The sequence below is a fragment of the Cheilinus undulatus genome, linkage group 21, assembly GCF_018320785.1.
Source record: "Cheilinus undulatus linkage group 21, ASM1832078v1, whole genome shotgun sequence".
NCBI lineage: Eukaryota > Metazoa > Chordata > Actinopteri > Labriformes > Labridae > Cheilinus > Cheilinus undulatus.
In genome coordinates this window covers 33,100,557-33,161,504 of record NC_054885.1, presented here as the reverse complement: position 1 = coordinate 33,161,504, position 60,948 = coordinate 33,100,557, and the positions used below count along the sequence as shown (strand labels likewise).

General features: G+C 38.7%; 2 protein-coding genes across 2 annotated transcripts; both read left to right on the top strand.

Annotated features, from left to right (window-relative positions):
* Positions 1–1,607: 1,607 nt before the first annotated feature.
* On the top strand, positions 1,608–12,516 carry LOC121529378 (ras-related C3 botulinum toxin substrate 1-like). Its single transcript, XM_041817171.1, has 6 exons — positions 1,608–1,947; positions 5,189–5,260; positions 6,111–6,228; positions 6,433–6,495; positions 10,152–10,311; positions 10,401–12,516. Exons 1-6 carry the CDS (start codon positions 1,913–1,915, stop codon positions 10,529–10,531), a joined length of 579 nt encoding a protein of 192 aa, XP_041673105.1. The 5' UTR covers positions 1,608–1,912; the 3' UTR covers positions 10,532–12,516.
* A 37,443-nt stretch (positions 12,517–49,959) lies between these two features.
* On the top strand, positions 49,960–52,986 carry LOC121503945. Its single transcript, XM_041778566.1, has 3 exons — positions 49,960–50,079; positions 50,157–50,419; positions 52,614–52,986. Exons 1-3 carry the CDS (start codon positions 49,960–49,962, stop codon positions 52,969–52,971), a joined length of 741 nt encoding a protein of 246 aa, XP_041634500.1. The 3' UTR covers positions 52,972–52,986.
* The last annotated feature ends 7,962 nt before the right edge of the window (positions 52,987–60,948 follow it).

Here is a 60,948-nt window from a genome sequence, read left to right as displayed (position 1 = left end):
ATAACCTACCTGTAATCTCACATTAAACATCATCGAAGCGACGAGATAGATGTAAGGGAATCTGATTCGCAGTCGCCATGCGAGATCAAAAAATATCAACAAAGTCCTCGTCAAGCCTTTGGAAAACACTCCGTAAGTCCGACCAGCTGAGCCCGAGAACCGGAGCACCAAATAAGACAGAGCCGCCATACAGGCGAAGACTGCCCGGCTGGATCCTTCGATCAGTCGGTCAGATAGAGAGGAGAAGCAGCGGTGAAGAGGAAGCGGATACGCGACAGTTCATGTTTCTATCACTGTCTCACACCGAGCTCCATTTTTACTTCAGCTGGCTGTGTTGGCAGAGCTGCTCCACCCCAAAGCCTCTCTACAGACTCCTGTTTTGGTCAGCGGGAGGGGGACGGATTTGGGTGTGACACAACCGGAAGTTTTAGCCTATGTCCTCGTTACAGACATTTTTAAAGAATAAATTAAACATTACTGCCAACAAAATAATACAAATTATATACAATATACAGAAAATAATTCAATTTGTCAACAAAATATTTTGGTTTTATTTGGACTGTGTTGATTTTATCACTGAATTGTGGTCCACATCTGAGTTCTTAATCATTTGTTTTATTCAGATTATTCAAATGTGTGTCATATCATAATTTTTGTAGAATTTAACTTTTTAATCTAATACCTGCTCATACCGATAACATGCTCATAATATGCATTCCTAGTAATTCTCATCAGTGTATGGTAGTGGTGGCAAAATTAATGCTTGCTGCAGAAAACACGTGTTGATCTGCAAACTTTGAAAATAATATGTTACACTGATAAATATCTTGTTAAACCCCTTCTTTTAAACAGGGCAATTTGACAGCAATTTTGACTTATTATTGTTGGAAACTTAAAGCAGCTGTGCGTGGATACCCAGCCTTTAATATATAAAACTCAGTGTGACTGGGAACCACGTGGTTTTTTCATCATAAGCGCAGTCTCATTATTTAATAGCCATACCTGATATACGTTTGTGCGTGGACCACTATACCACTGATTTTAAGTGACATTTGACTAAATCAGTTATACTTGCAGGGATGGAGGGAGCACAAGCCTATTATGCTGAAGTAAAAACTAGTTACCTTGGTAAAGATTTACTTAAAAAGTAAGTTTTGTGCTCTATTTAGCAAATCAAGTAAATAAAAGTAATTAATCTATGAGTGACTCAAAGTTCCGAGTACTGAGTGGCTTCTTTCGATGCCTGAAGGGGTCAATGAAATTTACCGAGCAGTATCAGTGGGTTAGTTGTTTGCTCTAACTGTTTTCATACAGTTAATTGATGGCAAAGTTCAGATTAAAATGTGTAGTTGATGTGACGTCATTTCCCCAATACGTGTCACATTTAAAACAGTCCGTGTTGTCGTTATTTTTTCCTTTCTTTCCTTGTTCCTGTTTTCCTCTAAAAATACAGAAATTACAGAGTCATCTGTTTAATTGCGCTTTTTGGATGTGTAATTGACATTTGGTTGTCAGTTGCCTGTTTTCAGGAGATTTTAAATGGTGAAATATTCTAGGGGTGTATCAGCCCAGTGTACCGGATGCACCATCTGCTGGTGGAGGCCAGCTTCATTTTTTTCTTAGGGGTGGTGGCCGCTGTTTTGCTTCATAGCTTCCCGATCTGCCTACGAAAGCATGGGAATGTTGCGAGGGAATTTCTAAGTAAACTTGTTTTTAAGTTCTTGATAAGTTACTGTAAGTCATCCAGAAGCTCTTGCCTATTACTTGGAGTCTAATCTGTCCGACAAAAGGCTTTTATCGAAGCGTTTTTGGGACGTTTCAACAGCGAGCAATCCCGGACAAAGGAAGAGAGACTTGTGAGCTAACGTTAGCTGCTCCCGGGCTAACTTAGCATTCCTCTAGCTGCGGCGCAATGCAGGCCATAAAGTGTGTCGTTGTCGGAGACGGGTAAGTTAATTTAACCGACGATTTGTTTGTGTTTCCAAGCTTTTATTTCACTTACATGTGGACATAAGCCGAAAACAACCACACGAGTATAGCTAACGTCCAAGCTATTTGCTTCAAAATTTCCCTAACGGGTAAACTTGGCTACGAAGTCATAACTTTAACTACCTGTTTATGTAACAGGAGTCTTTTTCGCTTAACTTCTTTGCTTTTCTAATCGGAGTTTTCCTCTCTTTTGTGATAGAGGACATGTTATAGTGGTTGTTAGTTGTTATTAAGACAAAATATAGCGTTACACCAAAGCTATAATACAAGTGGTTGGCTAATCTTTGACTTAACGCTAACATTGTTTTCCTCTCTCTTGGGTGAGTCAGACATCACTGGCCCACTTAACCACTGTTTCATTTCGAGTTTGGCAATAAATATCAGTCTACTTAGACGCTCTAGTCATGTACGGTGGGCTGGCTGTGCCATTATGGCTGCAACAACACCAGAATTAGACCTCAATATGATTCTAGTAAAGATAAAACAGTACAAACACCACGTCTACAAAAGAAGACAGAAGCACACGATATTAGGTCATTTCTTGTGTTCAGTTTCTTAACTAATTGATTCATTCTTTCCATGTGCACTTGACTTATAGAGATGTAGTTTTAAAGCTTTGGTACTTTTATTTATTATTATTATAATAACAAGGATTGTAAACTACAAGAGGAGTGGTTTCATAAGTATGGAAGTGTCAAAAAATCAGACAATCACAGGTTGACATAGTTTCCCTTCCTCTTGGGTGAGTCAGACATCATGGCCCATTTAACTACTGTTTCATTTTAAGTTTGGCAACTGTTACTGATCCCAGAATATCAAACCTTACTATGACACCAGTTAAAATTAAAGAATATGGGTACTTGAACTGAGATGAAACTCTTAGGCATCCTGTAGAGGGTGTTTTCTAGATCCATAGATAGATGTAATACATTGATCCCAAACTGGGGAACCAACGTGTCAATTGCATGTATCATGAAGTAGGACGTTTTAATTGGGTTGATCTTTAATACAATTGAGATTAAAGAGTGTCACTCCCTCTTGGATGACAGACATTGCCTATTTAACTAATGTATAATCTCAAGTTTACCAACAGTTACTAATTAAACACATTTATTTCTTTTAAATTCAGGTTAATTATGTTAATTAGGTATTTTAGTGATACAAAAGATTTAAGCTTTGATACAGCTCTTTAAAAAATTAAATAGTATTGATACCCCATCAACAAAAACACAACTCCCAAGCACCAATTATTAGATTGATTTATTGATTCAGTCCCTTCAATGCATTTCTGATCATACAGATATCATTTTTAAAGCTTATTTTTCATGCTAGAATTTAAACATTGAAAACTGTGTCATTTAGATGCACAATATAGTATTGCCAATACCAGTATTCAAATGTAGTCCAAACCTTAAACTTAAGCCCTTTAAACACAAAATTTAAAGTCTGAGGATGAGCGAGTAAAAACATTTCAATATTTAAACAGACTTAAAAGTGTAAGGAATGATGATACATAAAGAAAAATACTTTAAACTTCACTTAGCTTACTTATTTGTTAGTAGGAACAATATTTTCAGCTGATACAAGCTGATTTTTATCACCAAAATATTGGTATTGGAAGAAATGTTCATAGCTGCCAATACCGATATCATGCCACTGCCAGTGATATTGCCCATCCCTAGTATAATTTAAAGCACATTGTGTCAGGGAGCATTGAAGGGTCAAAAATTTGGACAACCCTTGGTTAAAACAGCTCTCCACCCTCTTGTGTGAGTCAGACATCTCTGGTCTGCTTAACCAATGTTTGATTTTGAGTTTGACAACCGTTACTAATCAACTAAGACCCTGTAGTTATTTTAATACAGGATTGATGTGTCTGCATCACTCTTGTGTCGTTTCTTGTTGAAAGGGATGTAGCAATACCGATTTTTTTTAACCTTAAATACCTTTCTTGTGAATTTCAAATTATATTTATCTGTTTCAATACCACAGCCACAAAAATAGAAGTCAGAGGTAAATAGGTCTGCAAAGTTTTGATCACAGAACATTACCTGTTATTTAAACAATTTAGACAATATGCAGGACACTGATTACTTATCAACTCAGACATTTTAAAACTTGAATGGGTTTTTTGTCCATCATGTCTTGTGTTTATCTTTGTCTGTTACTCTACACATGCTGCCTGTTTAAAGTGAAATGCACAAGTCATTTTAAGACAGTCTGCTGCAGCTTAAGACTAGTAAATGATTACTGTATTTAGCAAAGACTGGCCTTTAAATGTGCAACAGCATGTGGGAGGTAAACACATGCAGAAGTCCTTGTTCATTCAGGGTGTGGTGGATACCACAAGTGCACAGTCATTGATGTTGCTTTGGCTGTATTTGATTTATTATTAATATACTATTACTAATGCACTGCAGTAGACTGGATTTTATGGCCCACAGAGTAGATAGGGCTGATATCTCAAAGGTCATGTTTGGAAGTAAGAGAAGACCTGGGTTCATTTAAGGCCAGCTATACATTTTCCCTAAAAGCTTTACAAATAGATATGTACAGGCCAGGGACAATTTCTGAATTTGAAAAAAAATATAAATTGCAGCAACCATTTCAGCAAGCTAAAAGCACTATCTGTGTCTGGCTTCTCTTGTTTGATGCGGGTGGTTAAAGCTGTTGCAGTGAATATTGTTTTATAAGTAGTCAAGCTCAAACTGGCATTGATGAATGGTAGAGAAAGGAGATATTTTATAGAAAGATCAGTGAAATAAAGAATCTTATTTACAAAATAATTTGGAGCTAATGTAATTGCATGTAAATTGATGAAAAAGAAAATGGAACCATGCTTTAAATATTGTTTTATGTTTTTTGAGTTGAGTGTGTCATTACATCCCTAATCACCACTGTAGCTTCCCAAATGTTAATATTAGATGGCTTCAAGGTGTTACTATGAAGCTTAACCCAGTGTAATATTTATAAGAAGGGCTGGACTAAGTAGAGAAGTTTGCCTTTTTGTCCCTGAAACAAACACATCACAAGAAAGCACCTCAAATATGTTTTAATATGCAATAATATTTGGTTGTTGCTGCAGTGTTTATCTGCTGGTGATGCACAAACCAATACCAAAGCCCAGTCCTTAAAAAGAGCACAGGATGCTGAGCATATTCGCTAAGAAATGTTATATCTTTTTCCTTCTTCCTTCCAGTGCTGTGGGTAAGACCTGCCTGCTCATCAGCTACACCACTAATGCCTTTCCTGGAGAGTACATCCCCACAGTGTGAGTATCTCTAGCTGCAGCCCATTGTGACTTATTCATTTATGTAAGCCTAGTATCTGTCAGCACTAGCAGCCATCATTTGTCCCTACTTTGTTTTCTTTTACAGTCCTTGCATAATAAGAAAGCAACAACAGCCACTCTTGAGATGAAAGTTTGGTGTAGTGCCAAACAGGTTGAATGCATTTGCTGTGACTGTAACTGTAAATGATTCAGGGAAGATCTTATTCTGGAGAATTCTGAGAAAATCCCACACCCTTTCTAATCTCAGATGAGCTATTTAAACTATGCTGATATGCATCACTGTCGGTCTGGCACGGACTTGCTAAGCATGCTAGATTTTATTAAGAAGAGACAGATTTTTGTTTTTTTCAGGAGAGCAAAACGGCATACTGGTTTACCAGATAAATATGTCAGGATCAATATTTTTAGGGCCCACGCACAGGGGCGAGGACCCTCTAAAGACGAAGGATTATTACTCTCCCCCGTCTTTCATTAGGCCTTTAAAGACCTCAGCATGCTCATAAAGTTATGGTTTTGCAGATACATGAGGACTTGTGAAAATCGCAGTATTTTGTGAGTTTTGAATATGTGAAATCCAGACTCAATCGTGAAAATAAAGGCCCCTCCTTTAACTTTTTCTAGAATTATGAAACTTGGTGGGTGGTTTTGCTAGGCATGATCTACAAAAAAGCCTCTTGAAGCAGTACCCTAACTCCCACAGGAAATCTGCCATTTTGAATAAATTAGTCTAAATGTGTATTTTTTGGCCCATTTCCAGGGGTCCTTTGAGAACTAATATCAGTTCATCTTCATCCTTATTTGTAAACTCACATGTCTTCTCCTCCGTCAGGTTTGACAACTACTCTGCTAATGTTATGGTGGATGGGAAACCTGTGAACCTGGGCCTTTGGGATACAGCAGGACAAGAAGACTATGACAGACTCCGCCCACTTTCCTACCCACAGACGGTATACATAAAAACACCCATTGTTGTTCTCTAAATGATGTTGGTGCTCTTACGTAGTCACTTTAGGAAGTTTTGATGCCTTGACTGAGCAAGGAAGTTAAAGGGAAAGAAAAACACCACACCTTTTTACGACGTGAAATCAAGAGGTTTCAGCAGGAAGTGATCGTCAGTGACTCTTACTGTCCTGTTTTCTTTTTCTCTTCAGGATGTGTTTCTCATCTGCTTTTCACTTGTGAGTCCTGCCTCGTTTGAAAACGTCCGTGCCAAGGTGAGTTTAGATCATGTGACTTGTTGTAAAAGCGTGAATTAGAGTACTGATACAGGGTGGTAAACCTTTATAGTTTTCTCCAAGGATGACGTAGAATTATTACAAAGATTAATTTCACCCATTCATTATGAACTTGTTTTTCTACTTGTAGTATTTCTTTCCTTTACAATATTATTGCCATTAAAAGTAACTTAATTAACTGTATTACAAAGTGAGAAAAGTGGTTTGTGATGGCACTTGGGTGTCACCAGGAATTTAAACATTTTGGTAATAATTTAATTGAAGAGGTATGCATGAGATTGACATGACACCTGTCACTGATATGAAGGAGGCTGTATTAATGTTGATATTATAGTTAGGTGTAGTTCAGTCTATGTTACCTTTAATGCTATAAATTAAGATCTTAGTCACTTCTGCTCACACCACTGGACACAGTTTTTAGTTTGCCTTTCACTTTGTCTGGTTTCACTGCAGCTTTTTTCCTTTCCTGGACAGCCACATAAGTAAAAACTAGATCTCAACCCTCTATTGTCTCCAGTCTTTATGCTAGGCTAAGCCAGCTAGCTACAGCCTTACCATACTGTACAAAGAAGCAAATAAGGATCAAACAGTGTCAACTTTGCATTAACAAAATTCAAAAACATTCATGAAGCCTCCTTCCTGTCAATGGCGGGTATCATGTCAGTCTTTTGCATACCCCATAAAGGGGACACATTATGCAAAAAACACATTTTCAGGCTTTTCTAACAAAAACATGTGCCCCTGGCCTGTCCACAACCCCCTCAAGTACCAAAAAAATCCATTCCCTTCCACCCTCTCTTTCTCCACCTTTCAGAAAATGTGTGCTAAAACCAGCCGTTTTCAGATTTTACCCTCATGATGTCACAGGGGGAGTAAGCACCGCTCCCAGGTTTGGTTGGCCCTCCCCGCCTGGAAAGTTCCACTCTTCTCTCCTGATCTTCCTCTCAGCTGCCAGCTGATAGCTCAGTGGGTTACTCTGCTGACTTTTGTCTGGGAGATTTATGGTTCAAATTCCAGTCAGGTCCTTAACTTCGGATAAAAGTATCTGTAACATTGTAACATCAGGAGGGCCATATCCGTTTCCTGAGAGGCTGTGGTTGGGCGCAAAATCAGACAACTAATTACCTTTTAAAGCCACAGACAAAGAAACGGCTTGTTCTGAGAAGGGCAGAAACAGAGGGGTTTGTGGACATGCAAAAACCCTATACTAGAGTGTTTTTTCAGCAACAAACTTCACAGGCATGTTTTGGAGACCTCTGAGACTAATATAAACGTGTCTTGAAAGGGTTAAATATGTCTCCTTAAAAAGTGTTGCCACCCTTTAACGATTTGTTACATTTTTTCATATGAAGGTTAATCTTTGGGGCTTTTTACCTTCATTTGGAGAGGATAGGTCAGCAAATAGTGTAGAAAACTGGGGAGAAAGGGCATGCAGGAAAAGAGCCACAGCTGAAGGCTATTTGCACCGTGTTGTTACACATCTACACATCATTACACAATGTTAGATGTCCAGATGGCACATAGACTGACTATACATTTACCTTTGGTCCTTAAGGCTTATTATCTTAAACTCTGCAGCCTTATTATAGGCATAAAAAAGCAATCACCCCTAAAGATCTTTGATTACTCACAATCTGACAGAAGTGGGCAGAGACGTACAGGGCACAGCTGTGCTTAGCATTTAAACCGATATCCACAATCATAAAACAGGTGTGTGCAAGAGAAATGAATGCATCAAAATAAATGCAGGCAAGTTCCTACATGCTAACAGTGTGTCCCAACAGCACACAGCAGAGTTGGCATCAGTAAGAGATCAGCTTAATTGAATTGTTTCCTATCAGAGTGGCCTTACAGGCTGCACACAGCGCAGCATGACTTGACAGTCGTTTTTTTTATCCCTTTGCCTCGTTTCTGTCTTCCTTTCTGTGCTTTACTAGTAGGGATGCAAGATCAGCTTGATATCTGCATCAGCTTTAGCTTTTGAAGTGAATTCCAGGTAGAGGATGTGAGATGGATTGGAAAAAACTCACCGTGCTTGCCTGAGAACAGACTGTTCATACGTGGACTGCAGGGACAGGTTTTCACTTCTCTCTACCACCTTCATGGCGGTCTGCACCAGACAAGCAATTTTAGATTCAATGTGAACAGAGATTACTGTGACAGGCTGACATCCTGTATCAGATTTTGCTCTCCAAAAACACCTGAAAAACAAAGCTTGATCTGATCAACACTGAACACTCTGAGTCAGCATAAAAACTACGCCGTGTAGTTTTAGGCAAGAACAACAGACTTACATCATTTGAAGTCTTTTCTTTGTTTACCCTAATTACTTCAATTTCACAGGTTTTAAGGACTGATGTTTGTGTCTTTTTTCATTTTGTAAGGACTGAAGTTTTAGGTTTGAACTCTATTTATTTGTCTATTCATCGACTAAAACAAATGAATAAATATTGGTATATCAGATATTGGCAAAAATCTAATCCTACATCCCTAAATCATCTCCATATCCATGATTGAAATGTTAAACTCTGACCTGTAGCAACAAGAAGGCCAAACTATTTTGCTCAGCCCTGTCAATGACTCGATGATGCACCACATTTGTTTCTCTGATTCTAATAAAAGTGCTAGATACCATGTTTGATAGATGCTTTATGGGACAGTACCAGTGTTTTTTTGTGTAATTAAGACAGTGTGCAGGAGTTTGCCTGCTCATTTTCATCATCAGCAAACCAGAAATTACCCAGCATCTGATGCCTTAGACCTGCTGTTATACCAAAAGGATATTGAAATCATTTGATTTTTACTGGTATTATCTCAGAGTTTAAATTTCTTGTAATGTGACAACTAGGGGTGTGACGAGACACTTATCTCACGAGAAGAGACGAGATGAGATTTTACACTTTTTTCCAATTTTGGAAAAAAATACATGGGTGGATAATATGTCCTTTATACAACTGAAAGTCATAATTGCAAAGCATTCAGGTCTACTCAAAAATGTTTGAACTAAGTACTGAATAGGCTATTAATGCTTCCAAAGAATATGTTTTGTCTAACTTTGACTCAAACTGTACATTTGAATGCTCTACAAATCAAACCTTTCATTTTAACTGTCTACAAAATCTTTAATTTACTACACTTTACCTACAATTACAATAATTATTTTTAATAATATTAAAAACAGTATAATATTATTATACTTAATCACATATAATAAAAAAATGTAGATTTATTTAAAAGTACTTTAAGCACTGTTTACAACAGACTGAAATGTAATGATTTATAGGCAGATCATGTGCGGCTCAAGTAGCGCACGTGAGGGGTGTGGGAGGTTGGATACCGGATCAGCTCCGTTTCTTCATTAGCTCTCTCACCAACAGTTTAAAGTGTCCAGGGCATCTTTGTGATCTTTTATAACTTCCAGTTTGGTATTGTCTTCTCTAAGGAGAGCTGCTGCTCCAAGTGTCTGCACAACATTGATCTCACGAGATTGATTTTTCCGTAATGAGAAATCTCGTGGTGTTTTGATCTCGCGAGATCTCATGACACGAGATCTCATCACACCCCTAGTGACAACCCTAACAAAGACAGGTCTTGAGAGTGACGGCCCTAACTTCTCAGTGTTGTGATCTCTGCAGTGGTATCCTGAGGTGAGACACCATTGTCCCAACACTCCTATTATCCTGGTGGGCACCAAGCTGGATTTGAGAGATGACAAGGACACGACAGAGAAGCTGAGGGAGAAGAAACTCTCTCCTATTACATATCCTCAAGGACTGGCGATGGCTAAGGAGATTGGTAAGAACTCTTTGAATTCATTTCAGATCTTTCTGCTGAAGTATTTTTGAAAACAAAACCAAAGACACGTTTTTGTGTCGTCTCCTCAGGTTCTGTTAAGTATCTGGAGTGCTCAGCCCTGACTCAGCGTGGCCTTAAAACCGTATTTGATGAGGCCATCCGGGCTGTCCTCTGCCCTCAGCCTGTAAAGAAGAAGCGCAAGAAGTGCACTCTCCTCTAAGACTTCCTCCTCCGGCACGTTAAAGGGGGGAACATGAGCGGTAGTGGTGCGGGTGGCTAAAGACGCAGGAGAAACACACCAGTATACACACAAAAACAATGTACTTTGGATTCTTTCCTTCCATCAGTGTAGCTACAGCAAATATACCCATCATCTCCATTGACAGTTTCACATAGGGTCAGCGTTAGGAGGGAGGGTCGTTAGATCACAAACCCTCATCCTTTCCAAACTACATATACTGTATAAACAAGTTAAATGCAATTCTTGAGGCCTTCTAAAATAGATTGGATGTTTTTTGTAAAAAGGACCGTGGAATGTTTTCAATTTGTTCTTCCACTGGTTGTCAACCTTTTTTTGTTTACAGTCTTGTGCTTGTTTTTTAATGGAAGAAATATTGCCAAATATGTTCTGCAGACGTGCTGTAATTACGCAGAAAAGATCTGTTTTGTTTCTTTTGTTTTGAACCTTTAAACCTTCAAAATACAGCTGACAGTTTGCTGTTGTGTGCTGCTTTTTCATTCAGCTCCACAATCAGTACGCGTACATGCAGTTTAGAAGGAGGGGGATTATTGAGTCAGTCTTGCTAAAACTGAGGTATGCAAGTCTGACTGAGATCATACTTAGTCATTTAAAATGTATAAAAGTTGGTTTAATGCTTCAGGTATGCGGTTGCAGATCAGTTTACTTAATTGGACTGGACTAGACATTCTGCAGAGATCAGCACCTCTGTTGCAGGCTTTCACCTTGAAGATGAAGAGCATAAATGCAAAGACATGCCATTCATCTCAGCTGTACTAAAACTAAAGCACAGAGTTTGTACAGAATATACTGAGCTGTAAAATCTGTCCATGTCGCATGATCAAAGAAGGAAGGTCCATGCTGACTAGCTGAAGTGGGACATTGTTCCAGCTCCTGAGTCAACTCTCCTGTGCTTGGGATGAGCACAGTAGCCCAGTTAAATTGCCTATTAGAGCTAAATCTGTACCATGTTCTTCCTCTGCATGTAAACGTACTGACTCTCAGCATTTTTATTAGTTTTCAGTTCCATTTCGCCAGGGCTGCCGTGTGTCACCGCACTGTCAACAAGGAATTCAAAGCTACCATCTGTCCGGTTCTTTGTTTTTGCCTCAGATGAGTTGTTTTCAGTCGCTTTGCTTTCAGTCCTAGCACGTGAATCACAAAGACAACTGAGATGTACTGAAAATGCAGAATGGGAACAGATCTTTGGACACCAACAGTGCTATTAATTACTCCCCAATGAATCGAATGATCCAGTATTTTATGTGTTTGGCTTCCACCTGTCTGGTTCATGGTATTTTTCTTTTCCCTAGAAGTGTCTCGACTGTGTAGCTGCCCAGGCGTGCAAAGCTCAAACCTTTATTAGATACCAGATTAGAACTGTTTAGGTGGTGGGGAACAAGAGCACCTTTAACGCTCTGTGGGCATTTATCAAAAACCTTTGTGCAGCACATTTTGATTTCTAATAGCATCACTACTGGCTGATTAATGTCTCTAAAACGGAGCATTTACGCCTGCTTTTAACAGAGCTACTGTCGGTTATGGTGTAGTATACAGTGTACTCATCTTTTTGTTATAATCATGTGATTTTTGTATTTTTCTTCACAGAAGTTCCACTTTGCTCACTGTATTGTTAACTAACACTATGAATATCCTTTGTTTATTACCTCTACAGTTAACGCTACCTTAATCTCCATACAAGCCTAGCTTTTTGTAATTAATGCTGATAGCATGTATGTGCAACATATACTGAAAACTAAGATTAGAATGCTACAGTTATATTTTTTGCCTATTTACAAAATGTATTTGAACTACTAGATCAGGGGGTTAAGTACATGTTGCTCATCTGTAATGTATTCAGACATCAAGCTGTGCTTTAATTCAAGCCAATGTCGTGACTCTTTAGTTTTATGGATAAAAAGCTGTTGTCACTTTTTGGAAAAGCCAATAAAATCAAGTAAAACTGACTCTGCTCTGCCTGTTTGTTGGACCCCAGTTTCCTCTACAAGGACTAAAATGTACTGATGAGTCATACCTGTGAATAACAGATGCTGCTTCACTCTGATTTTACTGCAGAATGCACATCAAGAAGCCACTTTGTTAGATATCCATCTAGAAAAATAAAGGTCTTTCTAAACACATTTACAGTATCGGACATGAATCTGTGACAGAATGCAACACTTGTAACCCATTTCCTGAAAACATCTGTGCATTTTGACTCTTTATGCACTGACTCCAGTCTTGTTGAAGTTTCCTCAAGTTCTTCAGTCCGCTTTGCTCAACAGTCCCCTGAATGCTGAGGTCATCCTTGTTGCTTTGGAAGCTTTCCCTCAACTTTCAGAATAACCTTTGGCACAGCACTCTGCAACCCTCTGTGGCTCATTTTGGAGGGTATCAGTGAGTGTTAATCATTCTTATAGTAGAAAAGTTGAAGTCTAGGTTAACAGAGAACTTGGAGAGGCTGGGGGATGTATTAGTACAGAAAGATCATTTTTCAGGCAAAGATACCAGTTTAGACTTCAAAATGATTGTAGTATTTATTTGACTATCCTATCAAAAAATAGAAGCCCTTGCCAATTTATACTGAGTTCTTTTAAATTTTAAAAATGCAAGTGGAGTCCTGTGAGCTGCCTAAAAAGGTTAGTTGGCATTTGGACAATATGCATCAGAGGCAACTTTGTATCTGAACTTCCACTGAAAAATGCATTGAAGAAAAGATAAAGACCTGTGAGTTATGTCCATCTTTGCTCTCATTTTGATGATGACAGAAAATCTCCAGCAGTCTTGATTTTTTTTGTTTCCCTCATCTGTATGCTATGTTTTCTGACAGCTAATCATACAGAAAGTTGGACTAAATGACATAATAAAAGGCACTTTTCCTGTTTTCCATCAGGATGGAGAGACTCTGGAGAGATGTTTATGTGGGAGTGCTTGATCTTTTCTACACCATCTTTACCTGCATTCAGAGGGAAATCGGTCTCCACTCCAGCTGTGGACTCGCCGTGAGCGTGAGGCACTCCAGGATCCATTGCAGGTTTAAATGAGTTTTTGTGTAGCTTTCTCACTTATCTTAACATTTCAACAGTCATTTTAGTTTTTTCTTTTAGTTTTCAGCACATGTCGATTTTTTAGACACATTTGACCTGTCTCTTTATCACAAATTTTTGTTAACAGACTCTTTTACTCCATCTACTACATCCACAGGTTGACATGGAGTATGGAGTAGACTGGACTGGACTGGACCAAGTGGTCTTCGGGAAGCAGATGCTGTTGTTCCTGAAGTTGAACTTGAGCGCTCACTGACTGAGCAGGAAGTAGAAACTCTACCCAGGCCTGATAGTCCTTGGTCAAATGTGTTGGATATCTACATAGAAACTATGAGAAAAATATCAGAAATGCTTGAGTGACTCACAGACTGGAAAGCCACATGCCCTGCAGAACAGAGGAACATAATAAAGAGAACAAAACCCTTTTTTGTTACTGCTCCTTATCTAAATACATACTGTAATGCCCATCTCAGTGACCACATTGGGGATATTTCTTTATCCTAAACTATAGTCAAATTGCATCTCATTCAGGGAAGATTTCTTTGAACAGTAGCACCTGATTTTTTTTATCAAAGAAATCAGGCATCTTTTCATTTAAGAGGACTGAACCTGAAAAGATATTTGACAAAAGACCTTTGTAAAACCAAGCTCAACATATCCAAAGCACTGTCCAGTGACCAGATGAGGCATCATCTTAAACCTTTTTGTTTAGAACAACTGTTCAGAACTGTTTTCAACGGGTATATTAACTAGTCTCAGATAGATATTTTCAACTTTGGGACAATGACACACACGTATTCTGCTCAGATCAGTCCAAAACCAGTATCAACAGTCCCAATAGCAGCAAGGAGGTCTCTATTAAAGACACTGTAGTCTGTGTAATGTCCAGGGAGTTTCAGCAGATGGAAGCAGGTTGAAGAGCCTGGGAAGGAGCTCTCCACAACTTCAACATCCAAGTGTCTGGGAAGCACATCCTATCCCACCCAAAACTGCAGAAGTTTTCCAAGCAACTTTGGAGATGCTGCCACAGAAGAGAGAAAAAATCCTCTATTATAAACTGAAATTACTTTTTTTGTTTTTTAACAGCATTGAAAGTTAGGATAACTAAAATGATCAGCAAGTTCAAAATGTTCAATCATCTTAAAGAGACAGCTCCTAGAAGCAGCGTGAGGCTCCGGATGGTTCCTGTCTAGAACAGGGTCTTCAGTACAATTGAAGTCTCCCTCCAGAAACAGGTAGTCTTCACTGCTGAGTCATTCTATAATTAGGGCTACATTTTATGTCCACAGTTTGTATTGACCAGTTTCATAAAAATATTCACTTCAAGCAATGAAGCAATTAAATATATATTAGTGCAAATTTCAGCATTTATGTATTTATTTATTTATTCATTTATTTAGCCAAAAATTGCATTTGTTATACTGGAATTACCTTTTTTTGTTCTGTCCAGTTTGCTAAGGTTCAGGTTTTGCTCTTTAAAAAACACAAAGATAAATGTTTTTATCAACTATTTTCTTCATTTTTTGTTCAAAAAGAATACTTAAAACATGAGAAAGGTATTTTATATATATATACATATATATATATGTTTCCAGCATCAGAAGGCCTCTTGATGCGAGACATCCATTCCCCCTCCCCCATAGCCTTGTGACTTTTGATTTATGTGCACCTCATTAAAATAACACACAACTGAAGGACATCACCTTGCACAATTAAAACCCTACTCTGTTTAAACCCTCATTATTTTCAGCTTTACACAAAACAACAACAACAACAAAAGCATTATTCTGCTAAAAGACATCATCGATCGTTATAGATTAAGAAAAACAGTAACCCCCCACAGCTAAAATAGCTGTATTTAAGATGTTGTCAAGCCTTACAAACGTGATGAACACATACAGGTTTATCGTCGTCTCTACACACATATTAATCGCTATCGGGTGTTTAAAATGAAAAGTTTATTTTAATAGTACTACTCCGAAAGTTAAGTCTGACTCGCCAATAACATCAAACACTCGCATGACATTAACACTGGTTTATCTAACTAGCATAAGGCAGGATATGCAGGTTACTGTTAGTTCCTTGACATGGGATGAACGTTTTGAAAAGGTGAATGTAATAGTTGATGAATAAAAGATGTATTAATATGATGTGGTTTGATGTTATATGACAGGAGCGATTTGCTAGGCAGGTTAGCAAGGCTAACTCCCTAGCAAACGTCCACGGCCCATTGATTGGACTAGCATCGGCATTAGCTTATTGTGCAGGCAATAAAGTCTAAGTTGTCATTGTTGTGAAATATCATCTAATGCTTGTTACCTTGTTTTGTCGGTGAATATCTGTGGAGCCCGGAGACAGTACTTAGCGCCATTGTGAGCTGAATGGCGGCGGCAACCGGGAAACAAGGAAGAAAAAGTGGCCAACTGGCAAGTGAAAGTGCATGTGCTGACAGAGAAGGTTTCCAGCCAAACATGAAGTATGAACGAGTGTAAGAAAAAGAGCTTTGGGGTCGTCCAAAAGTTGGAAACGATGTCAATACGCAGTCATATCTAAAAGATAAAACGCATTCCTTTACTTCTATCAAACGCCTCCGCGGTGGCCACACGCGTAGGACGCCCGCCTCTCGACCCGATGGCCACGGGTTCGAGCCCGTTTGATCACCAAATGGCCGACAGGCCGGTGAGGCAACGTGGCGTCTGCAAAGCAGGTGTACTCCGGGCGCCTATGCGAGTGAGATTTTTTCCCTTTTGGAAATACCTTGCATCGCGCACTCACCATTTACACACACAATCACAACTACATACAACCGCGGCTCAATCTCATTAAAAACACAGCCAGCTGCAGCCATCCCATCAAACAACCTAACCAAGGAACACACTTTGACCAACTGGCCTGCCTTCAGCTAGCTAGCTAGCCAAAACTTTGATTCAACTCACAACTCCTTCCACTACCCACACTCAGCTGTGTCTAGTCACTGCTAACTCCAGCATGCAGAAAACTAGCAGCTTTCACACTTTTCAGCAAACAAGGCTACACTGTCACACACAGCTAATCCCACAATGTGTTACAGCCAAAATGCCCACAGATGAAAGGCATTTCAACAATCCTGTTTCATGTCACTGATTCTCATTTGTTTTTTGTTTATTTTACAAATGGGCCCTGCTCAAGCAAAGAGCCAAATTGTTGGAAAATACGGTTGCAATAGCCACAGTGTAAGTGATGAAAAGTGGCAAAAAAGGCTTGAGGTGGCAAGAAACATAAGTTAAAGGTGGCAAAATGGCCAAAAATGGGAAGAAATGGTCAAAAGAGGCATAAAAAATGAGAAAAGTAAAAAGAAATACATAAATGTAGAAATAAATCCAGAAATAACTATGGATAGAAATAAATGTTATTCAATAAATAAATACAGGAATAAATAAATGAATTGAAAAAATATGGAAATATTTGTCTTTTTTGACATTTTATGACTCATCTATTTCTTTATTTATTGATATGCATATATATTTGTTTATTTTTATATTTCAATATGTGTACAGGTCTTGAAATTGCATTTCATTTAAATGAACAAGTTCGTTAAAAAGTCTTTTAAATGTTAAAGTTGTTTGTGTGTGTTTGTGTGTAAATTCATGTGTATTTTCTAAAAGGAAAAGTGACTGAATTAACCGATATATCTGTTGAGCTTATATGCTATACTCAGTTTGTCCACTAGATGGTGGTCTGCACACACAGTGACAAGAAGTCTTAGTTGTGGCTAAGGGTAAAATAAGGGTAATATGATAATAATAATCAAAAAGCAAACAACAAATGAAGATGCAAAGATGTTGAATTTTAAAAAAATACAATACAAAAGACCAGAGGCAAAAACCTTCAAGAAATCAAAACAAGAGAAAGAGACTGCAAAGGCTACTTCAACTGTGCTCATTTTTAGCTGTTAGTTTGCAGTCTCTGAACCATCTAATAGGCTAAAAGGAAATTCATGTGAGCAGAAATGATTCACTAACATTGAGGTACTAGTGGCTGGATAAATAAAATGCTCTTACCTGACCAGTTTTGCCAGGCACTAAGTTGGGTGTGGCTGCTGCACCATGCCACCAAAACGCGGCCATTCAAAATGGGAAAGAAGAGCAAAACCAAAGCACTTTTACAAATGTATACAATTGTTGATAGTTAAAATGAGATTGATAAGAAGAAAAGACTACCATTGACAATGTAAGGGCCGGCCGGTAAAACTGATGTAGTTGACCCCTCTAGTATAAATTTGTAATGAGGCTGTCTATTTTACTTTACCAGGTTAGAATTAGAGGCCTCACCCTGGAGCAGCTGCAGAGATGACTGAGATCTTCATCACCGCTTTTATGTTCTACGTATATAAGAGCTCACCTTAAAGGTCAGTTATTTGTTTACCATGTGCAACTACTTTTTACTGTGAAAAATATTTGACTGTTCCTTACATGCCGACAGCCTTTGGTGATTCATTTTAAGCACCTTAATAAGACAATTGCAGTGAAATGTAAATTATTATCAGCTCTGCTTTTTTTGCATCCTGTGAATGGCTGTGTAGTTTTATCACTGTCTAATAAAAAATCTTGAAGGCATTACTGTTCTGGTGTCTTTACTTGATATTGGTAAAAACAAGACTCACAAGATTTACTCAGGACTTTACTCCTTTGAAACCTGAAGCATTTACAGCAGTAAGAAAAAGCAAATATTAATATGGCTGTAAAATAAAAAAAGTAAATCAACAGATATAGTTATTAAACAATGGCCATGGTTATTTAACTGCAATGAAGATCATTAACCTTAATGTTTAATATTTGAAGACTTTATATTTAATAGGGTTGTTATCAAGGACTTTTACTTGTTTTGCTGCATTTTCAAAGTGTGCTATTTTTGACCAAAACAGAGGCTCACCACTAAGAAATAACTAGCCCGGTGAAAATGTTAACTAATACCCATTTGCATCTCACCACTGTCTTAATTTAATCCTTTTAATAGTAACACTGAAGCTAATTTTGGAGAATATGCGTAATTTCTATGTTACATTATATATTATATATAAATTGAGAGTGCCACTCTACTCTCTGGGCCAGATTTGAAACATTTTGTGCCAGGTTTAATACATAAGGTGTGTGTAGTTAATTATATTTGTTACATAAAGTCAACAAACTTTACATAGTTACACTATAAGTCAGTAAACTGACTGTCACTTTCCGGGCAGAGATCAGCTGATCCTCCGCCGCCCAGACAGACGCAGTATTTACAGTATCTGAAGTTCAATTAAGTTCAATCAAAGTTGCGCCTGCGCACCTAAGTCTACAGCAGCCAGAAAACGGGATACTGCGTATACATGGCACAGTGTCCCGTTTTCTTTTGGAGTTCTCCAGGTAGCAAAAACGGCTTTCTCAAAAACGGGATACTGTGATATCCTGGTTTCTGCAGGTGTATACACGAACAAAGAGAAAACTGGATACTCAAAAAACCCGAGAGAAAACGGGATACTCAAGTCCATGTAAATGCAGTCATGTATGCAGGGATATGAATAAGCGGGTTTCTCTGTGCACATGTAAACATAGTAGCCCGAATATGATAAAAACCGGGATATGACTCATAACCGGGACACTCAGGTCCATGTAAACGCAGTCAATGACAAACGCTGTCCGAAACACTCAGCCAATCACTGCCGATACGCATTCATATCTAAAAGATAAAGGGCACTTCTTCTGCCTCAGTTGTCGGCCACTTCGGTGGCCGCCTGCGTAGGGCATCTGCCTACCAACCCGAACACCACGGGTTCGAGCCCCGCAAGGCTCCACCACAGGCAAGAAAGTGGTGGAGTGCACGTCAAAGCCGTGCATGAAGCAGATGTAACCGCGGGTCTCTACGTGGGTCCACTTTTACCACTTGGAAATACCTTGCATCGCCCACTCACTATTTACACACACAATCACAACTAAATACAACTGCGGCTCAATCTCAAAAAATACAGGAATAAATAAATGAATTTAAAAAATGCAAAAATGTGTAAAGGTGGCAAAATGTCCAAAAATGGAGGGAAAGGGTCAAAAGAGGCATAAAAAATGAGAAAAGTAAAAAGAAATACATAAATGTAGAAATAAATCCAGAAATAATGATGGATAGAAATAAATGTTATTCAATTAAAAAAAATACAGGAATGAATAAATGAATTTTAAAAAATGCAAAAATGTGGAAATATTTGTCTCTTTTGACATTTCAGGACTCATTTCTTTATTTATTGATATGCATGGATATTTGTTTATTTTTATATTTCCACATTTATTTCTTGATTTTGACTTTGAAATCCACATTTCTTTATTTCCATATGTGTACAGGTCTTGAAATTACATTGAATCTAAATGAAGAAGGTTTTTTTTGTTTGTTTTTGTCTTTAAAAGTTGTGTATGTGTGTGTAAATTCCTGTGTATTTTCTAAAAGGAAAAGTGAGTGAAAGAAGCAATATCTGCTGAGCTAATGTGCTATACTCAGTTTGTCCGGGAGATGGTGCTCTGCACACACAGACAATAAGTCTTAGTTGTGGCTAAGGGTAAAAGAGCTAGGAAGAGATGAAAACGTCAGAAGAAGCTACACAAGCAGCTGTGTAACTTCCTGTCTTTGTTCTCAGGTTGGTAAAGTGTTAAAAGCATATAAAAGCAGATTTAAAATACACAGAATAGCAGCAGGTTATGGAAGAGTAAAACATGAGTGTATTTTTGCTAACTATGAATTCACAGAGAGACCTTTTTTTTAATTTTTCAAAGCACTTTTATTGTCTCAAAAGTTTGACAGGATCAGAAAAGAAATTTAAAAACATCTCATGTGAGTTTTTACAATGAAAGATTTTTTTTTTCAATTCAAATTCAGACCAATAACCAGATCAGCATTCTTCACAGAGCACAGCACTTTTTTCAGAGCCCACATTTGGGTGAAATCCTCCACACAGTCAGTTTATAGAAAGAGAAATGGGTTTTCAGTCTGACCTTTATCACTGGAAGAGAATTCACCTTAGCATCAACATGTAAAGAGCTCTCAAGTTTGTTTCTTCTGCTGAGATAAATGGACATTTTTGCCTGAGCCAGCAGGAAGTGAAACAGTTGACATTTGGTTTTGTTTTTCCTGTTCTATCTGTAACCCAGGATGAAGATTTGATGAGAAAAAACTCTCCAAACAAAGCCAACACTTGGACGAGGAGCTGGAAGAGAGAAAGCAGTCTACTGCACTCTAAGAAACAATAAAGTGTTTCTCTCTGTGAGCAGAAGGGACAGGTGTCCACAACATTTGAATTTAGCACAGAACCAAAAGAATGATCAGCAACAACAGCATGTAAAACCCTCCACTGTAAATCCCCAGCCCTTTAAGTTAACAGTGGTTTGTACAGTGCTCTCCACTCAGGCCTCTGAGCCTCTGTCAGGTTTAAAAATAAAAAAATAATAATAATACATTGTTTGACCTACCATAGAACTCAGTTTATACTCAAGACCAGGATTGAGTTTTAACATCAAACCAAGATGACATGTAAACTCTGTAAGAATTTGAACCTGGGGAAAGAATCCGAGCCACCAGGCTGTAACAGTCCATTATTACAGGCAGCAGTCTGGGACAGGGTCTTTAGGACTGAGCTGCTGTTTCCAGCCTCTCAGCAGGAGGCTGACCACCCTGGCTGACCTGATCCCCAAGCATGGGACCAGAGCAGCAGCATTGTCCAGATCAGAGCCACACACCTCCATCAGCTGGCCCAGAGTGAAGATGTGAGCCTCACAGAGTCTCTGAAGCAGGGACGGCCCTGCCGCACACTGTAAAGGCGTCCCGTACACGACTGGCTCTTTTAGAAGCCAGAACAAAGAGCCACAGTCCTTCAGCCTGTCCTTCTTGAAGAGTCCCCACACTTTAAACAGTCCCTTATAGATGGTGGGGAAACAATCCAGTTTAAATCCAGCAGGTAAAACCAGCCTAGTAATCAGTCCTTTACCCACGGCTAAGGCTTCACTTTTCCTCGTTCAGTTTGGCAGAGGACATTTGACCCAAATGACACACAGTTTTATTTAAAACATTAACGTCATGTTAGTTTTTACAATCCAAATGAGATCATCAGCATGTGCTGACAATTTAACACTATTTATACATCCAGGAAAAGAGAAAGCAGACAACTGTAACCTTAATCTGTGCACTAACAGCTCTATGGCAAGAGAGTACACTGAACCTCTGCTGCAGTTTAGTGAACCCTGTGTCTGTGCAGCAGTGGGAGTCCACATAGAGGAGCTTTGGGGGTTCCACGCATGCCTCTCTGTATCTCTTCGTGAGATCTGCCACCATCCTATCAAGTCCCGCTCCTTCCTCAGCAGTGAGGACACTGATAAGGATCTGGCCGATGTCGAAGCCGACTGAGCTCATGCAGTCATCCCCTTCCCAATCCCAGCCAACTTCTTTGTGATCTTAGAGAGGACATAAAAAAAGAAAGAAAAAAACAGATAAAAAACACGGAGAAAATGATGATGGTTCACTGTTAAGTACAAGAAAGTATACAGAAGGCAACTCTGTTTTGACCTTACTCTTGGTAAATCTGTTAAGACTTGACTAAAACTTTAAAGATAAAGAAACATGATAGGTTTATTAATACTGACGTTATGAATAAATCTACCAAAAACTAAAAAATATGGGCCTCAACACTGTTCAATATGAAAATCTTAGTTCTGTGTTAATGAACCAGTTTACTAATATTTTCGTTGTAATTTGATGCTGTGGTATTATGTTTTTGAAGTAGACATTAAATAGCTCTTTAAATAATCGGTAATACCTTTGTGCTTGAGTCCATTTTCAGAATGACTCCGGAAGTGGACGTGTTGGTGGCCTTGATGTGGTCAAGGCGACTCATGATATCCCTGCCATACACAGATAGTAGCCATCCACTGCTGGACACCTCTGTGGGCTCTGAGGGCTCCTGACGTGCCACAGGGAACAGAGCTGGAAGGGCCTTAAAGCCAGCACACTCCTCCAGGTAATGCACTAACCTGTTGAGCCACTCCTCCCCGTGGTTCCCCTTGAGCTGTTTAATCAGGCGTGTAGGGTTGTTCCCCAGGGTCTGGTCCCGCAGCAGGCCAATGACACCAATGTCTCCTACGTATCTGTGTGATAGCACACAGAAATGACTTGTTGGTTCTTATACATTGAGCCTGTATGCAATAACATTTTTTTTTATTGAACTAAGAAAGGAATTCAAATACTGTTGATAATTTGTGACTTTATGTCTACTGATCACACTTACTTCTGTGTCAGGATGAGCCTGAACAACTTCTGATGATGCAGGCTGAGTTGGTCCCGAACAGTCTTCCTGGTTGCCAGACAGGTGAGGCGACAGACTGTGCACCTCATTACACGCTGGACAACGTACGCAGACCCTCCACTGATTGTACGGCATCCACACAAACACAAACATCACACATTACCACACTTCCAACAAACATGAAACAGGAGATTAAAAATAAAGTGACAACAATTTGAACTTCACTGTCAAGTAAAACTTACAACAGCAGAGGAAGTGTCTGCAGGAGCTCCTGTTGGTGAAGTCCTCACAGAGGACGTAGCAGGGCTGGGAGGTCCATGGCTGGGACTCAAGGAGACAGAGGAGATGGCAGAAGAGGCAGAAGTTGTGGTGGTGGTGGCAGAGCTGGACAACTGCTGTAAAAAAAAAAAGGACAAGTTACCACCAATTAAAATGCAGAGAAAACATATTTTTTTGAAAGTTCTAACTTTGTTTGGATTAGAAATAGCTTATATGCCACAGAAAAGAAATAGGAGACTTGTTAATTAGGGCAAACCTGCAGAGAAAACACACATTTCCTTGAAACTCAGATACAAAAAAAAATGCCAGGTAACAAAATAATAATAATACCAACAATAACAATAATAATAAAAAAGCAAACAACAAATGAAGATGCAAAGATGTTGAATTTTTAAAAATGCAATACAAAAGACCAGATGCAAAAACCTTCAAGAAATCAAAACAAGAGAAAGAGACTGCAAAGGCTGATTGAACTGTGCTCATTTTTAGCTGTTAGTTTGCAGTCTCTGAACCATCTAATAGGATAAAAGGTAATTCATGTGAGCAGAAATGATTCACTAACATTGAGGTACTAGTGGCGGGATAAATAAAATGCTCTTACCTGACCAGTTTTGCCAGGCACTAAGTTGGGTGTGGCTGCTGCACCATGTCATCCACCAAAATGCGGCCATTCAAACTGAGAAAGGAGAGCAAAACCAAAGCACTTTTACAAATGTATAAAATTGTTCATAGTTCACAGCAAATGAGATTGATAAGAGGAAAAGCCTACCATTGACAATGTAAGGACCGGCCTCCTCTGGGGACTCTGAGCTGCTGTCCAGGATGTGGAGGACACTGTTGCTGATGTCACAGCTGTGCTCACAGCCTGGACAAAATAGAAATGGAAATAAGTCAAATATACAAGAAAGGATGTTTTTCACACATTTTCATTTATGTCTGCTATCCTCCAAAAGTCAAACTTGCCCACACTGTGCATGTCTGCTGTCCTCCAAAGGACATTTTGGAGGACACTCTGCACAATAATATTAGCCCATTTCTCTATTGATTGATCTGACTGATTATTCTAGAAACTTCCTGTACAAATGTTGCATTCCAATGTGACATCAACCTCTTTAAAGTGTCTCAACTAAGATGAGTGGCCTTATTGAAGAGGTCCAACCGTTTCTTTTGCCGAGGGGCAGGCCTGTTTCCAGCATCAGAAGGCCAGACACCTGAGGCAGCACACCTCTGGAGGCCAGACATCCATTCCCCCTCCCCCATAGCCTTGTGACTTTTGATTTATGTGCACCTCATTAAAATAACACACAACTTCAGGACATCACCTTGCACAATTAAAACCCCACTCTGTTTAAACCCTCATTATTTTCAGCTTTACACAAAACAAAAAAGCATTATTCTGCTAAAAGACATCATCGATTGTTATAGATTATGAAAAACAGTAACCCCCCACAGCTAAAATAGCCGTATTTAAGATGCTGTCAAGCCTTACAAACATGATAAACACATAGGGGAGGCTGGGGTGATTTGTGCCAAAGGGGAAGCAGTGCCACCCCTTGTTTATAGAAAACCATAGAAGAAATTGGTCATGTCATCAGATATTTTTTGAAGAACTATCCATTTTACTCATTCTGCATAAAAGAGAGACACATGGCATGAGAGGTAAGCACATTTTAGCTCAAAAAACTGTTTTTTTCCTTTCAAAGTAAAATTTCTCTGATCAAGGATTTTTGATTGTTGTGTCTGAACAATTATAAACAACTTGAAAACATTTCACACATGTTTTAGTGCTTTAGCAGGCTACACAATGAGTCTAAACAGTTAGCATGACGTTAGCTCTAAACTGCTGGATCATGCCATTTCTTTTTAAATGGTGGGGCTGGGGGGATTTGTGCCAAAGGGCCTGGGTTAAGTTGCGCCAGTGGCACACCCACAAACCCAGACCCACAGACACACCCGAACCCTGACATCCACACAACCAGACCCAAATACCCACAAACCCAGACCCACACATTCAGACCCACACACCCAGAGACACAAATCCCAGACCAACAGACCTAGACCCTAACCCACACACCCTCTCACCCAGACCCACACACCCAGTCCCAGTCCCACATACCAAGACAACAACACACCTACCCTATCAAATCCACACAACCACACACTGAGACCTACACACCTAGAACCCAGCAAAGAAGGGCCAAGAACAGCTGGAGAAGTGAGGAGAAGGGCATGCCTCATCACTGTTTGATTTACCTGCAATTTGTTTAATTTAGCTTACACTGATTTCAGTTCTGAGTTTGCACTGTTATTAAAGGGCAGTTTTATTCAGTTTTTAAGTGGACTAAGTCACAATGGGATGTTCAGAAAATGGCCTAAATCACTTTATTCTTATATGTTAGAATAACATATAAGAATAAAGTGCACCGGGGCACCAGGGGCAGGTTGCGCCACGAGACCACTTTTTTCCCAAAAGCTATATTTCCTAAACAGTTCATTTCAGATCCGAAGTGAATGTTCCCAGGGATGCACCACATCCTGGAATATATGTATGTACTTCAGTTGGAGGAATTACTGTTATGGCCTCACTTTAAAGTCACTTTGAGTAAAAACTGGCACAACTCACCCCACTCTCCCCTACAGGTTTATCGTCGTCTCTACACACATATTAATCGCTATCGAGAGTTTAAAATGATCAGCTTATTTTAATACTACTACTCCGAAAGTCAAGTCTGACTCGCCGATAACTTCAAACACTTGCATGACAATAACACTGGTTTATCTAACTAGCATAAGGCACGATATGCAGGTTGCTTTCATTACACTGTACAAGTATTAAATGGATCGTCAGTTTCTTGATATGGGATGAACGTTTTGAAAAGGTGAATGTAACAGTTGATGAATAAAAGATGTATTAATATGATGTCACTGATGTTATATGACAGGAGCGATTTGCTAGGCAGGTTAGCAAGGCTAACTCCCTAGCAAACGTCCACGGCCCATTGATTGGACTAGCATCGGCATTAGCGTGTTGTGCAGGCATTAAGCGCTAAGTTGTTATTGTTGTAAAATTTCATGTAATGCTTGTTACCTTGTTTTGTCGGTGAATATCTGTGGAGGCCGGAGACAGTACTTAGCGAATGGCGGCGTTTGCCGCAAAACAAAGAAGAAAAAGTGGCGAGCGGGCAGGTCAAAGTGCATGTGATGACAGAGAAGGTTTCCAGCCAAACATGAAGTATGAACGAGTGTAAGAAACAGAGCTTTGTAGTTTGCAAAAAGCTGTAAACGATGACAGACGCTGTCCGAAACACACAGCCAGTCACTGTCAGTACGCACTCGTATGGAAGAGATAAATGGCCTTCTTTCGCCTATTTGAAATGCCACTTCGGTGGTCTCTCGCGTTAAAGCGCTCGTCTTGGGATCCAAAGCCCGCGGGTTCGATTCCACTTAACGCCGCCACAAATCCAAGTGTAACCTTGGCATCATCTGGAAATGGCCTGATGGCCGGATGGTAATGGCATGTCAAGCCGAAGTATGGGGGCGGGTGAGCGAGATGCTTTTTTTTACCATTTGGAAATGACTTGCATCGCCCACTCACTGTTTACACACACAGTCACAAGTAAATACAACCTTGTCTCAATCTGACAAAAAACACATCCAGTGTCAAGCCATCACATCAACCAACCTAACCAAGGAACACACTATTTTTGGCTGACCGCTGAGGGCAGCACTACAGATGGCTCTGTGTCTGAGTGTGTCCGTCAGTTAGTGACTCAGTGAGCGACGCTTTCGGATAAGGCATACATTACAGAGTTGCGTTTGCTTGTACTGAATGCTGTTGGTCATGGGTGCCTCCGCTGTTTTTACAAAGCTCCAGTTAACATTATGTATGGCTAATCCATACAGCGTTGCTCTATGGGCGGGGTTTACTCACGCTGACAGTCCTTTCATGGCTGCCTCCTGCTCTGAATACTCAGATATAGCTTTAGCCTGTTTCACCAGAACTGGGCCACATTTCTGCTTGACAAAGGTTGCGCTGGAAAAGTCCATTTTGCTTAGGAAGGTTCCTAACTGAGTGAAACGACCCGGAAGCATTTTAGTGTCGGCCATGATAAAGGCTGTTCAAATTCTCCAACTGAAAAGGAAAGGAGCTTCATTATTTCCTTTATTATCTCCTTTAGCCTAGGAAATACCGGACCATCATCCTTTACCAAAGGAGAGATGAAAAGATAACCCACAATGCTTTGCGTAAACTTCATTTAAAGTGGCGCACCTGTTGACCGCTCATCAGAGCAAGTGAATAACTTGACTGTAACTTTCCTAGCTCTGATTTAAACCGTAAAATTCAGTCAAACTTATAATCCATGTGTTAGTTTGTAAATCACAAGCAATTAAAGCGATAACGTCAGCATCTTGCCATATTGTGAATATTATATCCATCATCATAATTACACAGGGAAGACGCGGTTTAGAGCTTTTCACATAACAAGCTGAAAGGAAGACAGAACCAGAGTAGACTAATAAAATGAACAGAGATGAAAAAATTCCCCCTCCCCCATAGCCTTGTGACTTTTGGAAGTCATCTTCTAATGTAAAGGGAAAACACTGATTTATGTGCATGTCATTAAAATAACACACAACTTCAAGTCACAAGGCTATGGGGGAGGGGGAATGGATGTCTGGCCTCCAGAGGTGTGCTGCCTCAGGTGTCTGGCCTTCTGATGCTGGAAACAGGCCTGCCCCTCGGCAAAAGAAACGGTTGGACCTCTTCAATGAGGTCAATCATCTTAGTTGAGACACTTTAAAGAGGTTGATGTCACATTGGAATGCAACATTAGTTTCTAGAATAATCAGTCAAATCAATCAATAGAGAAATGGGCTAATATTATTGTGCAGATTCCAAAGTGTCCTCTACAGTCCCGTGGACAAAGGAGTCTTTTTGGAGGATAGCAGACATGCACATGTGGATTTGACATTTTGAAGGTCCAAGAAACATAAATGAAAATGTGTGAAAAACATCCTTTCTTGTATATTTGAGTAATTTCCATTTCTATTTTGTCCAGGCTGTGAGCACAGCTGTGACATCAGCAACAGTGTCCTCCACATCCTGGACAGCAGCTCAGAGTCCCCAGAGGAGGCCGGCCCTTACATTGTCAATGGTAGTCTTTTCCTCTTATCAATCTCATTTGCTGTGAACTATCAACAATTTTATACATTTGTAAAAATGCTTTGGTTTTGCTCTCCTTTCCCACTTTGATAGGCCGCGTTTTGGTGGATGACATGGTGCAGTAGCCACACCCAACTTAGTGCCTGGCAAAACTGGTCAGGTAAGAGCATTTTATTTATCCAGCCACTAGTACCTTTATTTCTTCAAGGCTTTTACCTCTGGTTTCATTCAAAATCTTTGCATCCTAATTTGTTTTTTGATGTTTTATTATTATTATTATATTACCCTTATTTTACCCTTAGCCACAACTAAGACTTCTTGTCTCTGTGTGTGCAGACCACCATCTAGTGGACAAACTGAGTATAGCATACAAGCTCAACAGATATATCGGTTAATTCAGTCACTTTTCCTTTTAGAAAATACACATGAATTTACACACAAACACACACACACACACACACATACACACAACTTTAACATTTTAAAAGACTTTTTAACGAACTTGTTCATTTAAATGAAATGCAATTTCAAGACCTGTACACATATAGAAATAGAAAAATAAACTAATATATATGCATATCAATAAATAAAGAAATGAGTCATGAAATGTCAAAAAGACAAATATTGACACATTTTTGCATTTTTTTAAATCATTTATTTATTCCTGTATGTATCTATTTATTCATTTATTTCTAGCCCCAATTATTTCTGGATTTCTTTCTACGTTTATTTATTTATTTATACTTTTGTCATTTTTGGTCCCCCACAGTGTGTGGCCACTTTTACTCATTTTTGCTGCTTTTTGGCCATTTTTCTCTCCTGGAACTCATTTATTGTCACTTCTCAGCCATTTTTCTTATGTTTCCTTCTCCTTCTTGCCTTTTTATGCCTATTTTGCTCCTTTCCCTCCATTTTTGGCCATTTTGCCACCTTTAACTTCTTTTTATTGCAACTTACAGCCTTTTTTGCCACTTTTCATCACTTACATTGGGGATTGCAGCGGTATTTTTCAACTATTTGGCTCTTTGCTTGAGCTGGGTTGAGTAACACTGCTCTAGATAGATGTGTTAAAATTCTATTTCAAGATATGTCTGATATGATTAAACTTGCTGATAGGTCCAATTGTAAAATGCCCATGTTCTGTCCTCATGTAGTTATCAAAGTGCCCATTTGTTAAAAAAAAAAAAAAAAAGAGAGAGAATGAGAATCAGTGAGACTAAATAGGATTGTTGAAGTGCTCTTAATCTGTGGGCATTTTGGCTGTAACACATTGTGGGATTAGCTGTGTGTGTCAGTGTAGCCTTGTTTGCTGAAAAGTGTGAAAGCTGCTAGTTTTCGGCATGCTGGAGTTAGCAGTGACTAGACACAGCTGAGTGTGGATAGTGGAAGGAGTTGTGAGTTGAATCAAAGTTTTGGCTAGCTAGCTAGCTGAAGGCAGGCCAACTGAAAATGAATAAAAGTTTGTTCCTTGGTTAGGTTGTTTGATGGGATGGCTGCAGCTGGCTGTGTTTTTTGTGAGGTTGAGCGGCGGTTGTATTTAGTTGTGATTGTGTGTGTAAATAGTGAGTGGGCGATGCAAGGTATTTCCAAGTGGTAAAAGTGGACCCACGTAGAGACCCGCAGTTACATCTGCTTCATGCACGGCTTTGACGTGCACTCCACCACTTTCTTGCCTGTGGTGGAGCCTTGCGGGGCTCGAACCCGTGGTGTTTGGGTTGGAAGGCAGATGCCCTACGCAGGCGGCCACCGAAGTGGCCGACAACTGAAGCAGAAGAAGTGCCCTTTATCTTTTAGATATGAATGCGTATCGGCAGTGATTGGCTGAGTGTTTCGGACGGCGTTTGTCATTGACTGCGTTTACATGGACTTGAGTATCCCGTTTTCTCTCGGGTTTTTTGAGTATCCAGTTTTCTCTTTGTTCATGTATACACCTGCAGAAACCAGGATATCACAGTATCCCGTTTTTGAGAAAGCCGTTTTTGCTACCTGGAGAACTCCAAAAGAAAACGGGATACTGTGCCATGTACACGCAGTATCCCGTTTTCTGGCTGCTGTAGACTTAGGTGCGCAGGCGCAACTTTGATTGAACTTAATTGAACTTCAGATACTGTAAATACTGCGTCTGTCTGGGCGGCGGAGGATCAGCTGATCTCTGCCCGGAAAGTGACAGTCAGTTTACTGACTTATAGTGTAACTATGTAAAGTTTGTTGACTTTATGTAACAAATATAATTAACTACACACACCTTATGTATTAAACCTGGCACAAAATGTTTCAAATCTGGCCCAGAGAGTAGAGTGGCACTCTCAATTTATATATAATATATAATGTAACATAGAAATTATGCATATTCTCCAAAATTAGCTTCAGTGTTACTATTAAAAGGATTAAATTAAGACAGTGGTGAGATGCAAATGGGTATTAGTGAACATTTTCACCGGGCTAGTTATTTCTTAGTGGTGAGCCTCTGTTTTGGTCAAAAATAGCACACTTTGAAAATGCAGCAAAACAAGTAAAAGTCCTTGATAACAACCCTATTAAATATAAAGTCTTCAAATATTAAACATTAAGGTAAATTATCTTCATTGCAGTTAAATAACCATGGCCATTGTTTAATAACTATATCTGTTGATTTACTTTTTTTATTTTACAGCCATATTAATATTTGCTTTTTCTTGCTGCTGTAAATGCTTCAGGTTTCAAAGGAGTAAAGTCCCTGAGTAAATCTTGTGAGTCTTGTTTTCGTACCAATATCAAGTAAAGACACCAGAACAGTAATGCCTTCAAGATTTTTTATTAGACAGTGATAAAACTACACAGCCATTCACAGGATGCAAAAAAATAAGCAGAGTTGATAATAATTTACATTTCACTGCAATTGTCTTATTAAGGTGCTTAAAATGAATCACCAAAGGCTGCCGGCATGTAAGGAACAGTCAAATATTTTTCACAGTAAAAAGTAGTTGCACATGGTAAACAAATAACTGACTTTTAAGGTGAGCTCTTATATACATAGAACATAAAAGTGCAAAAAAATCCATCACCAAATGCTGTCCGACACATAAGGAACAATTAATAATACCATGTTTTTATACAGAACAAACAGTAGATAGATAGATAGATAGATAGATAGATAGATAGATAGATAGATAATTCAACAATTGCACATGGTATACAATAACTATCTGATAGTTCAGTTTATAAACAACAACAATTAAATACAGAACCAATCATTCATCTACTCACATTCATTCAGCCACAATATATATTTAACAGCAAAGGAGAACAAAATACACATATTAAAGTCTAGATATGATATTTTTTGTAATCATAAAGCAGTGATTTTGATGCAAGATTAATGCTGACAAGACTGAATTCTTAAAATTCACTTTTTCGCTTCTCGAGGGAAAATGTGTAAGTCTGTGCAAAGTTTCAGATTGGGAGATTATTTCATGCTTTGATAGCGTTTAAAGAAATTGAGACTGTGCAAAGGCTGAGCCACGCTCAGGGACACTACAGTCTCCACTGGAGGAAAAAACCTTGAAGATCTGCAAATGTACTCAGAGCAAAGTTTAACGAAGCTCTTCCGAGGTGGAGGAGCCCCATAATGGATTATTTTCTACACTAAATAAACATCTGAATGCAGGATTAAATGATCAAAGCTAAGTACTTTATATTTATCAGGTATGTCACAGTGATGATACTGCTGTGATTTTCTGTCTTTCCTGGATTTTCAGGGCTTGTTTGTGGAGTGACCTGATTGGTTTTAGGACAGTCTTGTTTGCTGAGACCAACATGATATACAGTAATGACAATAAGATAAAATCGTAGCATTTAAATATGTTTTAGAGGATTCAACTGGTAATCAGTTCCTAATATGTCTGAAGATTGCTGTTATATTTCAATGTTTGACACCGTGCTTGTTACATCACATGTCTGATAAGGTGTACAGCTTAATTATTGTGCCATGTTTTTAAAGGTTTGGTCAGTTATATGAGGAATTGCTTGCCATTATCATCCTCAGAGCTTTTCAAAAGATCTGGTATTAAAAAGTATTGAAGTATCAGGTATTTTGACAACCCTATGGTTAGAAACAGTCTTAACTGTCTCTGGGATGTATAGTAAAATAACAGCTGCTCTCCTGTTAGAAATAATTTTGGATGAAGGAGACAAATCACTAACACAAGGACTGTAAAACACATACTGAACAACAGGAGACACTGCTTTCCAGTAGTGAATAAATATTGTCCCTTATTGCATTTTTTTCTCATATGGAAAAATGTGGAAATGCCTGTCCTAGTCCTCTGTATGTGAACGTGCTCTTTATTATTAAACTCTTATGATTCATAGTTTATGTCTGACTAAAGACACTAAATAAAGAAACTATCCCTAAGACACCTGGGCTTTGGCAGAGCACAGGTTAATCAGTTTCTGGTCATCCTCCTCTGCTGCTGCTGTTGATTTTCCAGGATAATGATAGGAGTAAAATGGCACTATTGTGAGATCTCTGTGGTTCCATATGCCTGAGTAATCAGCAGTCAAAAATTCTCCACCGCTCCAGGTATCACCGACCAATCAGATTCGCCTCTGACTTCTCTACCCTGATTGGTTGAGGGGCAGGGCTTACTCCCTCGCCCCGATGCGTCGAGGAGCTTTCCCTGCGTGAACGCGCTTGGAGGAGCCGCAGATAGCTGAAAATGGCTAACAGTTGCTACTCAAGGAACAGAGACAATGTTCTAGTTTTTTCTTTTGCTAACACAGCCATCAGCATACCAGTAACAACACGACTACCACACTGCAAACACTTGGAGAGAAGAGGACTGAGCAGGAAATAAAACGACAGTTAATATCGGTGCAGCATGCCATCTGAGGAAGCCTGGGAGCTGAAAAGTTTCATTTCAGATGCAGGGCTGACTACTTCTCTCCTGGACAGGTAACTGGTCTTTTTCTTTATTATGCTATGTTTTCTCTCAATGAGAAATGTAACTGTTATGTAGTATAAATGTCACCTGCTGTATGATTTAGCTTTATTGAGGCCTTCTACCCCGCGGCGTAGCGTAGCCCTGTTGACCGTGGAAATGTCACTGCTGTTGAGGTCTCATTACCCCGAGTTAGGGGGATTTATTGGGGAAATTCAGGACTATCTGGACAGACATTACACCCGTTATGAAGCGTTTTTCCAGAGCCCAGGAACGCTTCTTCATGAAAACCCGGACTTATTGTGTACACATTACACCGAGCAAAGTGGCGACATTGCTGGGGGGCTGCGTTTAAACATAGCGGTGCTGCCCAGAGAGGCTTCTGGTAGAGTTTACAGCTCCTAGTTAACATTTTCTAATTGTTTTGCATTTACTCAGATCATATTTTAGTTTTACAGTCATTTTACCAGCTAATCAGAGAAGGTAAAATTCTCCTATGTAGCTTGCTTAGCACAGACATGGTTTAAAGTCATGTGGAAACATCACTTACCAGAAAGAGGAGCCGGTTTTAGTTGTTTCCTTTTTTCTATCATGATTTTGTGCTATAGAATAAATGACAACGAATGTATGGCATCGTATCAGATATTGGTTTAGAGACACAATAGATTTTAATTTGCATAAACGATTAAACTGTTGTCTTCATAGCATGCGTTCACTGGAGGTTAGAGGCTCCTTTGTTTTATATACAGATCCATTGAGTTCATTCCCACATTATTACTCCCAGGAAGTGATCAGAAAACACCTGTGACCCTGAATAGATAAGAGGGCAGCTTCATCTATGTAAAAAATATGTTGGAGTGGTCAATGCAACAGCAAGGCCATTGAAATACAGCACAGATAATCTACAGCCACACTGTTGAATTTACAGGCATTAGACGGTGGATCCGTGTATTCTGATTTCTTTTGTGCCTTTCATTTTTGTTTAATCAGGTCAGGTGGTGATCTTCAGAAGGAGCAATGGTGGGATGCACTTCCAGCTGTGAAACTGTATTAAACCATGGATGAAGACTAAACTCCTAGAGCTGTACTCCTACCTCCAGACCATGTCCCAGTCTGCTGCACTGAAGATCTCATAGGACAAGCAGTCACTGTTTATTTCAACCATCTTAGACAGCTAGCTGAGAACCATATCTCATGCACAAAAATGCTGTTCATTTTACCTAATAAAATACTTTTGGACCACATTTTCTCATCTTTTATGCAGCATAGTACTTGGTGATGTATTAAACAAAGCGACAGTGATTTCTTACATAAGAGAGGATGATTAATTAGAAGAGTGGCTGGAAACATATACATGGTACATTTATGATTTAATTTTACTCTAAAGTAAAAACGTTATAACTGCATATCTACAAGTAGTTTACAAGTCTAAGAGGACAAAGTTAAAGTATATCAAGTGTTGAAATCGCTCAAAGTAAAACTAAGGTAATAAGCAGAATCAAATTTTAAACTGGATAAATATAATGTATACGGTTAAAATAAAAATCGAATTAAACATGATAACCTGGAACCTAAAAAGTGAAACGTATGTAAATGTCCACAGAGTAATAAGTGTATTAAAAACAAACATGAATGATGATAACTGTGAACCCCTGGATGGTGATGAAGATCTCAGTCATCTCTGCAGCTGCTCCAGGGTGAGGCCTCTAATTCTAACCTGGTAAAGTAAAATAGACAGCCTCATTACAAATTTATACTAGAGGGGTCAACTACATCAGTTTTACCGGCCGGCCCTTACATTGTCAGTGGTAGTCTTTTCCTCTTATCAATCTCATTTGCTATGAACTATCAACAATTTTATACATTTGTAAAAGTGCTTTGGTTTTGCTCTTCTTTCTCAGTTTGAATGGCCGCGTTTTGGTGGCATGGTGCAGCAGCCACACCCAACTTAGTGCCTGGCAAAACTGGTCAGGTAAGAGCATTTTATTTATCCAGCCACTAGTACCTCAATGTTAGTGAATAAGTTCTGCTCACATGAATTTCCTTTTAGCCTATTAGATGGTTCAGAGACTGCAAACTAACAGCTAAAAATGAGCACAGTTGAAGTAGCCTTTGCAGTCTTGTCACTGTGTGTGCAGACCACCATCTAGTGGACAAACTGAGTATAGCATAAAAGCTCAACAGATATCGGTTAATTCAGTCACTTTTCCTTTTAGAAAACACACATGAATTTACACACAAACACACACACACACAAACAACTTTAACATTTTAAAAGACTTTTTAACGAACTTGTTCATTTAAATGAAATGCAATTTCAAGACCTGTACACATATTGAAATATAAAAATAAACAAATATATATGCATATCAATAAATAAAGAAATAGATGAGTTATAAAATGTCAAAAAAGACAAATATTTCCATATTTTTTCAATTCATTTATTTATTCCTGTATTTATTTATTGAATAACATTTATTTCTATCCATAATTATTTCTGGATTTTTTTCTACATTTATGTATTTCTTTTTACTTTTCTCATTTTTTTATGCCTCTTTTGACCATTTCTTCCCATTTTTGGCCATTTTGCCACCTTTAACTTATGTTTCTTGCCACTTCAAGCCTTTTTTGCCACTTTTCATCACTTACACTGTGGCTATTGCAACCGTATTTTTCAACTATTTGGCTCTTTGCTTGAGCAGGGCCCATTTGTAAAATAAAACACAAATGAGAATCAGTGACATGAAACAGGATTGTTGAAATTCCTTTCATCTGTGGGCATTTTGGCTGTAACACATTGTGGGATTAGCTGTGTGTGTCAGTGTAGCCTTGTTTGCTGAAAAGTGTGAAAGCTGCTAGTTTTCTGCATGCTGGAGTTAGCAGTGACTAGACAGAGCTGAGTGTGGGTAGTGGAAGGAGTTGTGAGTTGAATCAAAGTTTTGACTAGCTAGGTAGCTGAAGGCAGGCCAGTTGGTCAAAGTGTGTTCCTTGGTTAGGTTGTTTGATGGGATGGCTGCAGCTGGCTGTGTTTTTAATGAGATTGAGCCGCGGTTGTATGTAGTTGTGATTGTGTGTGTAAATGGTGAGTGCGCGATGCAAGGTATTTCCAAAAGGGAAAAAATCTCACTCGCATAGGCGCCCGGAGTACACCTGCTTTGCAGGCGCCACGTTGCCTCACCGGCCTGTCGGCCATTTGGTGATCAAACGGGCTCGAACCCGTGGCCATCGGGTCGAGAGGCGGGCGTCCTACGCGTGTGGCCACCGCGGAGGCGTTTGACAGAAGTAAAGGAATGCCTTTTATCTTTTAGATATGACTGCGTATTGACATCGTTTCATCTTTTGGAAGACACCAAAAGCTCTTTTTCTTACAGTCATTCATACTTCATGTTTGGCTGGAAACCTTCTCTGTCATCACACACACTTTCACTTGCCCGCTCGCCACTTTTTCTTCTTTGTTTTGCGGCAAACGCCGCCATTCAGCTCACAATGGCGCTAAGTACTGTCTCCGGGCTCCACAGATATTCACCGACAAAACAAGGTAAGAAGCATTAGATGATATTTCACAACAATAACAACTTAGCCGTTAATGCCTGCACAATAAGCTAATGCCGATGCTAGTCCAATCAATGGGCCGTGGACGTTTGCTAGGGAGTTAGCCTTGCTAACCTGCCTAGCAAATCGCTCCTGTCATATAACATCAAACCACATCATATTAATACATCTTTTATTCATCAACTATTACATTCACCTTTTCAAAACGTTCATCCCATGTCAAGGAACTAACAGTAACCTGCATATCCTGCCTTATGCTAGTTAGATAAACCAGTGTTATTGTCATGCGAGTGTTTGATGTTATTGGCGAGTCAGACTTGACTTTCGGAGTAGTACTATTAAAATAGACTTTTCATTTTAAACACCCGATAGCGATTAATATGTGTGTAGAGACGACGATAAACCTGTATGTGTTTATCACGTTTGTAAGGCTTGACAACATCTTAAATACAGCTATTTTAGCTGTGGGGGGTTACTGTTTTTCTTAATCTATAACGATCGATTATGTCTTTTAGCAGAATAATGCTTTTGTTGTTGTTGTTTTTTTGTGTAAAGCTGAAAATAATGACTGTTTAAACCGAGTGGGGTTTTAACGGTGCAAGGTGATGTCCTTAAGTTGTGTGTTATTTTAATGAGGTGCACATAAATCAAAAGTCACAAGGCTATGGGGGAGGGGGAATGGATGTCTGGCCTCCAGAGGTGTGCTGCCTCAGGTGTCTGGCCTTCTGATGCTGGAAACAGGCCTGCCCCTCGGCAAAAGAAATGGTTGGACCTCTTCAATAAGGTCAATCATCTTAGTTGAGACACTTTAAAGAGGTTGATGTCACATTGGAATGCAACATTTGTACAGGAAGTTTCTATAATAATCAGTCAAATCAATCAATAGAGAAATGGGCTAATATTATTGTGCAGATTACAAAGTGTCCTCTACAGTCCCGTGGACAAAGGAGTCTTTTTGGAGGATAGCAGACATGCACATGTGGATTTGACATTTTGAAGGTCCAAGAAACATAAATGAAAATGTGTGAAAAACATCCTTTCTTGTATATTTGACTTATTTCCATTTCTATTTTGTCCAGGCTGTGAGCACAGCTGTGACATCAGCAACAGTGTCCTCCACATCCTGGACAGCAGCTCAGAGTCCCCAGAGGAGGCCGGCCCTTACATTGTCAATGGTAGTCTTTTCCTCTTATCAATCTCATTTGCTGTGAACTATGAACAATTTTATACATTTTTAAAAGTGCTTTGGTTTTGCTCTTCTTTCTCAGTTTGATAGGCCGCATTTTGGTGGATGACATGGTGCAGCAGTGTTAATTTTGACAGCACCTTGTAATTGAGTTGGAGTGACAGTCTTTTGCCAAAATATCTTTTAGTTTTAGTCATAATTTAGTCATCTAAATTGTTTTAGTTTTAGTCTAGTTTTAGTTGCCAAAACTTCCCAACATTCTTTTTCTTGAACAAAAAATGAAGAAAATAGTTGATAAAAACATTTATCTTTGTGTTTTTTAAAGAGCAAAACCTGAACCTTAGCAAACTGGACAGAACAAAAAAAGGTAATTCCAGTATAACAAATGCAATTTTTAGCTAAATAAATGCTGGAATGTGTTGCTTTTCTTGAAAAAAAAATAACAAAAAAATCTGCACTAATATATATTTAATTGCTTCATTGCTTGAAGTGAATATTTTTATAAAATTCGTCAATACAAACTGTGGACATAAAATGTAGCCCTAATTATAGAATGACTCAGCAGTGAAGACTACCTGTTTCTGGGGGGAGACTTCAATTGTACTGCAGACCCTGTTCTAGACAGGAACCATCCGGAGCCTCACGCTGCTTCTAGGAGCTGTCTCTTTAAGATGATTGAACATTTTGAACTTGCTGATGTGTGGAGGTATTTCCATAAAAACCAGCAGCAGTATACCTGGTCTCACAGTAAAGATAATGTGTTATCTGTAGCCAGACTTGACCGGGTGTACAGTTTTGAGCATCATGTAAATGTATTTAAAGCTTGTTGTATTAATCCAGTAGGTATATCAGACCATGCTCTGCTTCAGTGCTCTATCTTTATAAAGAATATCAAATGTAAAAGTGCTTACTGGCATTTTAACAGTGCCTTGTTGTCTGATAACATCTTTAAGAATGTGTTCAGGTCTTTTTGGTGTAACCACAGACAGGCTAAATCAGAGTACAGCTCCTTACAGCAGTGGTGGGACGTGGGTAAGGTTAAAATCAAACAGCTTTGCCTACAGTACACTCTCAATGTCACAAAGGACATGGCCAGATCTCTGAGAGCTCTGGAGAGAGAAGTGGTGGAGCTGCAGGATTTAACAGACTCCACAGGGGATCCAGAACAGATTCAAGTTTTCAACAGTTAAAAAATGAGCTCTGTCTGACCTGCTGGGTATCTGCTTTTACAACAAATACAACCTTAAACATCTGTTTTGCTCTCTTTGAATAATTGTGATCATTTTAGTTATCCTAACTTTCAATGCTGTTAAAAAACAAAAAAAGTAATTTCAGTTTATAATAGAGGATTTTTTTCTCTCCTCTGTGGCAGCATCTCCAAAGTTGCTTGGAAAACTTCTGCAGTTTTGGGTGGGATAGGATGTGCTTCCCAGACACTTGGATGTTGAAGTTGTGGAGAGCTCCTTCCCAGGCTCTTCAACCTGCTTCCATCTGCTGAAACTCCCTGGACATTACACAGACTACAGTGTCTTTAATAGAGACCTCCTTGCTGCTATTGGGACTGTTGATACTGGTTTTGGACTGATCTGAGCAGAATACGTGTGTGTCATTGTCCCAGAGTTGAAAATATCTATCTGAGACTAGTTAATATACCCGTTGAAAACAGTTCTCAACAGTTGTTTTAAACAAAAATGTTTTACACCGGGTTCCACATTATTATGCAAATGATATTTTTCTCTGATTTTCCTAAATATTAATGCAAATGACAGTCAGAATATTTTTCAAGTCATCAGCCATTAGAGCATAATTCAAATGTTTTTGAACAAACTTCATAATAACAAAAATTATTTTTTTCAAAATAAAAACCTGTTCCACATTATTAAGCACAACAGCTTTTTAAAACATTTTATAGGTTGTAAAGAACTGAAAATGGTCATTTGTAGAAATTGCAGCATCAGGGGGTCATATTTACTGAAATCAAAGCTATTTCAATCAAAAACATCTTAACAGGCCAAGTTCCATGTTAACATAGGAGCCATTCTTTGATATCACCTTCACTATTCTTGCATCCATTGAACTTGTGAGTTTTTGGAGAGTTTCTGCTAGAATTTTTTTTGCAGGCTGTCAGAATATCCTCCCAGAGCTGCTGTTTTGATGTGAACTGCCTCCCACCCTCATAGATCTTTAGCTTGAGGATGCCCCAAAGGTTCTCAGTAGGGTTGAGGTCAGGGGAGGATCGGGGCCACACCCTGAGTTTCTCTCCTTTTATTCCCATAGCAGCCAATGACACAGAGGGATTCTTTGCAGCATGAGATGGAGCATTGTCATGCTTAAAGAAAATTTTGCTACAGAAGGCACGATTCTCCTTTTGTACCATGGAAGAAAGTGGTCAGTCAGAAACTCTATATACTTTGCCGAGGTCATTTTCACACCTTCAGGGACCCTAAAGGGGCCTATCAGCTCTCTCCTCATGATTCTGGCCCAAACATGACTCCGCCCCCTCCTTGTTGAAGTCCCGGCCTCATTGGGACATGGTGGTCATCCACCAACCATCCACTACTCCTCCATCTGGACCATCCAGGGTTGCACGGCACTCATCAGTCAACAAGACTGTTTGAAAATGAGTCTTCACTTTTCAGCAGCAGAGAGATTCTTTTTCTTTCCCATATTGCTGAAACCTGTGGCCTGCTTAATAATGTGGAACATGTGGAAAAGTGCATTTTGAGGTTTTTATTTTTTTAAAAATAATAGTTATCATTATGAAGTTTGTTCAAAAACATTTGAATTATACTCTAACTGTTGATGACTTGAAAAATATTATGACTGTTAATTGCATTGATATTTAGAAAATCAGAGAAAAATGTTGTTTGCATAATAATGTGGAACGCAGTGTAGATGATGCCTCATCTGATCACTGGACAGTGCTTTGGATATGTTGAGCTTGGTTTTACAAAGGTCTTATGTCAAATATTTTTTCAGGTTCAGTCCTCTTAAATGAAAAGATGCTTCATTTCTTTGATTAAAAAAATCAGGTGCTACTGTTCAAAGAAATCTTCCCTGAATAAGATGCAATTTGACTACAGTTTAGGATAAAGAAATGTCCCTAATGTGGTCACTGAGATGGGCATTACAGTATGTGTTTAGATAAAGAGCAGTAACAAAAAAAAAAAAAAAAGGTTTTGTTTTCCTTTATTATGTTCCTCTGTTCTGCAGGGCACATGGCTTTCCAGTCTGTAAGTCACTCAAGCATTTCTGATATTTTTCTCATAGTTTCTATGTAGATATCCAACACAGTCCAGTCCAGTCTACTCCATACTCCATGTCAACCTGTGAATGTAGTAGATGGAGTAAAAGAGTCTGTTAAGAAAAATTTGTGATAAAGAGACAGGTCAAATGTGTCTAAAAAATCATCATGTGCTGAAAACTAAAAGAAAAAAACTAAAATGACTGTCCTAACAGCCTGTATCAGAGCTGGTTATTTACAAAAGGAGGATTCAAATCTCAGGCAAAGTTACTGCTCCTTGTGTGATTTCAAATTAGAATACTATTGAGAGACCTTTTATGTCAAGGACAAAAACCTTCTTTTATAAGTGACTGAAATAAAAGATGCCTATTGTTTTTTATTATTATTATTGTCACTTTATTCCATGCACAGTGTAGAGGAATTTATCAAAAATGTAGACAATAGGGCTGCACTGGACAAAAATGTAAAATTGTTTCCATTTTTTAGCTTTTTTTTTTAAAGCAATTTTTCATTATCACTTCAGGAACAATTAAAATGATTTCAATTTTGTGAAGATTAAGCCATGTAATACAGAACAACCATAAAAATGCATTACTCAGTGATGATCGTATGCCTACTTTGAATAAATTACAACTTCAACACTTTTTAGTTTCACCATCTGACATTTATAAAGGAGAGAGTGGAAACTATTTTTCAATCTTACATTTCTACAGTCGGTGCAGACATGTATTCCAAGACTCTGTTATTATACATGAGGCCTCTTCAAAGTGGTTGAAATGTTAAGATAAGTGAGAAAGCTACACAAAAACTCATTTAAACCTGCAATGGATCCTGGAGTGCCTCACGCTCATGGCGAGTCCACAGCTGGAGTGGAGACTGATTTCCCTCTGCACTCAGCCTGTGGCTGGTCCAGCCATGCTGGAAAACTTCAAGATGCCTCTGGATGTGAGGGAGGAAACACCAGTGAAGAGCGTACTGGTGGACTTCACTGTCAGGATTGAGAAGCCCTTCTCTCTCCAGGTTGATAAAGATGGTGTAGAAAAGATCAAGCACTCCCACATAAACATCTCTCCAGAGTCTCTCCATCCTGATGGAAAACAGGAAAGTGCCTTTTGTATTATGTCATTTAGCCAAACGTTCTGAATGATTAGCTGTCAGAAAACATAGCATACAAATGAGGGGAACAAAAAAAAAAAATCAAGACTGATGGAGATTTTCTGTCATCAACAAAATGAGAGCAAAGATGGACATAATTCACAGGTCTTTATCTTTTCTTCAATGCATTTTTCAGTGGAAGTTCAGATACAAAGTTACCTCTGATTATGGACACTCCTGCTGGCAATATGTGAATCCCTGTTAGGTCCTCTGTTAGACACCATGCAGCGTGCAACCTCAATGTTTTTCCCTCCTTTGTCAGACCTCACACCTGAAGGCACACCATAGGCATCAACAGCTTCCAGAGAACTTGTTAGTACAGTTGCAGCACGGCTGTTGGTAGCGGCATGCAGGTACACCATGAGTTGGCTCAAACCATCAATACCACCATGCACAACGATGCGCCATCTGAAACGACATTTAGAACAAGCACTTTCTATCAAGGCAGTCTGAGTTTCTACATACGGAGAATTTTGATTTCAACTGTCTTTTAATCTGTCCACAAATCAACTGCCATAAAGCTCCTTAAAATAACATTTCTTACGCACTGATTCCTCCTACAACATGAAGAACACAGAAGTAGTTATGCTTATGTACTTCAAAATAATCAACACTGCTCAAATTTATCTTGACAACAAATACAGAATAATTTTCCTTCTTATTTCTTTAGCAAAGGTGGTTTCAATTTTAGGACACACAATAGCTTTAGTCACTTCAATCATTGTATTTTGAAACTACTCTCAATCAATACTTAAAAATACAAGTATATGATTTTAGATGCTCTTGAGTCTTGGAGAACTTCCAATAGGAGTCTAAACTAAATGTGATGGAATGAACAGGAATGCACAGGTAGCAGCTAAAGCTATTCCCTTGCTCTCCTTTCATCACTACAGTCAGTCTCCTCTCCTTAATGCCTCCCCCAGTAATGATGTGCTATTTCAATCACTTACTTTGTATGCCAATGCCTTGTGCATTCAGGTGGCCCAGCATCATTTTGTAGCCACAGTTTGGATGGTGTTGCAGAATTTGTGCTACACTTTGGTCTAATTCCTTGTCATCCAGTGGTGTCAACAGATCATGGACTCTGAACAGATAAACAAACAAAGACTCTTAGTTGTACAAATATCACAAACAAAACACCCGCACCCCCTAGGTGTGTTACTTTTTCATTTATGTGATTTTGACTGAACATGAGGGAGTCAGCCAAAAGACATCACACTTCTTCTGTAGCAGTGTTCATTTTGCCAACTATTTAAAATGTTTGTTTTAGTCTTTCAATGAAATGCATTTTAGTTTTAGTCCCATTTCAGTCATAGTTTAGTTTAGTTTATTTATTTGCACATGATTAAACAGATAAGAACAATTTCAAAATAATTAAAGAAAGCATCGTGCAGGGGAGGTTAGAAGCCAAAAAGGCTTGTCAAGAAACCTCCCCCCGATATAACTGTAGTTAATCTAGGCAGCAATGCAGGTTAGCTGAAGAAAAACAAAACAATAAAAAAACAAAACAATAACAAGGAAGTACACAATTACATGACATAACATAATTCAATCAGAGCTGAGATTTGTTGCACAAAACCATCGCAGTGAAGAGCTCTTGAATTGCTTTTTGAATGATGTTAATGTAGATGCTGGCTGTAGAGTGATAGGTAGTTTGTTCCAAAGAGACGGTCCTCTTTATTTTAATGTGGATTGGTTAAAGGAGACATATGCAAAAATCACTTTTTCAGGCTTTTCTAACACAAATATGTGTCCCTGGCCTGTCCACAATCCCCTCAAATACCAGAAAAATCCATTCCTTTTCTCCCTCTCTTTCTCCACCTTTCAGAAAATGTGTGCTGAACCAAGCTGTTCTCAGATTTAACACCTGGTGACCTTACCAGGAGCGTAAGCACCCGCCCCCAGGTTTGGTTGGCCCTCCCCCACTTGGAGGAAAGTTCCACCCTCCTCTACTGATCCTCTCAACAGCCAGCTGAGATGCTGGATAGGCTCAGTGGGTTATCCTGTTGACTATGGTCTGGGAGGTTGTGGGTTCAAGTCCAAGTCAAGTCCTAAACTCTGGATAAAAGTGTCTGTAGTAGCAGGCGTGCTGCATCCATTTCCTGAGAGGGGTGTGGTCAGGGGCGGAGTCAGATAGCTGATTACCACTTAAAGCCACAGACACAGAAACGGCTGGTTCTGAGAAGGGCTGAAATAGAGGGGGTTTCAGATGTACAAAAATCCTATACTGGAATGTTTTTTCAGCAACAAACTTCACAGGCATGTTTTGGGGACCGCTGAGACCAATATAAGCTTGTCTTGAAAGGGTAAAATATGTCTCTCTTAGTCCATAAAAAGTCCTTACATTTTAGTCTTTACTTTTAGTGCAAGCGTTTATTTTCTTGCCTTAATCTGGTACCAAATCATGCTAGTGTGTTCTCCGCACTCTGCCAAACCTGGGGTCCCTGCTTTCTACAGCTAAAAGGCAGAATAGATACAGATGCACTGTTATGACACATTTACCCACAGTGGAGAAATATCACAGATTTTCAATGTCTGACAAAAACTACATTACATTTTAGTCTAGTTTTAGTCATTTTGACAAAAACTAAACTTAGTTTTAGTCATCACAGATCTACTTTTGTAAGTTTTAGTCTAGTTTTTGTCATGGAAAAAAAAGGCTGTCGACGAATTGTTTTAGTCATAGTTTTAGTGGAGGAAATTAACACTGTTCTGCAGTGATTTGGGACATTTTTAAACCCTAACCCTAAACAAAGGTTTTCTAAGGAAAGTAATGTGAAATATAGAAAGATTTACTTTTGCTAACAGCAAAGGCCATAAATTATACACCCAACTTTCCTAGTTAGCCTTGTCACCACTTTTTATTAACGTTTGACCGTAATCAAATGCAGATTGCAAATATATTCATGCAATTTTTTTCTTACTTAGTTCAAATGTTTTATATGAAGTCAGAGTTTGCCTAAATAGGAAAAGTAGGTTTAGTATTTGGCTTACTTTAACACTCTGCTTTGGAATTTCTTTTTAGGAAAAGTGAAATATTTGTGAACTGTATGAATTTATAGTTAGGAAAAATACACTCATGTTTTACTCTTCCATTACCTGCTGGTATTCTGTGCATTTTAAGTCTGCTTTTATATGCTTTTAACACTTTACTAACCTGAGAACAAAGACAGGAAGTCACACAGCTGCTTGTGTAGCTTGTTCTGACGTTTTTTGGTGATGTGCGATACCGCTGATTTCCTTTCCGATCCGATACCAAGTAAAATTCAGGCTGGTATCGCCTATACTGATCCGATACTGACGTTTGCCCTGAATTCTTAATCTTATTTAGGTTCAGCTATGTGTGTAGACTCTCAAAACAGCCTACACTAAAACTAAAGAATTAACAGTTTTCATACACTTGCCATTTCATATAAAAAGCTATGTTACTCATTGAAATTGCTATTAAATAATTTAATGACAATAAAACAAATGGCAATAATTGCATAAGTTCGTCACTACATTTCAAAATATTCAATTAACCATCAGTCAAAACAAATGAGACTGAAAATAATACAAGAAAAATATTTTATAGAAACAATGTTATTATCTATCTTATTTATAAAATGTTTTTCAGTTTTATCTTAGCTTTTTTTTAGCCCTCAATGGCTGTTTTATTGCAAGTATAATGTATATTTTAGTAACACCTAGCCTATGTAATCCACTTTACATGTTTTACTTCACAGGTAGCCTTACCTGACTAAATCTAGGCCTACTGAATAGATGTGAGGTGATCTCAGGGACATAGATTTTTACTCAAAGCTGAGCTCATGCAGTTGTTTATTGTGGCATTTATTTATTTCATTACTAATTTAATAACCATATTTATATTAATGAACATTTGTATAGAATAGGATTCCGTAGCTTTAAGAGTGCAGGGAACTCCCGTTGTTTGATCATTAAAATAAAACCTACGTCTAGTAGACAGACGTGTATCACTACACATCTCCAACAGCTCCTTATTCTTTCCATTCTTTCTGTACCTGGATAGTTTCTGCCTGCAGCACCGGGACTCCGAGAGTGATGTCTGGCTCGCCCTAGCAGCACCTGTCTCTCTCCTCTCCTGCTCTCTGGATCGCCTCATCATATTCGGTTTATGGTTGATTCTCAGATGTTTAACTGTCTTAATACTTAACTGTCTTCTCACAGACATCACGTGTCGCGTCGTTGCTGTTTATGGAGCTTAAATATGTCCCCACATGACTGCGTTTTAGCGAGCAGCAGCACGTTGTGACCAGTGACGCGCTTACAGAGCCGTATCACGCATGTGACTGACAGGCGGAAGAAGAAGTAGTTCCTACCAACTGGGAATCATTACAACAAGTTTGCGATAGTGTTTTTACTATCCACTGTATTCCTGTTAATGGCAAACTATACATTTGTCCACATTTATTAAAATATAGATATTTTTGTATGAGAATCGACTCTAAAACATAAGTCTCTGGTATCGGAGTGATCGATATTTCAGTATCGATCCGCACATTACGTTTTCATCTCTTCCTGGCTCTTTAACCCTGAGCCACCACTAAGACTTCTTGTCACTGTGTGTGCAGAGCACCATCTCCTGGACAAACTGAGTAGAGCACATAAGCTCAACAGATATTGCTCAATTCACTCACTTTTCCTTTTAGAAAATACACATGAATTTACACACACACACAAAAAGCAACTTTAACATTTCAAAAGACTTTTTAACAAACTTGTTCATTTAAATGAAATGCAATTTCAAGACCTGTACACATATGGAAATAAATGAATGTGGATTTAAAAGTCAAAATGAAGAAATAAATACGGAAATATAAAAATAAACAAATATATATGCATATCAATAAATAAATAAATGAGTCTTGAAATGTCAAAAAAGTATGGGAGGCCATTTAGGACAAAACACATAAAAAAATCTGCACACACTTACAGTGTACTCACACACACACTGACAATTGGCACATATGCACCGAAACAGGGAGAAACACATCAAAAATCTGGACACACACACACAGTTTACACACATTCACACTGATAATGGGTACATACGCACCGTAAATAAAGGCTAAACACATTAAAAAGCTGCATACACACTAAAACTATGCACACACAACCCCACGCACACACATACACGCTGAGTATTCACACACACTGACAATGGGTACATACACACTATGAAACATGTTCACACACTAAAAACCTGTACACACACGCACATTCAGTATTCACACGGACCACCTGTCACACAGGGTAATAGCTTTCATGTCTGTGTAGAAACTTATACTATTGATCGTAAGGCGGTGTGTGTGTATTTGTGGGGTGTGTGTTTGGGTGGGTATGTGTGTGTAAAATAAATTCAGTGCGCCGGAAGCTCCGGTCAGTGTAACCGGAAGGCACCTGCTTGGAAATTGCTTGTTTACAGGAAGTCCGCCAATGGTTCAGCTACTTCCGATTTTGCTGCTTCAAAATAATTTTCTCTATATTATAAATTGTTTATAGGCTATGCTATAGAAACTTCATACTTGAGGGATAAGGACTTATTGTTCATTATTTTGCGTAAATGTACAATTTATAAGAACAAACCACCTCACTCGCTTGATAAATTAGTTTTACCATGTTTGAGTGTATTTTATTCTGAAAGCTAAGACAGGAAGTCATAGTATCTACCTCAGTGTTGGATGCGCACTCTCGATTTCGAGCATGACAGAGCGGGAAGTTTAATGGAGAGCATTAATGGCCGGAGGTAGACAAACTGAGGAGGCTGTTGCTATTTTGAGGAGGCTACTGGGTTCACCAGACCTATTGAACTGTCTGGTAAACCAAGACGCCTCTGGAAGTACAAGCAGTAACGTTTCGGTAAACAATGAGAACAATGAGATGAACGTATTGTTTAGGCCAAACCAATGCCTAAATGTGAATATGAGGAGTGAACCTCCTTGGACCCGTTGCTGAACAGACCCGCTCTTTCAAGCCAGGAGATTCAGCGGCTGGGGTAGGTCGAAGGAAAGAGAAGGTGGGTAACACTAACCACATTAAGTATTATTTTCTGGCCATGAATGTAATAATTAAGTCAGACAACTGTCGGTATTTCCAGATCACGACCGCCATACCACCGCGAAACTCCTTTTTTTAAGGATGTGATACTCCTCTTCAGCCCCCGTGACAAAAAAGTCCCAAGGAAAAAAAAAAGGCGCTCTTACATGAAAAGGGCCACATAATAAGTGCGCTACAACTCGATAAAACATGGGACAACAGGACACTGCTGCTCAAACTGCGCGAGGCCTTTGATGGGAGGATCCCCTCTGACGTAAGGTGAGTCATTAATGGCAAGTTAGCATAGCCGAATTCCAGCTAGCTACATAGTCAGCTTAAACTAGAAAATGAATCAGCTAATCTACATCTGACTTGCTACTGCTGCCAGATGAGGCAGAAGCTTTCCTTTCATTTATTCTCCAACAGTTTTGTCTGTCATATAGACATTGTGTAGTCACTGGAGTTGTTTAACTGTTGTTAGGTGGACTTGTGGTGGCTCTAATGGTTGTACAAATATATATTTTCAGTTTGGAGATTCTTATGCCTTGTGGGAATAAACTGGTCCCACCCAGACTTGGCAAAGGCCAGCTGTTAGATGCTTCCATGGTGCACAAGATCTTCATAAGATCTCCAGTGTATGTGAGACCATCAGTGGCCCTTGAGGTGAGCAGCAGAGTACAAAACAGGAGAGCCTGAAATTTGTCATCTGCATTAATTATTTGCATAAAATCTGAGTTATGTGAAACTTCATTAAAATGAGTAAAGAAAACAACGATAAATCCAGTCAATTGCATTTAAATCTCGATAAAGCTATTAAGTTTTAAATTAAGCCCACTAGATGGCTCCCAGCAATATCCCCCATAATGCCAGCACAATGAATATTTTTTGTCTCATCAAGGAAGTTCAGTTCTTGGTTTTGAAGCATAATTGGTCAGTATTTGCAATATTGCAAGTTAGTAAAAATATATCCTCCGCCTTGGTTATAATTTGTCAATTGTGTGAGTATGTGCAGCAGACTTGGGTAGTAGTAACTGGATGTGTAGCAGTGGTGCTTGAAGATAAAGTCGAGTCTAATTTATTGATGTTTATTTCTTACTCACACAAATTGTCCCAAAGGGCAAAACCTTTAATGAATGGTATATTTTGGAATTGTGACTACATCCTACAGTAAGCCAGATATGCAAAATCACTGCTAGTAAGCAGAGACTTTGTGCCTATAGCCCAGTCACTACTGTCCAATATGTCAGCTCACACATGCAAATGACTATTAACTGTGTTGATCTTCCTTTGTGAGTTTGGTCTATATTGTAACATTTTCAATTAATTATTTTAATGACAACTGAACATGTAATTACTTGAGGGCTGCAATAGCAACATCGCATCATAATCCCATTTTTAATGAGATTATCATCAAGGTCCATGCTGACCATTATTTAAACTTTTTTTGTCAGCCTGTGATACAAGAAGACTCTGATACAAGCACAGAAGAAGATGAGTGGGTGAAAGAGGAGGATGTATTTGTCCCAGCCACACGCAAATTCCCGGGTTTCAGACAGAAACCCACAGAATCCAAACCGCTCATCCCAGCCCTCCACAAGTGGCCAGATCCTCCGTCACTGGCCAGACCCTAGAGTTCAAGTTGATGTTTCAGCAACTGCTAATACCCAAGATTCAGGCAGCAACCCAGATGTGCAAACCCCTCATCCCAGCCCTCAACAAGTGGCCAGATCCTCCATCACTGGCCAGACCCTAGAGTTCAAGTTGATGTTTCAGCAACTGCTAATACCCAAGATTCAGGCAGCAACCCAGAAGATGTGCAAACCCCCTCATCCCAGCCCTCCACAAGTGACCAGACCTTAAGACAGTGGCAAAATGATTATGGAACTTATGTGAATTTGATAAATGAGACAACAGATGATGAGGATGATGATGACCTGTACAATGCTATTATTGCCAGCATTAAGGAGAAGACGTAAGTTTTTGTTTTTTTTCCCTCTGGGCAGTAATGGTTAAATCATTTGGAGCAGACACATCTTTTCATATGTCAAGGCAGCTTAAGCTTTTAAAAGACATGCACAAATATATGGGTCAATGACGTGACACAATTTTTCTTGAGTTCCCATGGTTCAGTTAAAATCAAAAAGGTTAAAATTTGAAAATAACTTCAGAAATTACATGAATACATTCTCTTCTTTGTAGACCTAGTCTAACATTTCTGCATTTGATCAATTTTGAGTGACTTTTCAGGGGATAATGGCAAAAATGTCTAAGTGGTGTAACCAAAAAACTTGGTACCAAATTCTTTAACTTGTTCAAAAAAGGTAAAATTCTCAATAAAACACATTATTAACTAATTGGGCATAATCCTACATTTGTCTTGTTTAACAATGAATAAAATAAATGGAACACCATTGTTCTGAATATTATGGCAAATTTGGGTAATTTTTGGACTATATAAATTTTCAACGCGGTGTAATCAACATTCAAGGAGCCATTTTGTTAATTTATGTAAGAAGATCAAGTGGCAGGAAATGATTTCACAAAGAAGGACCCCTGATTAACCTAACTGCTGCATGCAATGGTTAGCTCTCTTTGAAATCTTGATAAATAGAAAATTTTTAGGGGATGGTCAGCTGTGCTTAGGGTTACATCTCAAATGGTATAACCGTAGAAAACCATTTATAATTCAAAGTAACTGTAAAAATAAATATTTATTTTTAAAAATGAGTCTGGAATCTTCACATTAAGGCCATGTGCTTACATAATGCCTGTAAATTTGAATTTTAATTGAAATATCAAATGGTGTAATCAGTTACACCATTTCACATTGGCAAATAACACAATTTTTTGATGCCGATTAAAGATTTAAACTGAACTAAGTTACTTTGTGGAAATATTTTTAAGTGTTTAGCGTTATATTTCTTAGAAAAAGTGGTGATTTATCCACTACTTTATTATCAAATCCCTGGAAGGTTAGTGTAACATCATTGTTCTGCATGGCTTTATTACTTCTGCTTTAATATATATTAAATATAAAATTTATACATATTTGTATTCCATTCACTTCAACTTTAAGCTTCATATACAAGAATATTATTAATGTCATAAATGTAGCAGCAGTGGATGAACAATGACAATGTTGAATATGAACAGCAGCTTTAAAAAATATGACACTCAAAAACGTTAAATGTTTGTCAAAGATTTCAATTTAGATCTGTAAAACTACATTTATTAACTTTCTATTGTTTCATGATTATTGCAATATAATAGAGCCTCTTTTACCCAATAGATGCCATTATCAAGCAAAGAAAAAGTGGCTCGACACAGAGAATGAGTCCATGCAGATACTGTAGCAAGGGCAATATATTAATTCTTAAAATAATTAAAAAAAAACACCCAGTCTGTTGTTGGTGTTTTCTTTTGGTTGAAAATTATAAAAAGCACAAGTTCAATTGAACTTGCTGACTGTCATGCTTGAATTTTAGTGCCAGTTTCTTCTGTAAAAGCAACATGGTCAGGTGGTCTAACTGTTTTTTGTCAATTTTGTAACCAGTATTTATCAAAAAAATATTATAATTTACAGAAAAATTCATGGGGAATAAGATGTAACCCTCTTTTGCCATGTACTAAAACATTTTTAACAGTTTATACATAATTTGTCAAAGGTTATTTAGGAAAAGCAAAGTGATTTTCAGTATTGGTCCTGCTCTAGATTGCAAAAACGCAGATAAATGAATTTTGAAATAATCCTTAAAAATGTATTTTCAAGTGATAAATTAAAATTGAGTCACTGTTTTTATAGGTACATCTGCATACGTTCTAGGTGGAAATAAATAAATATTATATTTATCCTTTAGTTGTGGTAACACCACTTGACATTTTCAGGGGAAATCCATCTTTTCTTTTGTAAAAAATGGTTCAAAAGCTGTTTGAAATTTCATGAAATGAACAGAAATACCTGATGCAAGCTTTTAAAACAATTTATTAAAACTTTTTTGAATTGCTCATCATGCAAACTCTTATTTGTCACTGACCCATATATGAAATAAACATTATCTAATGTTGAGCTAAATGAACATAAAGGCTACCAAATTAACTTTGTTGATGAACAACAAGTACTTTTTGTCTAATTAAAATAAATTTTCTGATGTCATTTTTATTTTTAGGCAGCCAAAAGAACAGGTCCCCATCAGTGAAATACTGGGTGAACTCGGTGACCAAATTGATAACACTCAAGTGTGCAAGTTCAACATCAATCGTTCTGCAGTCCTCGATGGGGCATTAAGGGGATTCAGACGGCTCTCCTACGACCCAAAAAAGAAGATGTCCATAAAGTTTTCGGACGACAGGGGAACCACAGAGGAGGCTGTAGACCTTGGTGGCCCTCGCAGAGAGTTTCTGCGTTTGTTGATAAAAGCATTGGCAGATTCAGACATTTTTAGTGGACCAGAGGGAAATCTCAACTTGGCTCTAAGTGCTTCTGGTTTGTGTACTGGCATTTTTTTCACGATACACAAAGGATGAATTAATTTATCTGTTTACTTTGTACAAAAAGCAGTTATTATGAAAAACACAATTTTCTCAAGTAAATAAAAACAAATATTAGGGAAACTTTTGAAGCTTTATGTAATATTGTTCATAAAGTTTGTGCTTGCATATTTGCATCATGGAAGAAAGGAACTAGGCACGTCTGTGAGTCCAGAATTGACAGTATGTTAGATATAGTAGCACATGCAGGGCCTACTCATGGGTTTTAACTTAGGCAAGTGCTTCTTGTGTAATTGTTTTTCAGTTTTTTTTTTTTTTATTAAAACATCATGTCATCCCATCATAGTTAGTTATTTGCTGGTTTTGTCCCTGAAATTTCCCAGGATTACTAATGGAACTGGCCAGGGTGCCAGCCATGTAAATTTAATATGAGAAACTCTGCTGTTGTGACTCCATTCATCAGCATTTTATATTTTGCTTTGTCTTGTGAACCTTTTCAGCTGTGCGGATGACAGATATTTCATCGCTGGCAGAGCAATAGCTGTCAGTCTGGTGCATGGAGGTCCTCCACCTTGTTTCCTCTCAAGAACGCTGTTTACCTGTTTAACAGAGGGACCTGATGCATGCTGTCCTGTGCTGGAGGACATCACAGACATTGACCTCTACAGTCAACTAAAAAAGGTTTGTTGCCCAATTTTATTATTTTATTTATATTATGCCTGGTCCCTGGGCTGCTTAAGATGTGCTCTCCCTTCTGTGAACCAGATCTCTGAAGCCAAAACACTGAAGGAGCTGCAGCAGTTTGCAGAACCACTCACTGATTACCTAGCCAATGCTGGCTGCTTGAGACCACTCACAAGCCTGGCTGACAAGGACAAACTAGTGGAAGATGTCCTCATGTTTCAAGTGGTCCAGCGTGTCCATGGTCCCCTGGAAAGGTACATACTGTCACAGGTTAAGTGTTGACTATACAGTACACATTCAACAGACTGCTAGAATTAATAGTTATTCGAGCAATATGTCTATTTATTGAATTTTGGGCTGTATCTGTTGATAATCTTAACCCTTTGGTACTGTTTAAAAAAAAACATCCTTTGGTCCTGTTTTGGCTGTTTTAAGCCACAACTTCAGCTGCTGTAAAAACATAACAGATAAATATTTTTTTCTTTTTTTTTTTTTCTCAATTCTCTCCATCAAGCTCAGCCCTGATCGAAAATAATGAATATTTGAAAAATTATAGATTTTAACCCTTGAAATGCCAATTTCATAGGAGGAGTCACCAATTTGGGAAAAACACACAAAATGACCAATTTTTGATATAAAAATGATCAGAGGCTGGAGATTTTTACATGCTATCACAGTCTTGGATATGTCAAAGATTAGTTCAAACATTGGCTTTGGTGCATTATTATATTTTGCGGCAGCAGATTTTGTTTTTTACTTCCTTTGGTTTTGTTTTGGCTGTTTCAAGCCACAACTTTAGCTGCTGTAAAACATAACAGATACTTTTTATTTATTTTTTGCTCAATTCTCTCCATCAAGCTCAGCCCTGATCGAAAATAATATTGAAAAAAAAAATTTTTTGAGTTTAAAAATTAATTTGTGCATTATGTCTATATACTGAATTTTGGGCTGAATTCGTTGAAAATCTTAATGTAAATTAATTATTCTCATGACTGATGTTCTCAATCTTCTCACAGTGAATATCCAACAAACATTTTGGCACTCAAAACAGTTCTGAATTCCTGACTATGTCACTTGTATATCTCAAATGATTGTGTAGGTTTTCTGATGGACTCAAAACACTTGGAGTCCTCCAGAAAATGAAACTTCATCCTGAAGCCTTCGTCCAGTCATGTGCTACAGCCCTGGAACCCTGACTGCTGAAATTATGGAAGAGCTGTTTGACATAAGATGGTCAGAGGTGGGAAGTAACAACAGGGCAGATGAAAACAGGGTGGTAGCCTATTGGAGGGACTACTTGCAGGATGCTGAAGGTGAATAATAACTGCATTGGAATTGGTTCTAGCCTGATATAAATTCTCAGACAGTTTTTGAATTTGTGCTTAAACTTGACTGGAATTATGGGCATTATGAGATTTGAATTTATGTGTATCCAGCAGAAAATTGAGCCTTCTGTCCTTGTTTTGAATGTGGTTCCCTAAACTAATTTTATTTTCTTTTTATTTATCTGTCAGAGGAGGAAGGACCTGCAAAGCTGGGAGACATCTTGGCATTTGCAACAGGATGCCATGTGGCGCCCCTATTGGTTTTTGTCCAGAACCATCGCTAGAATTCCAGAGAGGGAGATACCCAATAGCAAACACATGTATAAACTGTCTCAAAATACCTCTCCATAAGTCCTATGATGACTTCAAAAGAAACATGGACTTTGCAATCCAAAACACTCAGGGTTTTGGAATGGAGTAAAAATTCTTACCATTCATAGTGAGAAACTGTCTTGAGTTCTTGGTGTTCAAAATTATGTCATGCCACACACCTGTTTGGTTGTCATTTACAGGAGTATGACATTTCTGACATCAGTATTTGCACTTAAAAAGTATGTGTTGCATTTCTTGAAACAGTTTTAGTGTTAAAAGTTTTATTACATTAGGACTGGAATTCAAATGTGGTATCAGAACATGTCAACTGTTTCATTGTTACTTTGCATTTCATAGTATCTTGTGCTAATGTGAATTTATTTTTTTGGACAAAGTAAGTAAATATCTGGCAGTGGAATTTGCAGTTGCAGAGAACAGTAACAAGAAACAATTTGTAGTTGTAGAATGTATCTTATCTCAGAAAACAACATAAATTAATTCATTACGGTCATCTTCGTGAGCTTTGATTGATCATTAAAGTCTTACCTCTGAACAGTACTCACCTCTCTGGCTCTACAATTACAAATCACTTGCACCACATCTCAAAATGATTGCACAAATTTGAAATGAGTTTCTTAATTTGACATTTAGAATAAAATTTGTGCACCTGAAGAATTTGAGATTACTCTTGTATAATGTTTATGAGGGAAAACTACAAATTCAGTTATACTCATTTAAATAATTTTGTGCAACTTCAAATTCCATTGTCAGTGATTTTTTGTTTTTCTTTAACAATGTATTCATTGTTGAGTCAGATAAAATCTTAGTAGAGACTGAAAGCCAACCCTTCACCTGTAGGCCACTACTGTTTATTTTCGAGGAAATTTACAAGTGTTACAAATAAATTAATGCCATGGTTACCATCCTCAGTGAATGGATTAATTGACTGGCTAATTTCCTCCATAGTGCTATCATTTACCTGAAAGCTATTTTCAGGAACCTCCACATTGTTGTTGAGCTGGAGCTCAGGTAAGGGTCTGTTGTTGTCAGTCACTGAAGCTTGATTTGTGGTAGACACACTCCTTACAGCTGTGCTGTTCTGTCCGACTTTGGTGATCATACCTTCATACCACAACTGTAAAGGTGTCCTGTGTCTCTCAGTTCGTAGTGCATGATGATTCCATTGGTCTCTGAATTCCCTGGCAGCCCTCTGGATCCGTGGTAAATGAATGTAGTGCAAACTAAACATGTGTACTTCAGACAACGAATCAAGTATATTTTCCTCCTGCATAAATGCAAATAGGTCAGAATAATAGTACGAAACCACACGATTAAGCTCAGCCCAAAGCCTTTCGATACGTTGATTGTGAACACTTCGACCTGTTATTATACTGCCTCTGTTCAGTCCTCTTTGTCTCAGCATGTATCGAGCCACCTCAGTGTTCTCTGTGCCTCGATCACATCTGACTCGTGATGGTAATCCAAAGTTTTGAACTCCGTCTTGGAATAAGGACGATACACTGGAAGCTTTGTTATTTGTAAGGCACTCAAGGTAAATGATTGTCCGACTATACCCATCCACGCAGCCATGGAACACCATCCTCCAGCTGATAAGCTTATGGTTTCCGTCAATATGCCTGTCAAAATAAAAGTGAGTTAGGATCTGCAGCCAACTTCTGTCAATTATAACGTCATACATTATTGTGTATTTACATGTTTTATCTTAATTGAAATACTTTGCAATTTTAAGGCACAAGTTTTCTAGATTTTATTAGGTATTTCATGGACGCCACCTCTATTAGAACCTTGCGACCTGATTATATTCTTAAAATTATGTTATAGTTACATGCTTATTTATACCATAATTTGTGATAAAGTGAGCAGCCCCCTTTTCCTACGAGCAATAAATTGTCAGCATCACTTAATCATTTTTAAAAGGAGACTTGTTGGGAATTAATCGAGACAACACTGCACACATTGCGTGACACACAACAGTTTTTCTTTTTTACAAAAAAGATTCAAAGTCAATGGTCAAATAAGTCAACACTAAATTTAATTTGTCAGTATGTTGAACAGGTCTACCTTGCTATCCATTCATGTGATTGTCCCTAAATAAATACAAATTTGGAAGAACAAAATGATATGGAGGCGTTTTGCCTCATGTTAAAAGCGCCTCCCTGTGGTGTTCACAGGATAATGCACTGCCTTCGCTTAATGCATGAATGTCAGCTGTCTGCTACCAGCTAAAGCCAATGTCCTTGTCTTTTTTTTAATCAAAAATTACATGCATTATTTCAAAACTGATGCATTCCCAAAATAGATGAAAAGAAATGTGAAAATATGCCATTCGTGTGTTTCCCATGTGTTTTTCTTCCCACTAGTTTGATTAGTTTATCAAGCTGGTAACTCAGTTACTATGAAGTAACGTTGCTATGGTTATGTGATGTGATTAAACTTTAGCCGTGCTTCCTTGTGTTACAGGGCTTTAACACGCAGCTGTCAGCCAATCAGAAGAGAAAATTAATGAAGTCATGGTAAATTATAAACGTACGACAATAATATGTTTAGAATCATTACTCAATATGCTGCGTGGCCTATTAACATGAAGTACTTTTATACAGCAATTTAGTTGCCGGAGAAGGTCATTTCTAGGAACCCAGCTTATAGGCCGTATGTTCTGGAAGTGGGAGGGCAAAAATGGTAATATTAACGAATCTAATAAAAAGATAAGCAAATCCGCTACTCTTTATATTTCAATAGGCATATGCCTATTATGAACAGTTGACAAAAACTGGACTGCAGCACTGTTGCAGCAACCGGGCATTGAAACCCAGCGAAAAACATTGTCCTGCACCAAACATGACTTTCTGTCAGACAAAACGTGGCGACTTACCATAACTCATTAGCCCCCCGAACATGGTAGACTCTTCGACGAATCGCATGACTGCGACGAAAGCATCGTCCGATCGGGTCGATGTGTCGGAGGACTTGGCGGACCCTCCAACGCTGCACACGTATCCCCCTGCAGCGGAGGCTGCCGCGGACATATGTTTCACCAGCATTGGGCGTGTTCGAGACAATATGTCTGAGGATGGACATCAAACACTCATCAGACAGTGGTGTGTAATCTCGCGATGGAGCATTGAGATGTTGTCTGTGACGAAACAAGGTTCGGCCGGTCTATCCCAAACAACAGAGACATTCCTTGCCAGTTCAGTCCTATATCCAAACAATGGTTTATCTGGTCCAGTGTCAGGCTGTACCGTGGCCGACCAGGAGCACCACTTCGAGTTGCCGGTGGAATAATAATTCCTTGTTGAAATGAAGTTTGCTGTAAAATAAGCAATAACTGTCTGTGGAGTGACTCTAACAGTTCAGCACACTCTCTTGACTCTGCGCTTTCAGCACGACGAACCACAGAAGTCATGGCACCAACAGTCCTGGTATGGCTCCACAGCTCGGTGAAGTGTCCGGCTACCGGGTTCTGTTGGATAGACTGGATGCAGTGCACAACGCGGACGAAGAAGTCACGTATTTCCTCAATATGAGTCATTGCACACGGCTGAAAAAATAAAAGTCCAAATGCAAGTACAATCAACTTCTGCGCCTCCATATCTTAAGGACTATACGATGTACAAATCGTTCCTAGCTTGGGGGGGAAAAAAATGAAATAGCAATAGTCTCCTCAGTTTGTCTACCTCCGGCCATTAATGCTCTCCATTAAACTTCCCGCTCTGTGCGCATCCAATACTGAGGTAGATACTATGACTTCCTGTCTTAGCTTTCAGAATAAAATACACTCAAACATGGTAAAACTAATTTATCAAGCGAGTGAGGTGGTTTGTTCTTATAAATTGTACATTTACGCAAAATAATGAACAATAAGTCCTTATCCCTCAAGTATGAAGTTTCTATAGCATAGCCTATAAACAATTTATAATATAGGGAAAATTATTTTGAAGCAGCAAAATCGGAAGTAGCTGAACCATTGGCGGACTTCCTGTAAACAAGCAGTTTCAAGCAGGTGCCTTCGTTACACTGACCGAGCTTCGGCGCACTGGATTTATTTTACACACACATACCACCCAAACACACACCACAAATACACACACACCGCCTTACGATCAATAGTATAAGTTTCTACACAGACATGAAAGCTATTACCCCTGTGTGACAGGTGGTCCGTGTGAATACTGAATGTGCGTGTGTGTACAGGTTTTTAGTGTGTGAACATGTTTCATAGTGTGTATGTACCCATTGTCAGTGTGTGTGAATACTCAGTGTGTGTGTGTTTGGGCATATGTGGTTGTGTGTGCATAGTTTTAGTGTGTATGCAGCTTTTTAATGTGTTTAGCCTTTATTTACGGTGCGTATGTACCCATTATCAGTGTGAATGTGTGTAAACTGTGTGTGTGTATCCAGATTTTTGATGTGTTTCTTCCTGTTTCGGTGCATATGTGCCAATTGTCAGTGTGTGTGTGAGTACACTGTAAGTGTGTGTGCAGATTTTTTTATGTGTTTTGTCCTAAATGGCCTCCCATAAAAAAGACAAATATTTCCATATTTTTTCAGTTCATTTATTTATTCCTGTATTTATTTATTGAATAACATTTATTTCTATCCGTAATTATTCATTATTTATTGCCACTTTACAGATTTATTTCTACATTTATGTATTTCTTTTTACTTTTCTCATTTTTTATGCCTCTTTTGACCCTTTCCCTCCATTTTTGGACATTTTGCCACCTTTAACTTATGTTTCTTGCCACTTCAAGCCTTTTTTGCCACTTTTCATCACTTACACTGTGGCTATTGCAACCGTATTTTTCAACAATTTCGCGCTTTGGTTTAGCAGGGCCCATTTGTAAAATAAACAAAATACAAATGAGAATCAGTGACATGAAATAGGATTATTGAAATTCCTTTCATCTGTGGGCATTTTGGCTGTAACACATTGTGGGATTAGCTGTGTGTGTCAGTGTAGCCTTGTTTGGTGAAAAGTGTGAAAGCTGCTAGTTTTCTGCATGCTGGAGTTAGCAGTGAGTAGACACAGCTGAGTGTGGATAGTGAAAGGAGTTGTGAGTTGAATCAAAGTTTTGGCTAGCTAGCTAGCTGAAGGCAGGCCAGTTGGTCAAAGTGTGTTCCTTGGTTAGGTTGTTTGATGGGATGGCTGCAGCTGGCTGTGTTTTTGGTGAGATTGAGCCGCGGTTGTATGTAGTTGTGATTGTGTGTGTAAATAGTGAGTGTGCGATGCAAGGTATTTCCAAAAGGGAAAAAATCTCACTCGCATAGGCGCCCGAAGTACACCTGCTTTGCAGGCGCCACGCTGCTTCACCGGCCTGTCGGCCATTTGGTGGTCAAACGGGCTCGAGCCCGTGGCCATCGGGTCGAGAGGCGGGCGTCCTACGTGTGGCCACCGCGGAGGCGTTTGACAGAAGTAAAGGAATGCCTTTTATCTTTTAGATATGACTGCGTATTGACATCGTTTCCAACTTTTGGACGACCCCAAAGCTCTTTTTCTTACACTCGTTCATACTTCATGTTTTGCTGGAAACCTTCTCTGTCATCACACGCACTTTCACTTGCCCGCTCGCCACTTTTTCTTCTTTGTTTTGCGGCAAACGCCGCCATTCAGCTCACAATGGCGCTAAGTACTGTCTCCGGGCTCCACAGATATTCACCGACAAAACAA

Excerpts from the sequence above, each read along its gene's own strand:
- LOC121529378 (XM_041817171.1), top strand. The coding sequence starts at position 1,913 with ATGCAGGCCATAAAGTGTGTCGTTGTCGGAGACGG. Across the intron at positions 1,948-5,188 it reads TGTGTCGTTGTCGGAGACGG|TGCTGTGGGTAAGACCTGCC; the intron begins GTAAGTTAATTT and ends TCTTCCTTCCAG. Across the intron at positions 10,312-10,400 it reads GGCGATGGCTAAGGAGATTG|GTTCTGTTAAGTATCTGGAG; the intron begins GTAAGAACTCTT and ends TCGTCTCCTCAG.
- LOC121503945 (XM_041778566.1), top strand. The coding sequence starts at position 49,960 with ATGTATTTGTCCCAGCCACACGCAAATTCCCGGGTTTCAGACAGAAAC. Across the intron at positions 50,080-50,156 it reads GTCACTGGCCAGACCCTAGA|CCCTCAACAAGTGGCCAGAT; the intron begins GTTCAAGTTGAT and ends CCCTCATCCCAG. Across the intron at positions 50,420-52,613 it reads GCCAGCATTAAGGAGAAGAC|GCAGCCAAAAGAACAGGTCC; the intron begins GTAAGTTTTTGT and ends TTTTATTTTTAG.